Genomic DNA, 72,089 nt, shown 5'->3' with positions numbered 1-72,089 from the left:
ACAGTAGCAGATCAAGAGCCGACACCTCAATTATCCTTGCACTGCGATAAGTGCTTTGACTAAAGAGGCCAGGTTAGCACAGCTTTAGAGAGCAATGTAATGTTTTCGATCCGTTAAGGTCGAACTGAGTCTCCCACACGGATGCAATATTAGGGCAAATAAGGTCAGTATCGTGACATATTAGTAGTATTTTTAGGGAGGGGTTTAGCATTCATAACTTAAACCGTCATAACCTTTTGTCTTAATTTACGCATCAGGCTTACATGATATCACCGTAGCAAGAGATTTCCTTTTAACTCCCTATGGTAGATTGGTTACACTTGTCGTCGTACAGGGGAGGGGAGGGGAAAGTAATTCACCAACCTGTTACAATCTTGATAAAGCGCCTTTGACTTCTTTCAGTGTCTATTGCCATGTCTACCTGATAAGAACTCCAAAGGCTGTGGCAGGACTCTAGAATAGATCACAGTAGGGGCTTGTATGTTGTTTGCTCCCCAAATATACTGAACTTTTTGAGAATCCCGCTGACTAATCCTCTGTAGTGGGCCTGTGCAGGAGGGTTCGACTACGTAGAGACAGCCACTTGTACGAGTATGCTAGCAGAGCACTGCGCGACAGCACTCGAGGATGCAACAAATGATAGCCGCTTTCTGTGGGACGTTTGGCCGCCTGGTACAAGTCTTTCTATATGACGCCTCCGCGTCAACGATGATGAAATGGTGAAGATGACAAGTTATACGAAGTATGTGAGAAAAGTAATGAGACTGGCAACACTGAGAGCGACTTGGCAACGCCGTGTTTTACTACTTATGTACACCGTTGTGTTCATCGATTCCAGATGCTCAGTCTGAGTTTCAGCTACGGACCGCCATAACGTGATTTTTGAGAGCGCCGTCAGTGAAGTTGTGTGTAACGAAAATGGAACAGCGGAACTTAGAGCAACTATATGCAAACAAGTTTTGTGTTAAATTTGGAGAACCTGCGAGTGTGACATTTGAAAAGTTGAAACAGGCTTATGGGGAACTTTGCTTAACAAGAGCGCAAGCTGTTTGCTGGCACAAATGATTTTTGGAAGGCCAAGAACACGTTGAAGATGAGCCTCGCTCAGGGAGATCTTCAACGTCAAAAACGACGAAAACGACGAGCGGTACGTGCTCTTGTGAGATCAGACCTCCAGAAAAAAATTTCAACGGAGTGTTTTACAAAAATATGCTTAACAGGCTGAGGAAAAGGCTGAATAGAGTGAGATCGCACATTGCAGGTAAGTGGATGCTTCATCTTGACAACGTCCCATCTTACACAGCCACTTCCATCACGGAATTTTTGACCTCAAAAGGCATTTCTGTTGTTCCACAGCCACCCTATCCACCTGATATGAGTCCTTGTGAGTTTGTTCTTTTCCCGAAACTGAAAAGTGTCTTAAAAGGACCTCATTTAGGGCCTCTAGAGACTATTGAGAAGAATGTGACCGAGGTGTTAAAGGCCATACCAGCTGAAGCCATATAGCGCTGCTACCAAGACTGGAAATAACGACTCCGCCACTATACAGCTGCCGAAAGGTACTACTTTGAAGGGGACCATGTAATTGTTTGAAGAAAAGATGAACTTTGTTAGATAAAGAAATCAGTCTCATTACTTCCTCACAGACCTCATACATCACTATCGAGTCTAGAAATTCCACGACCCTGCCGAGAATGGAACCTAGGGCTCTGTGAACGAGAGTCAACAATGCTAACGACAAGACCATGAATTGCTGGCGTTGGACCACACCGCACCTTCCAGACAGGGCCTGCCCGCTTACCAGAACCGTGGACACTAGCATACTGCGTACGTGACATCTGCGGCAGTGAAGTCACAAAAAATGGTTCAAATGGCTCTGAGCACTATGGGACTTAACTTCTGAGGTCATCAGTCCCCTAGAACTTAGAACTACTACTAAGGACATCACACACATCCATGACCGAGGCAGGATTCGAATCTGCGACCGTAATGGTCGCGCTCTTCCAGACTGTAGCGCCTAGAACCGCTCGACCACCCCGGTCGGCGCGAAGTCACACCAAACCGGCTTTGGTGCAGATCAAAACTGATCAGGGCTGGTCACCCACGGAACTGATAAGTCATCGAGTTGGCAGCTGTTCTATATCAACATGTCTTGGCCAAGTCCTATTTTTCTACGTAATCTCCATCACGTTCTATGCTCATTCGCCAACTTTGTGGAAGAGCTTTATTCTCTGCCGGTAAAAGCTCTTGTCCTGTAGGCGTAACTATGTTTTCACTGCATTACTGACGCTCTTGTCACCTTCAAAGTGCATTCCCCGCAGAGAATCTTTAACTGGCCCAAAGAGATGGAAGTCCGAGGATGGACTGTAGGGTGGATAAGGCAGTGATGTCCATCCCAATTTGGTGATGTGTTCCAGAGTTCTCAGACTTGTGTGTGGGCGTGCATTAACGTGTTGGAGCAAGATTTCTGCTGGATTCTTGTGCGATCGAACACATCGGAAACGGTTCTTGGGTTTCTTGAGAGCCTTCATGTATGCCTCTCAATTGATGGTTGACCCTCTTGGCATCACATCCATGACAATAACGCCATCACAATCCCAGAAAACTGTCACCATGACTTTTCCGGCAGAGGGGCTTGTCTTGAATTTCTTCTTTTGTGGTGAATGGGGATGATGCCACTTCATGGACAGCCGTTTTAATTCCTGCGCAATGTGGTGCACCCAGCTTTCGCCCCCGTAACGATCCGTGACAGAAAGGCCTCTCCGTCGGTCACAAAACGCTCCAACAATTCAGATGAAATAGCCTTTCTTTGAATTTTGAGGTTCCGCTGTGAGAATTCGTGGAACCCATCGTGAGCACTTCATTGAATACGTGAGAGTCTCCATCATTGCAGACGCACTTCCAACGCTGACCGACAATTGTAGAGCCTATTGTATAGTTGTGATACGCCGGTCAGCTCGAATAAAGGCATCTGCATGATTCAGCATGTCTGGAGCGGTGGCTGTGACAGGATGTCACCAGCGTGGTTGATCACTGAGCTCTGTTTCTGCATTGCCTGCGACTGTAACTTTCTTTACCCATTGCTCAACTCTACTCTTATCAACTGCAGCATCGCCATACACTGCACACAAACTTTTATGGATGTTCATTACGGTTTCTTTTCCTGGACACGAGAATTCAATAACAGCACGCTGCTTCTACATCTACATCTACATTTATACTCCGCAAGCCACCCAACCGTGTGTGGCGGAGGGCACTTTTCGTGCCACGGTCATTACATCCCTTTTCTGTTCCAGTCGCGTATGGTTCGCGGGAAGAACGACTGCCTGAAAGCCTCCGTACGCGCTCGAATCTCTCTAATTTTACATTCGTGATCTCCTCGGGAGGTATAAGTAGGGGGAAGCAATATATTCGATACCTCATCCAGAACCGCACCCTCTCGAAACTTGACGAGCAAGCTACACCGCGATGCAGAGCGCCTCTCTTGCATAGTCTGCCACTTGAGTTTGCTAAACATCTCCGTAACGCTATCACGATTACCAAATAACCCTGTGACGAAACGCGCCGCTCTTCTTTGGATCTTCTCTATCTCCTCCGTCAACCCGATCTGGTACGGATCCCACACTGATGAGCAATACTCAAGTATAGGTCGAACGAGTGTTTTGTAAGCCACCTCCTTTGTTGATGGACTACATTTTCTAAGGACTCTCCCAATGAATCTCAACCTGGCACCCGCCTTACCAACAATTAATTTTATATGATCATTCCACTTCAAATCGTTCCGCACGCATACTCCCAGATATTTTACAGAAGTAACTGCTACCAGTGTTTGTTCCGCTATCATATAATCATACAATAAAGGATCCTTCTTTCTATGTAATCGCAATACATTACATTTCTCTCTGTTAAGGGTCAGTTGACACTCCTAGCACCAAGTGCCTATCCGCTGCAGATCTTCCTGCATTTCGCTACAATTTTCTAATGCTGCAACTTCTCTGTATACTGCAGCATCATCCGCGAAAAGCCACATGGAACTTCCGACACTATCTACTAGGTCATTTACATATATTGTAAAAAGCAATGGTCCCATAACACTCCCCTGTGGCACGCCAGAGGTTACTTTAACGTCTGTAGACGTCTCTCCATAGAGAACAACATGCTGTGTTCTGTTTGCTAAAAACTCTTCAATCCAGCCACACATCTGGTCTGATATTCCGTAGGCTCTTACTTTGTTTATCAGGCGACAGTGCGGAACTGTATCGAACGCCTTCCGGAAGTCAAGGAAAATAGCATCTACCTGGGAGCCTGTATCTAATATTTTCTGGGTCTCATGAACAAATAAAGCGAGTTGGGTCTCACACGATCGCTGTTTCCGGAATCCATGTTGATTCCTACAGAGTAGATTCTGGGTTTCCAAAAACGACATGATACGCGAGCAAAAAACATGTTCTAAAATTCTACAACACATCGACGTCAGAGATATAGGTCTATAGTTTTGCGCATCGGCTCGACGACCCTTCTTGAAGACTGGGACTATCTGTGCTCTTTTCCAATCATTTGGAACCTTCCGTTCCTCTAGAGACTTGCGGTACACGGCTGTTAGAAGGGGGGGGGGGGGGGGGGCAAGTTCTTTCGCGTACTCTGTGTAGAATCGAATTGGTATCCCGTCAGGTCCAGTGGACTTCCCTCTGTTGAGTGATTCCAGTTGCTTTTCTATTCCTTGGACACTTATTTCGATGTCAGCCATTTTTTTCGTTTGTGCGAGGATTTAGAGAAGGAACTGCAGTGTGGTCTTCCTCTGTGAAACAGCTTTGGAAAAAGGTGTTTAGTATTTCTGCTTTACGCGTGTCATCCTCTGTTTCAATGTCATCATCATCCCAGAGTGTCTGGATATGCTGTTTCGAACCACTTACTGATTAACGTAAGACCAGAACTTCCTAGGATTTTCTGTCAAGTCGGTACATAGAATTTTACTTTCGAATTCACTGAACGCTTCACGCATAGCCCTCCTTACGCTAACTTTGACATCGTTTAGCTTCTGTTTGTCTCAGAGGTTTTGGCTGCGTTTAAACTTGGAGTGAAGCTCTGTTTGCTTTCGCGGTTGTTTCCTAAATTTGTTGTTGAACCACGGTGGGTTTTTCCCGTCCCTCACAGTTTTACTCGGCACGTACCTGTCTAAAACGCATTTTACGATTGCCTTGAACTTTTTCCATAAACACTCAACATTGTCAGTGTCGGAACAGAAATTTTCGTTTTGATCTGTTAGGTAGTCTGAAATCTGCCTTCTATTACTCTTGCTAAAGAGATAAACCTTCCTCCCTTTTTTTATATTCCTATTAACTTCCATATTCAGGGATGCTGCAACGGCCTTGTGATCACTGATTCCCTGTTCTGCACTTACAGAGTGGAAAAGTTCGGGTCTGTTTGTTGTCAGTAGGTCCAAGATGTTATCTCCACGAGTCGGTTCTCTGTTTAATTGCTCGAGGTAATTTTCGGATAGTGCACTCAGTATAATGTCACTCGATGTTCTGTCCCTACCACCCGTCCTAAATATTTGAGTGTCCCAGTCTACATCTGGTAAATTGAAATCTCCACCCAAGACTATAACATGCTGAGAAAATTTATGTGAAATGTATTCCAAATTTTCTCCCAGTTGTTCTGCCACTAATACTGCTGAGTCCGGAGGTCGGTAAAAGGAGCCAACTATTAACCTAGCTCGGTTGTTGAGTGTAACCTCCACCCATAATAATTCACAGGAACTATCCACTTCTACTTCACTACAGGATAAACTACTACTAACAGCGACGAACACTCCACCACCGGTCGTATGCACTCTATCCTTTCTAAACACCGTCTGCGCCTTTGTAAAAATTTCGGCCGAATTTATCTCTGGCTTCAGCCAGCTTTCTGTACCGATAACGATTTCAGCCTCGGTGCTTTGTATCAGCGCTTGAAGTTCCGGTACTTTACCAATGCAGCTTCGACTGTTTACAATTACAATACCGATTGCTGCTTGGCCCCCGCATGTCCTGACTTTGCCCCGCACCCTTTGGGGCTGCTGCCCTTTCTGTACTTGCCCGAGGCCATCTAACCTAAAAAACCGCCCAGTCCACGCCAAACAACCCCTGCTACCCGTGTAGCCGCTTGCTGCGTGTAGTGGTCTCCTGACCCATCCAGCGGATCCCGAAACCCCACCACCCTATGGCGCAAGTCGAGGAGCCGTATGTAGACGCCATTTTGAGCAGTAATAAGGCTCTGCCATCTGCCAGAACGGCTCGAAACTTCACGGCGCACAGAACAAACCTCAAATGTGACGCACGACAAGGACGTTTGTCTATATATATTAATGGCTTTTCAAAAAAATGTGGGACATTGCTTATTGAACTATCGTCGTAGAAGTAAGTAAATTATGTATTGGTCGGAGTGTGAAAGCTTGTTTTTCTGTTTTCATGTTGGGAACTGTAATACGTGTGGTTGTTGTAATACACATATGTCCACTGTGTGATTGGAAAATTTTCATGACAAATTTTGATTGATTATCGTGCTTTCTGACTGACAGAAATAGGGAATTATTAATTTGTGGTGATTTTAGTGCAACTTTCTTGAAGGAGCCTGATAGGAAATGTGACCACAATGTTCAGTTAGTCATTTATAATTTAGTATAAGTAATACATTTCACTACTCGAGTGCTCAAAGAAGTGGTTCAATAACAGACAATGAATTCATACAATGAACGGAAGTTAAATAGATGCATGCCTATCCTGCGGTAAACTAAGTGTCAGGTCACAATCCACAGTTAGTCACTTTACATGACCAACCTCGACAAAGAGTTCAGAATACTTTAAAAGAACAGTGAGGCTCATTAAAGACAAAACTACTGAATATTTTTAAGAAAGCTTAAAAACTGTTGACTGGGGTGAAGTTTACAATGAACCTTATATTGGCCCTATATTCAACTTATTTCATAGCAAGTTTTGAAAGTATTTTATCAAAAACGATAATTAAACGTAATAAAGGAAACTCATTAAATTAATTTAGGATCACTACTGGTTCTCGCGCGAGAGTCTCGCAGCCAAAGTCGCAGCCACAGAGGGAGAGCAACAACTGGCCATAATCAAAGAAAAAACTACCAATAGCAAGAAAGAAATACGATTTAAGGGTCACGTGGAAAAGGTTCTCTATTCCGTATTCTGCTTACGAGGGGAAGCTCTGCCCTCTGTCAGTGACTATAAACACACATTGTTATCAACTGTCATTTCGTGCAAGTAGCATCGTAAATTACCGACCACTGCGGAAGACACGTCTGTCGCTAACATGATGTATGCTGCAACGGTGCGTTTGCTTCACACAGCTGCCGCCTACAAGACAGCTCTGACCTGTTCAGCAACTGACTTCTTGCAGCTATTTCGCTACGCCATTGTAGGTTCTCAGAGTTCGTTGAGTAGATTCTGAGGCAAATGTTTTATTTGACCGAAGGCTTCAGAATAGGGATGGAACAAACCTACGTGTTAAAAGTGATACTGGTATTTCAGTTCTGAATAACCGGTAATTTTCGATATTTGTTTGCTCTCGGCTGTAAGAGGAATTTGCTTTTTTCGCTAGTAATAGCGGATTTAAAAAAAAAACGAAATATCAATTAGCCATAGCAGCAGCGCAAAAATTTTTAGCTTTGAAGTAAAGCTTTTTTGTTAAAAGGAGTAACTTTTATTTCCAAAACTTGCATTGGATTGAAATATTGGGGTATTACAGTGCTGACAGAAACGATCAACAAACATGGCATAAGGACTGGTGCAGTATTGCTGACAATAATGTCCATGTTGCCGTGTCTCATGGCTTACGGTACACGCGTACGCACAATGTGGAAGACTTCAACCCACTTCCAATTCTCTCTTTCGTCGCCCAGCATCCGTTACGTTGCAGAATGGCAACAACCCTAGTCTGGAAATATTTTAAAGAAGTGACGTAGCAACGAAGTACAATGCTTCATTGGCTTTAGAAGATTAAAGATTTGTCTTCCATTTCTATGAAATAATAAAACACGAAAGAAATAATGGTAACAGTAATAAATTAAAAACTTAAGGACAATTCATTCATAGCGTACAGTAAAAACAGAATAGCTGATTCCCTGCCATTATCTACTTAACATGCCTTTATCTGCTTGTTGCCCTTGAAAACGGACAAATTAACACCAGAAACAGTTCTTCATCCTCAGGTTTCACACCTTCGCACTGAATATTCGTAATGCCCAAATAGTGGTATGATCCCCGACTGCAGAATTATTCTTGAGCAGGTTTTCAAAAAATCAGAATCAATAGATGAATGATGGTGTTTTTCTTTTGCAGTATTCAACCACTCACCACTTTTCGAGAAAAGCAGCGAATGGTGGTAGGACTAAGTGTTCTTGTATTTGCCTATTTAACTTATTATTTTGATTCAAAGTATCTTGAAAGAGATAGAATCAAAATTTGTTTGATCTTTGTTCGATTTCCACGTTAATTACAGCAAATAAAAGGAAGAAGAAACCGAATATCGGGTTTTTAGAAATCGGTTATTTTGAGCGGTTTTAACAGTCGGGTTAAACTTGGCGTGGAAAGAAGCGATATAACTGAAAACCGGTTGTTTCAGCTATAACTGCCATCCCTGTTTTCGATTTTGACTCACAGTGCTTAGAAGCACCTGATAGAATAATAAATGAAGTGGGAAACTGATGTCACATGTAACTCGTCATTTCATGTAACTCCGTCTCAGGAAATCCCTTAAATGAAAGATCTGTATGTCATTAAAAAAAATGTACATGTGGTTTTGGTGCCATATATAGCAGAGGTGGTATTGATACAGCGTATCTGTTTAACGATGTTGCTTTTCGTAATTTCAGATGAAAGAACTGATGTAGAGCGTTGACATGGCTTTCCGTTTGTGTACTTTGAAGGTTTCTTTTGGCTGCGAGGTGTGTACACAAATATATTAAGAGCTTTGAGGATATTAATGACAATTTCAGCGACTGTAAAACTTTGTGAACGCATTTTGAGCAAATTAAACATGGTAATAAGCTACTAAAGATCGAGTGCGGATGAAAGAATTTAGCTCTCTTGTCGATGGGCTCTGAGCACTATGGCTCTGAGCACTATGGGACTTAACTTCGATGGTCATCAGTCCCCTAGAACTTAGAACTACTTAAACCTAACTAACCGAAGGACATCATATAACACCCAGCCATCACGAGGCAGAGAAAATCTCTGACCCCGCTGGGAATCGAACCCGGGAACCCGGGCGTGGGAAGCGAGAACGCTACCGCACGACCACGAGATGCGGGCTCTCTTGTCGATGGAGCACAACAAAGCTTCTAAATTTGTCGTTAATGATATAATCAACGAATTTGCTTCGCTCAAAGGAAGGAAATGCGGAATTCCTTCCGAATTGTCCAATATTACTTTATTCGTTATGACCTTTTCCGTCTTTCGTCATCCGTAAATACTTTTTCACTGTTTTTCGTTTGCCTGGTTTTCGTTTAAATGTTATTATTTTCAATCTGAAATTCTGGTTTGCTGTATGGATCACCCAGGGTTATTTCTAGTTCCTTTGTGATTCCCATGCCTCTACTTGCAGGATTTTCTCAACTTCGTTTTTCTGAATGATTTTAGCTACACTTTCTTTTGCATATTTTACATCTGGCTGAACCATAGTATTTCAGCGTTTTAATTTTGTTTTCATCTACAGAGATGGTTTATTAACAGGACGTGTTAGGTTTTGAGCATTTATCATCTTATTAGTTCTTTCTTGTCAATCAGGTTTTGCGTTCGAGTTGTACGTTATAATCTCTCTTATGTATTGAAACTCTTTCACTATTTTCACTTTTATGTTGTTTACTTTTATATGGGTCATTAATAGTGAGTCTATTATCATCTAGCCGGCGGGAGTGGCCGTGCGGTTCTAGGCGCTGCAGTCTGGAACCGAGCAACCGCTACGGTCGCAGGTTCGAATCTTGCCTCGGGCATGGATGTGTGTGACGTCCTTAGGTTAGTTAGGTTTGAGTAGTTCTAAGTTCTAGGCGACTGATGACCTCAGAAGTTAAGTCGCATAGTGCTCAGAGCCATTTAAGCCATCTGTTATCATCTAAGTCTTTTCGAATAATATCTCGAGTCCTATTGTTCGCGCTACATTACTTATCTTATTATTTTTACGTTATTAGGCAGCAATGTTAAATCGTCTGCGAATCCTAAATGAACTTAAGTTTAACTGATCTACGTAGACGTTAGTTTGTATTGTCTTACGATTTTCCTTTTACCGTTTTCTCTTCTCATCAAAATAGTAGATTTAACTAATATTTTAATAAAACTTCGTTTTTATTAGCAGCACTCACAAATTAATAGAATTTACCAGAACTACTGAGAAAAAATTGCTGAAAGGTAGTTTTTAAGGGTGGAGGGGGATGAGGAGGGGTGCACAGCTTCAACTGTTCTGTCAAGGATACAGGATAACCTCGGTTTGGCTGTTCTGCCGTTGTCAGAACACTGTAGTTAAGTTTTGAATTTGGTAATGAATGTGTGTAAGTCAGTGAATTTTTTGGGAGGATAGTTCTGCATCTTTCGTTTTTAAATCCAGATACTGTAGTTTTACCTTTTTATGTGTAATGGCAGTGTAATCAGGACAGAAACAAACCGCTTCTTCTCTTAAAATTAAGATGTCGTCGCTTAACGCAGTTGATAAAAAAAGAAGAGCTCGAAAAAGGATATCAGCAAAGAATTTGGTATTAGCTGTATACTGCCGACGTCACTTACACACAAAGACCAAATTGTGCCAGTGTGTTCGAGCCAGTGTAAGAACGGTAACACGAAGACTGCGTTCGGTTCAAATAAGCTAGGTCTCAGACAGAGTTAATTAACTGAGAAAACAAACAGGTGCGAATTTTCAGCAAATCCAAGCTGGTTGCAGCGTTATGACGAAATCAGCAGGATAGTGTTAAAAAATAAGTTTCATCTACTATGAACATATTGTGGGGAAAGCCTATAAAAGATAATGATTTATTGACAGAACATGTAAAAGATGCAACTATGTTCTAAACAGACTTCCTTTTCTCTCCTCTTCTCAAGTACTGCTGCACGGTACTGGATCCTTAACAAATAGGATTGAAGGAGGGCATCGAAGAAGCTCAAGAAAGGGCAGCTCGTTTTGTGTTACGGCGAAAGAACGAGAGTATCTTACGGATGTGATACGGAAGTTTGGGTGGCAGTCGTTAAAACAAAGGCGTTTCTAGTTGCCACGATATCTTTCCTCGAAATTTCGGTCACTAACTTGCCCTCCGAATGCGAAACTATTTTGCTGACTCACCTACAGATAGAAAAGTGATCATCGTAATAAAATAACAGAAATCGGAGCTCGAACGGAAAGACTAAGGTGTTAGTTTTTCCCAGGTGCTATTCGTGGTAGAGACAGTAGACAAATAGTCGCAGTGGTTCGATAAACTCTGTCCCAGTCACTTGAGTGTGAATTGGAGATTAATCAATCAGGAGTGTAAGGGGCGATCAAAAAGCCTTTTGAAGACGTAGCTCCAGCGCATATGCAACCAAGCGCGACTCCGATGTAGCTGTGAGGCTGAACGTCCGGGAAAAATGCCAGAAGGGGTGCTGCTGCTCCATGATAACACACGTACCCGTATCGCCAATGTAGTTACGCAGAAGTTACGCCTACTATCACGCCTTACGGTCCCTTAAAAGAGGCGTTGAGAGTTCGACGATTCCTGGTACACGAGTATGTGCAGCAAGCGGTTATGGACCTCTTCACGCAACAGCACACGGTGTTTTAACGAACTGACATCTTACACCCTGTGCGTCGGTGTGATGGTCGCCTCAATACCCAGGGCGCTTTTGCCTGATTGGCGTACGATTCTGGAATGTACGGCCTTCGAACGGGAACTTTTTCGATTGATCGCCGTTTATGGACGTAGACTACAAATTGGTTGCAGTCTACGCTGCCTTTAACAACTGAAGAGAATGACGCCCAACTTGTCTTCGATACCATCGAAACGGGCATATTTTATAGATGTTTATCCAACAAAACTTTAACTTGTTCAGAGAGAAAACATTTGAAGAAAAGATGCAGTTTGGATGGATCTTGAAAACAACACTTTTTTTCACTGAGGAAAGGTTAAAACCACGATATTTTAAAAAAAAGGTAAGAACATAACGGGTTTTTTCGATTTAATCGTTTTACACGAAATTTTTAACACGAGAAAAGATATTGCAGTTACTTCAGTTTGTTACCTTTTTTACTGTTCTCAAAAGACAGGACTTCAATTAATGGTATGCTTCGAGGGCAGTCGTTTCTATTTTATACACAAGGTTTCGATGATCGAGCCAAAGGTGGTTGGAGTCTAGGCAACAGCTACAGGTAACAGCACAGTTCGAAGCTCCTGGAAAAGACGATTGGACCAGTGTCGAATTATTGTGCAGAAAAGGGAAACAACAACTCGGTGGGACACGCCGAGAACACCTGACAGACCACAAGACTTCAAATATATTGGCCTGGTGATAATCATTCCGCTATAATGTAAGGCGCAGCCGCGCAAAGTGGCCACGGCAAGGTATTCTGAGTAGCAATAGACGGAAATGAATAGAAATTTTTGATTATAGCGTGCAGCTGTTGAAGTATGATATCGAATGACTTAATTACGTTACAGTAAAATAAAATACTTTAAACAATTTAATTTTCACGAAGTGGTAAAATGGCCACTATGCCAGGAGACAAAGGGGCCACTCAGTTTTAACATCTGCATCTACATGGTTACTCTGCAATTCACACTTAAGTGCCTGGTAGAGGGTTTATCGAACGATTTTCATACTACTTCTCTACCATTTCACTCTCGAATGGCGCGTAGGGAAAAGGAACACGTAAATCTTTCTGTTCGAGCTCTGATTTCTCTTATTTTATTATGATGATCATTTCTCCCTACGCAGGTGGGTGTCAACAAAATATTTTCGCATTCGGAGGAGAAAGTTGGTGATTGAAATTTCGTAAATACACCTTGCCGCAAAGAAAACTGCCTTTATTTCCGTGACTGCCACCCCAACTGGCGTATCATATGAGTGACACTCTCACACCTATTGCACTATAACACGAAACGGGCTGACCTCCTTTGCACTTTTTCGAAGTCCTACGTCAATCCTACCTGGTAAGGATCCCATACCGCGCAGCAATATTACAGCAGAGGACGGACAAGTGTAATATAGGCTGTCTCTTTAGTGGGTTTGTCGCATCTTCCAAATGTTCTGCCAACAAAGCGCAGTCTTTGTTCCGCCTTCCCCACAATATCATCTATGTGGTCTTTCCAATTTAAGTTGCTCATAATTGTAATTACTAGGTATTTAGTAGAATTGACAGCTCTTAGATTTGTGCGATTTCTCTTATACCCAAAATTTATCGGATTTCCTTTAGTACCCATGTTGGTGACCTCACACTTTTCTTTGTTTAGTGCTAATTGCCACTTTTCGCACCATACAGAAATTTTCTCTAGATCATTTTGTAATTGGAATTTATCGTCTGATGATTTTACTAGACGGTAAATTACAGCGTCATCTGCAAACAATCTAAGGGGGCTGCTCAGATTATCATCTAGATCATTTATATAAACCAGGAAGAGCAGAGGGCCTATGACACTACCTTGCGGAATGCCAGATATCACTTCTGTTCTACTCGATGATTAACCGTCTATCACTACGAACTGTGATCTCTCTGAGAGGAAATCACGAATCCAGTCACGCAACTGAGACGATACTCCATATGCACGCAATTTGATTAATAGTCGTTTGTGAGGAAGCCTTCTGGAAATCTAGGAATATAGAATCGATCTGAGATCCCTTGTCGACAGCACTCACTACTTCATGGGAGTAAAGAGCTAGCTGTGTTTCACAACAACAATATTTTCTGAATCCGTGTTGGTTATGTATCAGTAAGTCATTTTCTTCAAGGTGATTTATAATGTTCGAGTACAGTATATGCTCCAAAATCCTACTGCAAATTGAGGCCAGAGTTATGGGTCTGTAATTCATTGGGTTACTCCTATTTCCTTTCTTCAATATTGGTGTGACCTGTGCTACTGTCCAGTCTTTACGAACAGACCTTTCGTCAAGTCAGCGGTTGTATATGATTGCTAAGAAAGGCGCTATTGTGTCTGCGTACTCTGAAAGGATCCTGATTGGAATACCATCTGGACCGGAAAACTTGAATTTCTTACGTGATTTGAGTTGTTTCGCAACACCTAAGATTCTACTTTTATGCCATTCTTGTTAACAGCTGTACTGGTTTCGAATTATGGAATATTTAAGCGAAAATTAAGGGATAAAAAATCTGTTTTAGAAAAAAACTTATACATTTTATCCAGGTGATTCGGATTAAATTATTTACGCTTTTCAAAAACAAAAGCCAAACTGTGTTTCTTAACTCTTGTACAGAACTCGTGGGCCCAGAGGGAGCACAACTACCAGCAAATCCACTACCCTTCTGGACTAGAATTCGAAAATTTTCCTTCGCACTACATGCGCTTTGTCTTCACCGATAAAAAGAGCTCTTCCATGGCTGGCTTTCCTGCTCTTCGTTGTTTTCTTTTTATTGCCATTTTTTCCTCTTCGGTTGCTTTCCGCTTTTCCTTCTTTTTGTTTTCTTTTTCTTCTCTTTCTTTATTTGCCGCTGTGACTGTTATTATGACTTGCCGCCTTGGAGCCCTTTTTCCGGCAGCAGCGTCTACGCTTTTCCCTTACAGAAAGTGGCCAGAAGCCACCGCCGAGAAGGTCACTTTGCTCGCATTGACGCCATTACACAAGAGCTGTATACCCTCTAACAGTATGACCGAAATTTCAATAACTGAAGTATGATTATCGACTAAAGATACAGAACTTTCAATACAATTTTGTTTAAAAAGACGTTAAGTCACATTCCCTCTTCTAACAACTCTACCACAACAAAGGTCAAAATTTAATAATGATTGTGGTGTTGCTCACGCTGCTAAATACTTCATTTTCGGGCAACAACGTAGTTATTATGTGGCAGGTGTCATTAGAGCACAGTTAATAAAGTCATTTCATGTAATAATGAATAAACTAGGCACTCATCTTTTAGTGTTTCCCACGCTGGTGTCGTTGTAAAATCATGGCTCAATCGTCGAAAATCTAGGTGGTGATGATTCCAAGCTCGGATGCAAAGAGGCCTGGGTTTTATTCTGCTATATTCAAAAGTTTTGTAGATGCGCTTCACAAACCATTCTTGAAGATTAAACCTTTCAAAGTTAGCATCATGGTGATCTAAAAAAATAATCAGCACTTCGAATTTAAGTTACACTTCCTTTTTATTTCCTTTATTGCAATATCACGTAACACACAAAACATCACTTCACAATACAAAACATACTTGAAAACATCTTCCTAACTGTTAAAGTTCACATTATATAAGCGGACTACAATACGTGTGTTTCCAACATGACGTCCAAGACTTCACTTTCTCAAGGTCCGACTCTCTACGCTTACGCGCCCAAAAATCAGAGTTACGAGTACGACAAAGATCATAGTGACAAAAGAAAGAATATACTTAAGAATAATATCATTGCAATACAAACATATCGATGTATAAAAGTACCTCTACATTAATTAAATCAAATCTGAATGTTGTCTCAGAAATATGTTAACTACTTTACAGAAACACAGTAGAGTATTGGTCCAAATGGTTCAAATGGTTCTGAGCACTATGGGACTTAACATCTTAGGTCATCAGTCCCCTAGAACTTAGAACTAATTAAACCTAACTAACCTAAGGACATCACACACATCCATGCCCGAGGCAGGATTCGAACCTGCGACCGTAGTAGTCGCGCAGTTCCGGACTGAGCGCCTAGAACCGCGAGACCACCGCGGTCGGCAGTAGAATATTGCTGGTATCGAGAGGTTCAGGTGAGCTGCCGTAATGGTTACGTAATTCAAGTACCATTACACTCTCCGCAATACATACAGAAACTGACCACTTACCTTATAGCAGGATAACTGCAATCCAGAAAAATTATTATAACTCAAAGGAGCGGCACAGCAAACAGATCAGATTTCACGGGATGACTGGGCCCCACAGGCAGAATGAGTTAAAGCATTTCCCGCGCCTTGCCGAAGCTTTATAACCCCTAACATCCCAACGGCCGCTTTTCACGCCATGGCCACTTTTTCCACCTCTCCGCTACATTCCTCTGTTGTATTCTGGCGACCGCCGGTAATGTACTGTGTCGTGAAATGAACTTCTAACCACCGGAATTCCATAATCTGAGCACGTAAATCACCGAATTAGAAGCGGATTTTGTTTTTCTATTTCGTTTACCCCGCACCAAATCAGTTGCGTGAACCGGACTTTCGTTTCAAGGGGCACAGCAAGGTTTTGTTTCCGTCGCGGAAAGGCTGCGGTCAGCCAGTCTAAAATACCAGCTGCCAGGTGGTGACGTCACAGGCGCTTGGCGACGCCGCCCGCTAAATTAAACGCGGGGACGCCGCTCCACGCGGTCGTCAGCAGGAACCTGCCTGTGAAGTGGCGAAGACCCCTCATCACTGTCGGCGAAACATGATTTCACAGGTTTCAGAGATTAAGTCGCTGTTACGCATCTACAACACAGGATTATGTTGTTGGCTTACAAGCAATCGTAAGTGTAATATTACCACGACCTGAAAATGATCTCTGACTTGAATGACGTAGGCTGACAAAGTTGCACCCAGCAACAGCAGGTGTGAGCAACCGCCGCGCCCCCTCGTAGAAAGAAGTGTACCCAGAACCATTTCTCGTGAAATCTCATAGTTTAATATCATCCGCCTGCTCAGGACTTCCTTACGCTCTTGCGAACGCCCAACTGAAAGGGGAATATTTTGACTGATGCGCACTTTTATTTGAAATAAGATGCTTCATAGCTCCTACGGTGCAACCAGTGGTTAAACAATTGAAGGTTATTATAATAATTCCAGTCCCCAAAGAAAGCAGGTGTTGACAGATGTGAAAATTACCGAACTACCATTGTAATAAGTCACGGCTGCAAAATACTAACACGAATTCTTTGCACACAAATGGAAAAACTGGTAGAAGCCGACTTCGGGGAAGATCAGGTTGGATTCTGTAGAATTGTGGGAACACGGGAGCCAATACTCACCCAACGAATTATTTAAAAAAAAATAGATTAAGGACAGGCAAACTTACGTTTCTAGCATTTGTAGACTTAGAGAAAGCTTTTGATAATGTTGACTGGAATACTCTCTTTCAAATTCTGACGGTGGCAGGGGTAAAATACAGGGAGCGAAAGGCTACTTACAATTTATACAGAAACCAGATGGCAGTTATAAGAGTCGAGGCGCATGAAAGAGAAGCAGTGGTTGGGAAGGGAGTGAGACAGGGTTGTAGCCTATCCTCGAAGCTATACAATCTGTATACAGAGCAAGCAGTAAAGGCAACAAAAGAAAAATTCGGAGTAGGAATTAAAATCCATGGAGAAGAAATAAAAACTTTGAGGTTCGCCGATGACACTGTAATTCTGTCAGAGACAGCAAAGGGCCTGGAAGTGCAGCTGAACGGAATAGACAGTGTCTTGAAAGGAGGATATAATATGAACATCAACAAACGCAAAACGAGGATAATGGAATGTAGTCGAATTAAATCGGGTGTTGCTGCGGGAATTAGATTAGGAAATGAACGCTTAAAGTAGTAAATGAGTTTCGTTATTTGGGGAGCAAAATAACTGATGATGGTCGAATTAGAGAGGATATAAAATGTAGACTGGCAATGGCAAGGAAAGCGTTTCTGAAGAAGAGAAATTTGTTAACATCAAGTATAGATTTAAGTGTCAGGAAGTCGTTTCTGAAAGTATTTGTGTGGAGTGTAGCCATGTATGGAAGTGAAACGTGGACGATAAATAGTTTAGACAAGAAGAGAATAGAAGCTTTCGAAATGTGGTGCTACAGAAGAATGCTGGATATTAGATGGGTAGATCAAATAAGTAATGAGGAGGTATTGAAGAGAAATAGGGAGAAGAGAAATTTGTGGCACAACTTGACTAGACGAAGGGATCGGTTGGCAGGACATATTGTGAGGAATCAGGGGATCATCAATTTAGTACTGGAGGGCAGCGTTGAGGGTAAAAATCGTAGAGGGAGACCAATAGATGAATACATTAAAAAAGATTCAGAAGCATGTAGTTTGCAGTAGGTACTGGGAGATGAAGAATCTTGCACAGGACATAGTAGCATGGAGAGCTGCATCAAACCAGTCTCTGTACTGAAGACTACAACAACAACACTGCTACAACCACGGAGTGTCTGTCGAAGGTAGAGAAAATCTTTCGTTTCTCTACGATGTAACTTTGACTCTAGTCCCTTTGGACTTTCTATATTCGTTAATGAAGCTAGACGACTTCAGTAATGCACTTAAATATGTTTCTAAACAATACCCCTAGTTACATCTATCGCAGCATACTGCATATTTTGTACTGTAAAAACATATGATATTGTCGTGAATGTAAATTATTTGCACATTGAAACGATGCGAATAATCATGAAAGAAAACGCACAATACACTGGTGTGATATTTTACAATCTATATTATTTCATGTTACAAACCGACTTTCTGCCATCACGCCGTCATCAGATAAAAATATAAATGTATGTGGTTGCGAAAGTTTTGTACGATCAAGGATTTTAAACTAGTGCATCTACAGAGGACTTAGTTGGTTTCCAAAGATGACAGTTGTTAATTTTTGATTAAGACTAAAACGAGAGGTATTCACTGAATGTGCGATGTAAACCTAACATAAAACATTTCACCAAACTATTATGGTCTTCAAAAGGTCCAATATTACCAACAGATAAGGAATAGATGTGAGATTAAGCAGGTAAGTGAAGTGGGTACGATTATAGGCTGTACCAAAAGTCCCATTACCCCCCATATAACTGTGTACTACCTGCTTTTTCTGTTGCAGGTAATGCTGATTTGTGAGAAGAATGGCTGATGAACCAATTACACCCAGAAGCAATGAATCGTCGTGAGTACCTGGGCTCATGAACGATCTCACACTGCGGACAACACAGAGAGAGAGAGATTCGGAGCGATTTCACCGCTAGATTTAATATGGCTGCACCACCGAAACCAGCAATATTAAGTTGGGTGAAGAAGCTGTTTGAAACTTGTTCCGTAAAAGACGAATCACGCTCTGGAAGACCGAGAAGAAGAGCAGGCACATGTGCAGAAGTTGCAGCGTCAGTTCGCCGAAAAAGTCGCTACCCAAGCGATCGCGAGAAACGAACGTCCCATTAACGACTTTACAGTGACATATGGGAACAGTCCCTCGTTTGGAAATGAGCTGAGTGATCAAACCTGGTGAATCTACGTGACGCCTGTGTGCAGATACTGGAGGTGTTCCACGACACAATTCTATGGAAATGGAGTAAACGGTGGCCTCTTCTCATCAGTTCTACGCTGTTTAAAGAACATTTCGTACAGATGTGAGCAATGTAGAGGGAGGGGGGGGGAAGGGGTAATGGGACTTTTGGTACAGCCTGCATAGTAACTGAAATAAACAAAAAACGGTTTGTGTGTCTGGTCATTCAGTACTAAGCTTGGGCAAATAGACATATATTTATTAATTTCCTTATTTCAAGGTAGTTCATCTTCGTCCCTCTGTGGACATGATGTAGGACTTCATGCTGTACTTTGTAACTATAGCCTTCTTCACGCAGGAGGTCTGCAAAAGTAGGGCGTCCTTTTCTAAGTATCCAGCTTCTACGGTGTTACTTCAAGAATGTGCATATTGCCCTGCCAGTCTGATCTATATAGAATATACGACAATTGCAAGTGATTTTCTATACTGCATTCTTTTCGAAGTTGAAGTGCTGTCTTTATGATTGGGCAAAAAGTGACTAATATTGTTATGGGCATAAAATTATGTTTTAAGGTTTTTGTTGTAAGATCTGTATAAATGGTGCACTATTCCATATTTAGAAAATAACTCTAAATATGGTCAGAGAGCTCTAAATGGGATGGCAGAGAGGAGAAGCTTGTCTGCATTTGCTGGATGAGACTCTACAATAACAATAATGGTTCCGTAGATTCATCTGGTTTTTTATGACAGCGCATTTTTTCCTACATAGTGTTTTCTATACATACACATCTTTCTGTCACCTAGAGTATATAATTTGAAAACTTCCTTTAATCAAGGATAAGTGTATAGCATACAACATATTACGTGTTCATTCTTGCACATGTTTGCCCACGACAAAGTTTTACCTTCTTGTAAAAGATTGTGATTTATCTGACCAGTTTTTCGCAAATCTAGTAACACAGAAGATATTTTGGTATCAAGAGTGAAAAACTTGCTTGCTAGTCATTTTGGTCTAAGTGGGTTTGACATCTAAACTAGTTCTCAAATTTTCAAAAAGTTTGTAGGTGGATTCTGTGTGTCTACACTTTCAAAAACCTTTTTACTTGGCACGACGACAAAGTGAACTGAAGGAAATGAACTTTTATTTTTTTTGTAAAACCAAGTTCACGATTGTAAGAAAAATTTATTATAAATCAGAATACGACACGTTATCCTGGATGGAAACGCAATTTACACACAGAAGTGATGTCTGATGTGCCCTAGGACCATTGCTGTTCATATCATACATTAATGGTTTACTGGATAATACGTGTTGTAACGACAGATTTTTCGCAAATGACGCCATTCCTTTTGAGTAAGATGTATTTGATAACAACTGTAGTAATTTCCCTTACATCGTGCCTCAGTGTTAGCCTATCGGAAAGACTGACAAACAGCTCTGATAGTTGTTGAATTGGTAATTGGATATCTGAAAACAGTCAGTACGTAGCTACACGTAAATGTTTGAAAACATTCGTGTAATGTTCGGACAAATGATACACGAAGCTAATGAACTATTTGCTTGTTGTTTCGGTGCCCCAGGTCGATGTGAGAGCGCACTCTGGAAGAGCCCTTTGTCCTTTCGGACAGCTGACCCCTGACCATTTGCAAAATTATGAACAGTCCCGTGGGACGTGACAGGTCAGAAAGCTAGCAACGGTTACTGTGACGGCATGCGTTTACTGTTCAAAAAGGGCTCCAGTACGATAGTCAGAACGAAAAAAAGAGCATGCAGCTCTAGTTTGCTTTGATAGGTAGCTGTCACAGGAAATCCATTGACATCAGCAACTCTGACAAAGTGCAGACTGTTGTGACCAGCGCATGGGAACAATCGCCTCGGAAACAGTGTAGACAGTAAATTGTTCGCTTTGTTGTATTGGTTAAAAACAATATTGGTTGCAATTTTAGTTTTTTATTTTTTAACGACGCGTTTCGCCTTATTTAGGCATCTTCCGGTTATCATTTTTAACGGAACGCGTTATGCAGATCTTGGTGCCTCTCGTGTCCATCTAGAAAAGATAACCTGAAGAAGCCTAAGTAAGGCGAAACGCGTCGTTGAAAAATAAAAAACTAAAATTGCAACCAAGACTTTTTAACCAATACTGTTAAGCGGTGGTTTTCTGTATGCCACATATGGATTGGAAGAATTGTTCGCTTGTTACAGACATGAACATCTATGGAATAGCTGTTGAAGGACGGTGAAAACACGACTGGCGACAAAGTGTTGGACATAGACATATCACAGAACGAGGGTGTCCGATGCTTTCCCTCTCTGTGGAGTTGGATACGTGGCAAAAGAGTAGAATGCTGATGCAGCGACAAGCGTTTCGAAGTACAATGCTTGTAAGGAGTATTACCATCGCTGGTGTTATGACGAAATAAGTCGTCATCTTTACAGGTCGCTTCTTTCTGGAACTTAAGAAGCGGTAGCGTGCAGTCGCTTCATGCCTAAGCCGTCTGGAAAATCTGCTAAAGAGCTGATTATGACTTTAAAGTATTGCGTTAGTTTTTTGGGCTAAAAGTAGTTTATGACTCGATTTATTCGCTGAAAGACGTGCGGAATTGGCAATGAAAATTGAGGAAGAAATAGTATCGTGACTGTCGGTCAGTAACTTCCTTTGGCGGCATATATTACTCTTTGAAAAGATATGAAACAGCTTCCGTGAACAATAATGGCTCTGAGCACTATGGGACTTAACATCTGAGGTCATTAGTCCCCTAGAACTTAGAACTACTTAAACCTAACTAACCTAAGGACATCACACACACCCATGCCGGACGCAGGATTCAAACCTGCGACCGTAGCGGTCGCGCGGCTCCAGACTGTAGCGCCTAGAATCGCTCGGCCACTGCAGCCGGCCTTCCATGTTCAGTGAGAACGTGTAAAGTAGTGTGGTAATGCGATGCAGCAATGGTTATTTCAGCATGAAAGTTGGTTAAGCTTAACTATTAATGCAAATGTGGATGAGCCTAGGTATTGTTAGAGAGTGTTACATGCTAAAAGGATAATAAAACCGGGGAATGATGATTTGTGCTGGTATTATTTCAGTGACATGTTCCCATTAATTTAATTGAGAAACATTAAACCTCGCAATACCAGGGAGGGGGATGGCGTAGAGGAGGTACTTCCCGCCCACCTTTTGAAGATATTATAATCTAATCACCTGCTTCGCATTTTAATGTTTTGAAAAAAAATATTGTTTTTAATGAAGTCTTTTACAAGATTCCTAATTTTATTCGACTGTGGATCAATGGAAACGTGTTGCCTGGTCGGATGGATCACGTTTCTCGTTACACCAAGTCGATGGTTGGCAGTATTATGCTGCAGGGACATTCTCCCGGACTTTCATAGGTCCCGTAGAAATAAACAAAAGCACCGTGGCAGCTGTGAACGTTATTGAGGACCACGTGCGTCCTTTCATGCTTTATTTCTTCACCGAATGCGATGGCTTCTTCCTTTGGTATAAATATCGGTGTCCCAAGGCCGTAATAGTGATCCAGTGGTATGAGGAACGTGATAATGATGTTTTGGCCCCCAAATTCGCCTTGTCTGAATTCGATGGAACACAACTTGGGCGAGTTTGGGTGACTGTACAGAGTCCGCTAATGTACGGTTCATGATTTACAGGAATTGCATCGACTGGGCATAGGAATCTGGTACTACACACTTCCGAGGAGTTGTTGAGTCAATGACGCGCCCCGTCGCTTCTGCATTGCGTTCCATAGGTGAACGAAGACTCCTTTAAGCAGGTGGTTGTATGCGGCTGATCATTTGTATACAGTAGTTTCACTGATCAGTGTATATTGCACTCGGGTGAAAGACTTATTTACCGGGCGAATAAGTCAACAGCTTATGACATGACTCGTGAAGTACAAAATTGCGTGTACGAGTTTATGCCTGTTACAGTTTCATACTTTCAGGAAGATTCATGAGAGGGAAGTGGATGGAATATACGAGGGACGTTCAATAAGTTACGCAACACATTCTTTTCTGATAGCGGATTAGTTTTATTCAGAATTCTAATACTCCGTATTATTCCGTTCTCTTTTGGCTACAAAACCGAATTTTTCAACATAATCTCCGTTCTACGTGACGGCCTTACGTCACCTTACTGGGAGGGCCCGTGTGTCCGCATGGATCAGCTCTACCGATCGACGTCGCAGCCAACGTCTTACTGCATCCATAACCGACGCAGCAGTGTCACCATCAGCCTCTTAAGGCGCTGTCTATTTCGCACAGACGGTCCGTCGGTGAGCTTTATGGTTTTCTTTTAAGGCCTGTCCACACGCAACGATCTGTCTGCGCAAATGTCTGCGCACATCACATCTGCGCAGACAGATCGTTGCGTGTGGACAGAAGATTTGCACCAACCTGAGGTGTGTGCAAACCTGGAAGTTGGAGTTGGATGTTTGAGCGAAACCTCTCAAATCTGTGGGTTCAAACCACATCTGCGCAGACAAGTTGGAGCGTGTGGACAGGAGCTCGCCGCAAATCTGGCGCGAAACAGCTGTTTGTTCAGTCTAGTGTTTGTATTTGTGCGCACAGGGCATTAAAATGGCTGATACTCATCAGTGTTCTCGAGAGTTTGTAAGTGAATTCATTGAAATATATAGAAACCACCCATGTTTGTGGAAGATTGAAGTAAAGAATATAGTGACTGAGACAAAAAGACAGCAGCACAAATGGCTCTGAGCACTATGGGACTCAACTGCTGAGGTCATTAGTCCCCTAGAACTTAGAACTAGTTAAACCTAACTAACCTAAGGACATCACAAACATCCATGCCCGAGGCAGGATTCGAACCTGCGACCGTAGCGGTCTCGCGGTTCCAGACTGGAGCGCCTTTAACCGCACGGCCACTTCTGCCGGCTAAAGACAGCAGCATACAATGCTCTAATTGAAAAATTGCGGGTATTATTTCACTCAACTCTTGTTTCGGTATTGCAGTTGAAAATTCCAAATCCTTGTAGCTCCTTCCTGTTGCTAGGAATCTTAATGTTACCGCCAGCCGCTCTTGAGGAGAAATTGCCCTTCTCTATACAAGTACTTTTTCTCATAATATGAGGGGTTACAAGCTTTAAGAGATAATTATAAGTTTCAACATCCATCCGCAAATAATTTCGCCTGTCGTTAGGTTCGACCTGCAACTCTCGCAGTAAATTTACGTGAGAAAACTGCTTTCGATTTTGTAGCCACTGTCTATACCATTTTGACCGCTTTCTCTGTTTCCTGCGGTTGATCTGAATGTTTTTTGCAACACAGACCACAACAGAACTTCCTCCATTTCTAAATTTCAAGATAACTGAACTAAATTTTTGACGTTTACGGGGAGCGTAGTCGCTTGCTACTGATTTCTTTTCTACGCTGACAGATGGCGGGCGAGTAGTAGATTGGGGTTTGTGTCGTGTGAACACACCACATTTGCAGCGATCTTTTGCATGCACAGACATCTGCGCCGATGTCTGCGCAGGCAGATCGTTGCGTGTGGACGGGCTTTAGGCGCGAGGAACCCGGCTGGCACACACCTCTTGAGAACCCAAGTGTTGGACGAGTATGTCATCACTACCAACAGAGACGTCCAGTTAGGTAGCGAAGTGCTCGATTGTGATCCGTCGATCACCTCTAATGAGAGTGTCCGCACGTTCCAACATCGCACGAGTCACAGCTGCGTGCGGCCGGCCGACACGCGGGAGATCGGACAGATTTGCTCGACCTTGTTACGATGATGACAGATCTCTCGCCCAACGACTCACCATGCTTTTCTTCACTTCCGGGTCTCCATAGACCTTCTGCAAGCGTCTATGAATATTTGCGATGCTTAGGTTTTCCACCAAAAGAAACTCAATGACAGCTCTATGGTTGGAACGCACCTGCGTGACAGTCGCCATTTTGAAGACTACATATAGCGCCGCCACATATCAGAACTTCACTGAACTGTAGAGGCGGAAGCCTGAATAATCCACGATGTCACGAAAGAAATTCTGCTTTTTTTCAACGGAAATTGACTGAGAACTAATGTGTTGCATTACTTATTGAAACGCCTCTCGTATATTCAGTGGCTTACAGGTATTGCTAAGAAATGTTTTAAAAACATGAATCATTCTTTATTTTCCTATCGACTATCGTACGCGGATATAATGATTATTTACAGCAATTTTAATAATTTGAGAGTGCAGTAGGGTAATACTTACTTTTCGGCACTAACCACTCACGCGATAGAAGTCGTATTTTGGAATTATGAACGTCCCATCGCTGTATTTTTCTGTACACGTCTGACTCTCCACGAATCATGAAATAGCGGTGTTTACTCAAAGTGAATTACCACGTGGTGTGTGACACGCACCAGAGAAAAAAAATGTAATATGCCAACAGTTTCTGAGCAATGTTTGATGAACATAATCTACGAAGATTGATCACAAAACTGTAAATAATAATCGAAATCACGCTTAGAGAAGAAATTTGCTCACCTTGAAAAGCAGCAATCCTCAATAAGAAGCTGAATAAAAGTACTAGCTAAATTGTTATCCCTGTCGGTAGTCAGCACCGAATACTCTGTAAGCACTCACGTTAGAAGCAGGAGGCTGAGCTACACTATGAAGTCTGTTGGGGTGTTAATTTTCTATGGCAAAGAAAGAAATTACATTTTTAGTAATCCATCTTTTTCCCTTAACTATTTTATAAGGGAATAAAATTGCACAGAAAAATATTTCAAGCACCTTAAATTGGCAACCCAACGTACATCATCCGCCGTCATTTTCTTTGAAACACAGTTGACAGTTTCTAAGAAGTTTTAAATGATTCTGTACGGCTTGCCAGTGCTAATCTTTGCGTTTTATTATAGTTTTTATGTTAATGTTTTGTAGTATGAAACAAAAACTGATAGTAGCGACCGATACAGAACGTTTAAGGATGATACTAAATAGTAACACAGTTGAAGAAATACGTGTTAACTGTTAATTTGTTTCGTTCTGAGTTTCCAGAAGCGCTTCAAAACATATTTCAGCTGTAATTTTCCCTCGTGTAGATTAATGTGGAAGCAGATGGAGCACGCTCGTCCTTCTGACTCCACAGGTGAATCTGCTGGTACCTCAACAGCGGACGTGTTGGAAGTCCTGTAGAATTATTGCTCTCTGAGTGGAACGATATTTCTAAGAGTAGTATGTTCTCAGCGAAGTGTTGAACTATGCGGAAAAACCTTCCGCTTTTAACATCTCTGCGTGGTTCTTTTTATTTCCCGTCAAATTATTATTCCAACATCTTACCTCTAGATCGCACTGATACGAAAGGAGAAATTTATAAAATTTCAGATCAATTCGAAAAATACAGTTCAGAATAAACCAAACATACTGTACAACAGCGATTCAGTGACTATATTATTTACCCAGTCTCTTTTGATCATTATGAATTGTAAAAACGTTCACATACTGATCGCAGTCACATGTTTTGGGGGTTCTGCGGTGAAAGCGGCAGTGGTAATACGAGCAGTAGGCAACGCAGTGAACCAAGATGAAGATTTCAGTGCTGACAATGCTTAGAATCCTCTCGGATCTCGTATACGTTCTCCTAATTGATATTCTATATTTCATATTACACTGAGTAAGTTTCGGATTTGGCACATATTTACCGAGATGTCTAGCGCAGCAAATAGTGCAGCGCTGCTGCTAAAGAGCATAAACCTCTCCGATTTACAAAAAGTGGAAAGAAATAACGAATCCACAGAATGACACACGAATCTGCTGAAGTATGACAAACTAGGATTCTACAGCACATTAAATGCTCCAATATTATGATGTCCCTGGAGACAAAGAGGCTCCTGTATTATACTCACACACGTAATCTTGCAAATTGTAGACGCAGCCAAACATGTAAATTATGTCTTCCATGATTCTACGCCATCGGTCATTGATTTTTATTTATTAAAAAAACACGAAGACTGAGAATGACGGAAACGACAACTTACTAAAGATATAACAGTTTCTCAGGACATATTGTACTAGAACAGGTTGCTTATAGCGCTTACCCACTTATGACCTCTGGCTCAGCTGTTGTCGGTCCTCAGTTTGATACCGTAGCGCCATTTTGGGAGCCGAGTAAAATTCCTGAAACAGAGAGCAAATTTTTTTCATATTTCATTTGGTGACACAGATTATTCGTAGAAGCAACGAAGGTCGTCCTTTCCTGCAAGAAAACGAGCAAGGAAAACCTTCGCAGAGAAGTGAACGCTGTAAGCCCACGCACCAAGAAAGCCATAATTCGGCCCACAAATGCTTATTCCCCAGACGGTAGTACGTGGTAACCAAATATATTTTTAAAATACTATTTTTAATACTATGGCTCCAGATATATATATATATTTCAATTTCATCTCATCTAAAATGGAACCTTCTATCCATGTAATCAATCCTTAATTATTCTCTGGTGCCATTGACGATAAACAGCTCAGACAAATGACAATAAAAGCTTTCGAAATATGGTGGTCATGACGAATCCTGGAGATTAGGTGGGTAGATCGGATAATTAATGAGGAGGTACTGAATCCAACTGAGGAAAAATAAATATATGCCTCAGCTCGACTGCAGTAAGAGATTGGTTGTTGGCACACATCCAAAGGAATTAAGGAGATGCCAATTTGCTAATGGAGGGAGGTGTGGGTAGTAAAAATTGTAGAGGGAATACAGTCCTCAAATAACGTAAAGGGTTCGTGTCTGTTGGTTAGTTAGTCGGTTGTGGGGTAAAGTACTGAACAGAGAGATCATAACGCCCTCGATCAAAGATATTTCATCTGCACTTAGCGACATCCACCAGAAATTTGATTGAACTACGAAAGTATGTAGGAATGGTTAAATCGATGTATTGTTGAAAGTTCGCAAACCTTGCATGGTGCCCCAAAATGGCGCAGTTTTTTCGGAACTGTGCAGATATGTATTATTGTCCTGCAAGTGCAAGATATTACAACATGCAAAGGAAGAAAATAATGAAAAGTGCTGTTGGCAGTATGAAAAATAGTGATGGCGATTTAATTCTTATAATTAATTGGTGAGTAATGTGTTTTCCATAGGAAACATTAAACATTAGATCCGGTAGCATCAAAAATATCAATACGCAGCATTAAACCCAACAATGTATGACAATTCTCAAAGGTTACGTAAATGTTTGGTGAATGAACCGATATATAACTGCGAATTGCTGGAGATTTCTCTTGCAACTATGACAAAGGTCTTATGTAAAATTGTTAAGTGGGTTTAAGGCTTCCAAATTCAAATTCAAATAGCTCCGAGCACTGTGGGACTTAACATCTGAGGTCATCAGTCCCCTAGAACTCAGAACTACTTAAACCTAACTAAGCTAAGGACATCACACATATCCACGCCCGAGGCAGGATTCGAACCTGCGACACCCGTAGCGGTCGCGCGGTTCCAGACTGAAGCGCCTAGAACTGCTTGGCCACACAAGCTGGCTCTAAGGCTTCCACCCCGTCACTTGTTGAAGATGGCTAAACGTAAGCCGAAGTTTTAAATTTCACGTTCAAGAAGTCGTTCACGCAGGAGGCTCCTACTGACATACCGTCATTTGACCATCGGACAGACTCCCATATGGACAGTATAGTAATAACTAGAGACCGGGTTATATGCATTTGCGTGTTGCATATGCATTTGCATATTCGGCTATTTTTCACCGGTTATTGCAAATTTTAACTGAAAACTAGTGACGATGCATATTTTCGTTCTATGCTTACAATATTTTACAAATTTTGTCGTGCGGTCTCTAGCTCGATCTAGTTTTTATGTCTCACAGATTGACCGAGACCTAGAACTGCGTGCAATCGCTAACCGAGAGGCCACTGCCCAGTCATTACAGAAGAGGAGCTGGAACAAGCAGACAGAGACAATGCTCCTGCGCCCGCGCCCCCGGTTAATCCCCCCCGCTGTCAAACTTTATGCGTCAGCAACAATTAAATTAAACCACGCAAGCTTTTAGTCGCATGTCCATCGTTTCAGTTTAGCTTTCCATTTACTTGTACACAGTTGAACGTGTTTAGTGCGCGTAGTGTGTAGCGTGTTGTGCGCCGTGCCGCCCGAAAAAAAGAAACGTCTTTTTGTAGATAGCTGACCATTCTCGAACATTTCCATATAACAGAATTGTTTTATATTGTCCAGTTTGCGAGAAAAACGTTTCGTGAAAAAAAAAAGTTCAAGACAGGTCTTCCTATCGCAGGAATGCAGAAGAAAGGACTACGTTAACTTCTGACAACAGCAAATTGTAACAGCAGGGATTTGTCCAAAGGTAACCAGAAACGTCGGTTTCACATGTATCTAGTGAAGAATTCATTGCAAGCAATATTCTCCTTCACAAACTTACAAACCCTGTCCTCAAAGGGTTCCTGCGCAAATATTACGTAAATCAAAATATACCAGATGAATCAACATTGCGTAAAAATTACATATCGACAATTTACGTAAATGTTCTGGAAGAAATACGCAATTAACTCAAGCACAGCATTACCTGCATTTCAGTAGACGAAACTACAGACACTTGTGGACGTTACATTGCAAATTTAATTGATGGTAATTTAACAACAGAGCCTTCGTCTTCCTATTCAGCGGCCTGCAAAGAACTTGAAAAAGTTAATCATTTTACGATCGCCAGATTTATGAATGAGGATATTAGAAAAATATTTCCAGAATTTTCTGCAGATGAAAGGGTGTTTGCTTCAGATGCTGCTCCCTATATGATCAAAGCAGGAAAAGCCCTCCGAGTATTTCATCCCAGTTTGATTCATGTGAGGTGCTTTGCTCATGGAGTACATCGCTTTGCTAAAGTAGTATGTGCCACGTTTGTAAATGAAAATAAAGATTTCATACACAAAGAAAGTGTTTCTAAAGGCTCCTGATAGCATGAAGACCTACAAAGAAAAACTACCAAATGTGGCTTTACCTCCCGAACCAGTGGTAACTCGTTGGGGTACGTGGATCGAAGTTGTGTTTTGCAATGAACATTTCGAGACCATTAGAAGGATAGTAAACGACTTCGATGTGCAGAGTTTTTGGCAGTTTGCCAGTGCTAGGAAGATTTTAATGATTCCGGTGTTGCTGTGATTAGAACTCATTTTTCCCATATACCTGCAAGTATGAAAAAGCTTGAAAGTCAAGGTTTGGTGTTGAATAAATCGATACAGTTAATCAATAAAATTATTCTAGGGAACTCCACATTGCCGGAGGTATTGCCAAGAAAACTTGAAGAAAAATTTGAAAACATTTTAAACAATAACTCAGGCTCTGAACCCTTGTGCCAAATTGATAGTTTTATTACTTGGATGGTTGAAGTTTTACCAGAAACGAGTGCCAACCTAGTAGTCAAATTCAAATACTGCCATGTTACCTCAGTTGATGTAGAACGTTCCTTCTCTGCTTATAAAAATATTTTAAGTGACCGAAGACATAATCTTACTACCCAAAATTTGGAACAGTACTTGGTCGCTTATGTTTACAATATTAGAAAAATGTAAAGTAAATTGTAAATGATGCTTTGGTCCAATAGTATTAATTAAAAATTAATGCTGTTCAAATAATTCAGGATTGTATGTTTTTTTTTTTTTAATGAAGTTTTACGGTGTTTTTGTGCGTGCACCTCTGTGTGCGATATATCTCGAAGTTGATCCTGTACCTATTGATTGTTCCGCTGCGACTCACACGCATCGCATCCGCTTGTTACCGACAACAATAGCAAAGAAGGAACTTTTCTTGAAACGCGGTATGCGTCCCCATTTTGGAATAATCCCAGAAAGGCCCATTTCCTAATCTTCACCAGGAAGTATCCGGAAAATATCAGCGTTCTAAATGTACCGATTTTTCGCGTGGCCGGCGTTCTTCCTCGTTACTGATATGCACAGGTTCGGCTTTGAGATATAATGCACGCATTAACTACCATGTTTCTTTATTATTTGATCCTGGATATTTCGTCACTTTTCATGCATTTTATAGGCATTTTTCATACATATTTGCATGCATATTTTAACGTTTTTATGATGCGTATGATCCGGTCTCTAGACTAATAACTATCCCTGGTGTAGAGAAACAATTAAAGTAGTTGCAAACAAATAATTTACCACGTCCGGATGGAATCCCAGTTCAGTTTTTTCAAAGAGTACTCCACGACATTGGCCCATTACTTAGGTTGCATTTATTGCGAGTCCCAAGCTACTGGAAAAAAGAGCAAATGACTCCTGTGTATAAGAAAGGCAAAAGAAAGGACCCGCACAGTTACAGACCAATACACCTAACATCGGTTTGCTCCAGAATCTTTGAAAATATTCGGAGTTCGAACATAATAAATTTTCTTGAGGCCGAGAAACTTATGTCCGCGAATCACTATGGTTTTAGAAAGCATCGCTCGTGCAAAACCAAGCTTGCTCATTTCTCGCGCGATGTACTGCGAACTATGGATGAAGGGCAACAGGCAGATTCCATATTTCTAGATTTCTGGCATTCTGGAGAGCGTTTACCACGGTGCCCCATTGCAGCCTGTTAAAGAAAGTAAGAGCATATGGAATAGGGTGACAGATATATGAGTGGCTCAAAGACTTCTCAAGTTATAGAGCCCAGTATGTTGTCCTCAACGGCGAGTATTCATCAGATACGAGAGCATCGTCAGGAGCTCTCCAGAGTAGATGACAGGACCGCTATTATTCTCTATACACATTTATAATTTGGCGGACATGTGGGTAGAAATTTGCGTTTGTTTACTGATGATCCTTTGGTGTAGAGAAATGCATCGAAGTTGAGTGACGATATAATATGAGTTAAACAAAATTTGTAGTTAATGTGGTGAATGGCGGCTAGCTCTAAATATAGAAAAATGTAAGTTAATGCGGACGAGTAGATAAAACAAACCCTTAATGTTTGGATACTGTATTACTACTGTAAAAATCTCGGCATAACGTTGCGAAGCGATATGAGGTGGAATGAGCATGTCAGTACTGTGGTGGGGAAGGCAAACGGTCGTCTACGGTTCATTGGGATGGTTCAAATGGCTCTGAGCACTATGGGACTTAATTTCTGAGGTCATCAGTCCCCTAGAACTTAGAACTACTTAAATCTAACTAACCTAAGGACATCACATACATCCATGCCCGAGGCACGATTCGAACCTGCGACCGTTGCGGTCGCGCAGTTCCAGACTGTAGCGCCTAGAACTGTTCGGCCACCTCGGCCGGCGGTTCACTGGAAGAATTCTAGAAAAGATGTCTCGTCTGCAGAGGATATCGCATATAGGACTCTAGTGCGAACTGTTCTTGAGTGCTGCTCGAGTGTTTGGGACCTGTACCAGGTTGGATTAAATGAAGATGTCGAAGCAATTCTCAAGCGAGCTGCTAGATTTGTTACCAGTAGGTTCGAAGAACACGCAAGTGTTACCGAGATGCTTCTGGAATTCAAATAAGCATCCTTGGAGGGAAGGCGACGTTATTTTCGAAGGACTCTACTCAGAAAATTTAGAGAACCGGTATTTGAAGCTGACTGCAGAACGATTCTGCTGCCTCCAAGATGTACTGCGCGTGACGAGCACAAAGATACGAGAAATTAGGGTTCATACGGAGATATGAAGACAGTCATTTTTCTCTCGTTATGTTTGCAAGTGGAAGTGGAAAGGAAATGACTAGAAGTGGTACGAAGAACCCTCCGCCACGCGCCATAAGGTGTATTGCGGAGTATCGATGTAGATGTAGATTCGGATGTAAGACACGTTTTCAGGAAGTTCTTATTCGTTCTAAACATGCACTTACCGATCTGATCCGCCTGTGGCTCAGGAACAAATGACTTAAGAGTTGAGGACCACGATTTCTGTGTTGGTCGTACTTTACCACACCCATTAAGAACTTCAATACCGAGGAAGGTGGGGCAGTGGTTAGCACACTGGACTCGCATTCGGGAGAACGACGGTTCAAACCCGCGTCGGCCATCCTGATTTAAGTTTTCCGTGATTTCCCTAAATGGCTTCAGGCAAATGCCGGCGTGGTTCCCTTGAAAGGGCACGGCCGACTTCCTTCGCGGTCCTTCTCTAACCCGACGGGACTGAGGACCTCGCTGTTTGGTTCACTCCCCCGAATCAACCAACAAACCAAGAACTTTGATGTCAATTCCGACTTTGTAGAGGTTATTGTTTGCTCTAGTACTTTTGCGATAGCATTTTTGTGCATATAATGTTCGTTTGGCAGCCAGCAATATGACGAGAAAACCATCATTCGCTTGTTGTAAAATAACAGCGTGAGACGCAACAATGTTTGATAATACGGAAAGTGTAACTAAATGTTTCGTGAATGGAACGATATCTAAATGAGAACTGCTAGATATTGCTTTTGCAAGTATGACAACGGTCCATCATTTCAGCAACCATTCAAAACGTCGCTTCCAAAAGTCCAGAATGAAGAGAATGTTCATCATGTTTAGGTATCAAGAAGGCGTTGCAACTGAAATCCTTACGGAGATCAAACTGCTACCTCCATATTTTACGGTTAGTGAGAAACGATTCTTTATTCCCGGATTTTATGTGACACCTAGCGAAGCCTCTCTGGCGCGCGAGACCAATTTCTTGAAGTAGAAAACGTTTATTGGCCAATTCGGGTCAATTTTCTGCACTGCAACACTTGCAAGACAATACAATCAAGCATCGTCAGCCTAGATGTAACTTCCGAGACATGGTTGAACTTGCCAGTTTTGGTAAACAAATGATTGAAGTACTGCTTCCGTGAATGTATCGGTAGCTGAGTGGTCAGCACTGTTGATTTCTAGGCAAGAGACCTGTGATCGATTCCCAGTACCACCACGGATTTTTTTTCTTGGTGGGAGGAATGATCTGCCACGTGATGCTAATTGAGGAACTGTCTGACAGGGGTAATGGCTCCAAGGTCGAAACGTCGACGGCGAGTGCTGTGTACTGATCCTGTGGTCTTCCATAACGCATCCGATGATAACTGCCAAGGATAACACGGCGGTCGGGGAACTATTGCACGGTCTTCAGGGCCGGATGACAGGGGTTCCTTTCTTTTTTCCCTGTGGTTATCTCGCGGCATCTATTTATCTAAACAGTAAAAACAATCATCCACTTTCAGTTGCAGGTTGCCTATCTAACGGCTTCCATTTAGTGGAGGAAAGAACCGACCGGTTCAAAAAGATACCGATATTATAGTTACGAATAACCGGTTCTTTTCGGTATGTGTGTATTCTCGGTTATAACAGGTGTCTTATTTCTTACAAATAACCAAGAGAAAAGAACGGAATAATAGCTAGCCTTAGCAGGTTTTCCAAAATCTTTCGTTTTTAAATAAACTTTTTTTTAGAAAAAGGGGTTATTTTTATTCGTAAAATTAAAATTCATTTGAAATACTGCGTTATTATAGAAACTAGGGAAAGCGATTAGTGCTGTTTTAATAACAATACCGACAGGAACGAACAACAAACATATGGTATACGAATTGGTGCAGCATTGGTGAGATAATAAAGTCCCTATTTACGTGTATCGTGGCTTGAAGTACGTGTGATGTTCAAGACTTACCCTAAATGGTCTATACGGCATTTTCTTGCCGTCGTTTTATGAAGTGACGCTACAGTGAAACACAATGCTTCAATTGCTTTAGAAGATTGAAGATTTTTCTGCAATTTCCATGAAATAACAAAAGAGCAAGTAAATTATAGTAGCAGTAATAAATTAAAAATTAGAAACAGTTCGTTCGTGGTATATAATAAAAACAGAAAGTAAGTGATCAGCTGTTGTGTGTACATCATGCGCCCTGAACCATTTAATAGTCCTTTATTTGCTTGTAGCCCTTCAAAACGGACAAATTACCACGAAAAACAGTTCTCCAACCTTAGTTTTCGCCATTTAGCATTGACTGTTCGTAATGGCCAAGTAGTGGTACGCTTCCTGATTACAACACGCTTTTTGAGCAGAGTTTCGAAAAAATTACAATTTATTGTAGAATACTGGTGATTTTTTGTAGTATTTAACCACTTATCACTTATCGAGAACAGCAGAGAATGGTGGACGAGCCAAGTTTTCTTTTATTTGCCTATATAATTTAATATTTTGATTCTGTGTATCTTGAAACTAAGTGAGTCAAAATCTTTCAATCTTTTTCGATTTCAACGTTCCTTGCAGGAAATAATAGGAATAAAAAACCGCAACTCGGTTATTTCAGAAACTGATTATTTTGAGCGGTTTGAACACTCAAGTTAAACATGCGTAGAAAAAAGATACATCCGAAAAACAGTTGTTTCAGCAATAACAGCATCCCTACTTCCAAGTGCAAAAAAAAATTTGATCTTCATTATTCCATATATTTATTGACCGAATGTAAAATTTTAAAATTCTGTCACAATCTACTCATTAACAGGTACAGTCTCATATTGAGACAGGCGTTAAAGATAGCAACTACATGTATTTGAAGCTCTATACAGGGTGGTCCATTGATCGCGACCGGGCCAAAAATCTCACGAAATAAGTGTCAAACGAAAAAACTACAACGAACGAAACCTGTCTAGCTTGAAGGCGGAAACCAGATGGCGCTATGGTTGGCCTGCTAGATGGCGCTGCCATAAGTCAAACCGATATCAACTGCGTTGTTTTTAAATAGCAACCCCCATTTTTATTACACATTCGTGTGGTACGTAAAGAAATATGAATGTTTTAGTTGGACCACTTTTTACGCTTTCTGATAGGTGGCCATGTAATATTTACAAACATATGGCTCACAATTTTGGACCAACAGTTGGTAACAGGTAGGTTTATTAAATTAAAATACAGAACGTAGGTACGTTTGAACATTTTATTTCGGTTATTCCAATGTGTTACATGTACCTTCCTGAACTTATCATTTCTCAGAACGCACGCTGTTACAGCGTGATCACCTGTAAATATCACATTAATGCAATAAATGCTCAAAATGATGTCCGTCAAACTCAACGCATTTGGCAATACGTGGAACGACATTCCTCTCAACAGCGAGTAGTTCGCCTTCAGTATCTTCGCACATGCATTAACAATGCGCTGACGCATGTTGTCAGGCGTTGTCGGTGGATTACGATAGCAAATATCCTTCAACTTTCCCCCACAGAAAGAAATCCGGAGACGTCAGATCCGGTGAACGTGCGGCACAGTCATGCTCAAAAGTATCCGAACGACCTGAATTGCATTTCGGCTGATTCGCATGCAACCCACATAACGCAGCTGTCTAGCAGGTCCTCTAATCGCTCCTTGGTACAGTCGTTTGACTATTAAAAATGGTTCCCACAAGTCACCACTAGAAAACACTACTCTGTATCGCAATAACTCAAGATTTAAAATAATACTACTATATTACAAATATTAGGGAACACCTTATCACAGGTACGACTGTCCTTCAGGCTTGTAAGCTCACATTTATTACAATAAATGACATACCTGAAATGTTACCACTCTCATTATTACGTCAGATAGGTAATGCACGTAGTAAGTTCGTCGTATTCATGATTTCCTCTTCAAAGTAACATACCGTACTTATTATTTAACACAAAATGACATTAAAAATTTAAGTTATTCACGAGCAGCTAGTTCAGAATATGTATGAACTTAAAATGACACGACGAACCGTCTCGTTCTGCATATGGATTCAAACCCAGGTCATGCAGACTAAGCAAAGATTTCGTGACTGACGGAAACTAGCAGTCATTCCTGATTAGGCATACAGAGAGTGATATACCTCGATTTTAGACAGTATTAGCTAGCAAATTCCAACTTAAAATTACATAACGCAAACATTTTTAACGGACGAGAATTCCTACCCAGCACCTATGGTCCCTGATAACGAACTACGAGAGATGTTAAATGTTGCTTCTTAGCAAGTAACTCACTTGAAATGCCATGAGGTAAACCTTTGTGTCGGACATGGATTCGAACCCAGAACCTAACAAGATAGATATCGAAGCTCAATCAACTGCGATATATCGCATTTTCTCGGTAGTAGCTACATGTTTTAACTGAAATGACGGGGCGAAACATTAATTTTTTCCTTCTCAGGACTCCAACCCGGCACCTATCGCTGTTTTATTCTAGAGAAAACGAACGTTAAATATGAGTTTGTTGCACCAGCAGCGACATGTGAGCATGTTTGAACTAGAAATAATATGACGAAGAGTTCAGTGCCGACTGGGAATAGAGCTCCACACATATCGTTCTTGACTACACACAAAGAGACGTCAGCTACCGATTCTTTCTCCACCAGCAGCTCGGAATAACATCTTGAACTTACAGTGATCTCGCAAATAGTTCTGCGTCTCACTGGGAGGCAAAAACGTCAAATATCGTTAGTGTTGACAACGAATGAAAATACATTAAAAATCGAAATAATTATCCACCAGCAGAGAGGTGTTTTCATGCTAGATCTTGATAATACATAATGAAATCTCTAGTGCAGGGCCAGGATTCGAACCCATTTACGCGCAACATGTGGAGATATTGAGGAATTTGCAGTTTTGAACAAACAACAAATAGTAGCCGAGATGTATTGTTACGAAAGGATCAAATTCCGTGTTAAGGGTGGTCTTAGTTGCATTCCCAGTTCAGAACCAATTTTATCGACATACAGAAGCTCAGATAAAAGATAGAATAAGTGTCCTGTGATCCTACATAGCGTTTGTTTCGTCACTAGAAATAAATGACTAGTATAAGAGAGGTTACTGGTGATAGAGTTTCTACATGTTGCCACTCCAGACTTCATTGTGGCTCAACCAAACGTCTACTTGGTAGAGAAGGAATATCATTTTTAAAGTGAATTTCAGACCACAATGCCATTGTATCTTCTTCACTTGGTGTAGCCAGAAGAAAATGGAATCTGTCTCTCCCTATCTAAAATCACTCACCGAAGTTGGAATCGAACCCAGACCACAGACATATGAACCTATCATCAACCAAACAAACCACCAAATCCTCTTCTCACTGGATCATTTTTCTATCATAGCGCTGTCGTGCCACACCGGCTGAGAATTCTGACACACAGACTCCCTGTATCAATTTGCAGCATGTTCAGTATATTCATTTACTTGGTTGACCGATTCACCATGAACTAGCTGCCTCGGCTACCCATAGCATACATTGAACTTTATTTTGTAATCACCGAAATAAAATCACGTAACTGCCACCTACATAGTACTGCCAACAGTATAGGATGCATAAATTTAAATAGGATGTGTTCCTTTTCACTTGAGCTACTCTATTGCACTTTCTGTTTGTTGAAAACGTAGTGCAGTGCAAAAGAAAAGGTATAACTGTTTGTCTCTCATAAGTATTGACCTGGCCATATGCATTATCCCATAGCGCTGTGGATGCAGAAGTTCTGGAGGAACTGTTGTTGACTTCTGGAGCTATTAAAGCTACGTGTCAGCTATTAGCGTAATGCTAAGTATCGCGCGCGGTAGATGAGATGTCTCGAGTTCGAGTACATTCACTGCTATAATTTTTAAAACGCAATTCTGCTGTCTGCTAAAGTTATCAATCTAATGGAACTTGTAACATAATTCCCTTCACTTCTCAATCCAAGGGCTAACTTCTGCGACATTTTCTTCATTTCAGGTTTAACAGACAGCCAGACAGTAGATGCATCTCGAATGTTTTGTATCATGTATGGGGAGAGCGCATCGTGACAAAATACGTAGGAAAAGTATTTTCTGCATTAGCTGTCGTCTGGTAGTGGCATTTTATTCTTCTTCAAACCTTGTTTGAGAGCTTTAACTCAGAATAAGTTTTCTACATGAATGTAATCAATAAACCGCATATGCATTTTCAGACTGTTACAGATAACATCAGAGAATTCGCATATATCGTTGATGATTAATTTCTCTCTCATGTTTACTGTTGTTTTAACAACACTAAAGGAAACCTTACGAATATTGTGAGCGGTATTATAAGAAATGTAATAAAACTACCCACAATAACCGTACGACGGAAGTCTGTTTTAATAAAACCGAGTATCTATGCACGAGCGTGCCTCTATCAACACGAATTGGTAAAATACTACCCACTTAGATTTTGATTGGGTCTGTGTTTAATTGGTATGCTGTGTCATACTCAAGAGGTATGCAAATGTGGCATTTCATAAATAAAGTTATGTATTCCTAGAACCCGAAAATTTGCTTGTTAGCAGCGGAAAGAGGCGTTACCTGTTGTGCAGCATTGTAAGTTTTTCACCATTGCAGTATGAGCCGAAAGTATTTTCTTGCGATTTCCTTATCCATGTTTGATCTGACTACTTGTGGATCTTTCACAGAAGGGATAAAAACCCCACACTCAGTGAGACTGGAACCATAACAGACGCTTTTTCACATGTCAGCACGTTACCACAGAGCTGGCGGAGAAGTATGTGTTTGAACTTCCTCTTACGTGAACAACAGTGGCTAGAACTCGTAAACCGCTATTTGAAGGACGAGATTAGTTGCGATTTCCACGTGCAACGACTTTCCTGGGCTGAAAACCGTAAATTTACTATCTTTTGTTACACCTCAAGTGATAATAACTCAGAGTATTCAACGGAACTGACAGGTAAAATCAAGTGAACTTTGAGGCTTAATTCCGTGCACACCAGGAAGTATCTCGTCGATCACAGAGTTGCCAAACATACATTGCCTTGTTGCCAAATCTCAGTTACAATACCAACAGGAAGAAGACGAACCGATGTGATCTTACGGCGGGCTGGGAAGTGACCGTAGCTGGTGTCTCCAAGTCGCGGCTGCTACGGCCTGGAATACGTAATGCGTCTGATTCGCATTTCTGTAACTAGGTTTAGGGACTGGAGCGTAGTTACTAATAATACTCAGAACTGACTGCAAACTAAGCATAATAAATCAGTAACTCTCATAGTTGTTTTTATATTTCTTTCGTAAGTGTACTCAAAACTAAGAAACTCATTCACAGACGTTTTCGTGCCTAGCCGATAGTTGAGCACAACAAAAAAAATAAAAATAAATAAAGAATGTGTGTGTGTGTGTGTGTGTGTGTGTGTGTGTGTGTGTGTGTGTGTCAGAGAGAGAGAGATAAAAATTAAAAAGAATGAGAGAAAGAATGAGAGAGAGAGAGAGAGAGAGAGAGAGAGAGAGAGAGTAAAAAACTGTAAAGAAATTGAATCGTGGTATGTAAAGAAATCTTTCATTAAAATGACACGTTCCACATCATTACGAAATATCGTATTCATGATCTATGAAACAAGAATTAATCTAATGTAATCTAATCTAATCATATCATATTGATGACTAGCCATGAAGAGTCATGAATTACCGAAGTTTTGGCCAATACCAGTAACCAAATCTAAACATGAAAATAAAAGACGACAATTTTTGTAATAAACTCGGACTTCTCTCGAGACCCTTTCGTCCCTGTTAATTAACCACAAAAGATGTCTGATATACCTCTATTCTGAAGTAACAAAGTGTGCATGCATTTAAAGGTGAAGTGCATGAAGTAAAGTTCTGTGACAGAGATACGAAACCCAACACGGTTCTTTCCCTGTCCACGGAGTCCTTTTCATGTTAATATCAAACGTCAGCAATTACTCGCAGATTACTTTAAAACTAAAGTAAGGCATTACTTGATAACAAAAACGCGCTGCCTTTCTTCATTTACCTCGGCCTAGAAATGGAAGACAAGGATACACAGTCTAGCTTCAATATTATAAATTCGCCTCAGTTTGCGGATGAACTCAGACTTAGGTTGATAATCATTTTGAATATTTAGCAGTACTGTACCCATCGGTGTTAAACTCGTTTTCAACCAATGATTCCCACAGCTACAGGAACACTATTTGTGATACCTCATAGACAAAATACTTACACAGTACTATCAGACGAAAAGATCAACCTGACACAAACTGTAGGAAGTTTATTTTACAACCTTCGTACCTGGATAATGACATTTTTCCTATTTGAGATGTCTGTGAACATTGCTGCTTGAGACGATTTAAGACGAAACTAAATTCCTTCAGCTACGACAATTTTTAAAGAAATCGTCTTAACGGCTCTAACGGCCGTACTCTGCCGCATTTCGCTGGTTGGAAGGCAAAAAGCTTACTGACAAATTTCACAAAAGGAAAAGTGGGACAAAATGTCTCCCACTCGAAGGTCATGTTTTATTGAAATGATTACAAAATCAGGGAAAGCGAACAGTCAGGTTGTCAGTATAAGCATATTACAGTTGTCAGTGTGATGTTGCACTGCCCAGGGCCTGTAATGATAAAGGGCCCGTTTAGGTCAGGCACATTGTATACAAAAGTGGAAGAGAGAGCACCACTAAATTCTAATCCATATGCATTGGATACACACAGAAATTACTGTTACAGTGTACTTATGGAGCCCAATGAGTGAATTGCGTATTTTGCGGTGAGAAAGAGCACTGGCAAACAGTCTTCGCTACATTAGGTTACTTAATCTGGTGTCACTCTGAGCTAGAATTTATGGTCAACGGCCAAGTGTAAGGTCAATGAGTCGGATGCGAGTTTTGCAACTGTGAAATACTTTCCTACATTATAGAAGCGAATATAAAATTTGAACTAATACTGCGAAAATTTTGTACTTGGGTAGCTTAGAATGAAAATCTTTATGTTTATTGCAAAGGAAAACAATTGATTTTCTAAAACATTGTCTGTCATACACAACTTGAAACAGGTCATGTCGACCAAATCAAATGGAAGAACTGACAGTGACGTATATCGGAAGGCAGCAAGATCTGTTGCCTTTTGGTTTGGCAGTACTCGATAGCCATTTCTAGGCGCAAGTAAATGAAGAAAGGCAGCGCGTTTTTGTTATCAAGTAACGTCTTCATTAATTATTTTAGTTTTAATGTAATCTACGAGTAATTACTGATGTTTGATATTAACATGCCTCCCCCCCCCCCCCCATGAATCATGGACCTTGCCGTTGGTGGGGAGGCTTGCGTGCCTCAGCGATACAGATAGCCGTACCGTAGGTGCAACCACAACGGAGGGGTATCTGTTGAGAGACCAGACGAACGTGTGGTTCCTGAAGAGGGGCAGCAGCCTTTTCAGTAGTTGCAAGGGCAACAGTCTGGATGATTGACTGATCTGGCCTTGTAACACTAACCAAACCGGCCTTGCTGTACTGGTATTGCGAACGGCTGAAAGCAGGGGGAAACTACGGCCGTAAGTTTTCCCGAGGACATGCATCTTTACTGTATGGTTAAATGATGTTGGCGTCCTCTTGGGTAAAATATTCTGGAGTTAAAATAGTCCCCATTCGGATCTCCAGGCGGGGACTGCTCAAGAGGATGTCGTTATCAGGAGAAAGAAAACTGGCGTTCTACGGAGCGGAGCATGGAATGTCAGATCCCTTAATCGGGCAGGTAGGTTAGAAAATTTAGTAAGACAAATGGATAGGTTAAAGTTAGATATCGTGGGAATTAGTCAAGTTCGGTGGAAGGAGGAACAAGACTTCTTGTCAGGTGACTGCAGGGGTAGAGCCGGCCGGAGTGGCCTAGCGGTTAAAGGCGCTACAGTCTGGAACCGCACGACCGCTACGGTCGCAGGTTCGAATCCTGCCTCGGGCATGGATGTGTGTGATGTCCTTAGGTTAGTTAGGTTTAAGTAGTTCTAAGTTCTAGGGGACTTACGACCACAGCAGTTGAGTCCCATAGTGCTCAAAGCCATTTGAACCATTTTTTTGACTACAGGGGTATAAACACAAAATCTAATAGGGGTAATGCAGGAGTTGGTTTAATAATGAATAGGAAAATAGGAATGCGGGTAAGCTACTACAAACAGCATAGTGAGCGCATTATTGTGGCCAAGATAGATACGATGCCCACACCTACTACAGTAGTACAAGTTTATATGCCAACTAGCTCTGCAGATGGCGAAGAAATTGAAGAAATGTATGATGAAATAAAAGAAATTAATCAGATTGTGAAGGGAGACGAAAATTTAATAGTCATGGGTGACTGGAATTCGGTAGTAGGAAAAGGGAGAGAAGGAAACGTAGTAAGTGAATATAGATTGGGGGTAAGAAATGAAAGAGGAAGCCGTCTGGTAGAATTTTGCACACAGCACAACTTAATCATACCTAACACTTGGTTCAAGAATCATAAAAGAAGGTTATATACGTGGAAGAAGCCTGGGGATACTAACAGGTTTCTTTCTCTGCCTCGTGATGACTGGGTGTTGTGTGATGTCCTTAGGTTAGTTAGGTTTAAGTAGTTCTAAGTTCTAGGGGACTAATGACCATAGATGTTAAGTCCCATAGTGCTCAGAGCCATTTGAACTAACAGGTTTCAGATAGATTATATAATGGTAAGACAGAGGTTTAGGAACCAGGTTTTAAGTTGTAAGACATTTCCAGGGGCGAATGTGGATTCTGACCACAATCTATTGGTTATGACCTGTAGATTACAACTGAAGAAACTGCAAAAAGATGGGAATTTAAGGAGATGGGACCTGGATAAACTGACTAAACCAGAGGTTGTACAGAGTTTCAGGGAGAGCATAAAGGAACAATTGGCAGGAATGGGGGAAAGAAATAGAGGAGAAGAAGAATGGGTGCCTCTGAGGGATGAAGTAGTGAAGGCAGCAGAGGATCAAGCAGGTAAAAAGACGAGGGCTAGTAGAAATCCTTGGGTAACAGAAGAAATATTGAATTTAATTGATGAAAGGAGAAAATATAAAAGCGAAAAAAATGAAGAACGCAAAAGGGAATACAAACCTCTAAAAAATGAGTTCGACAGGAAGTGCAAAATGGCTAAGCAGGGATGGCTAGAGGACAAATGTAAGGATGTAGAGGCTTATCTCACTAGGGGTAACATAGATACTGCCTACAGGAAAATTAAAGCGAACTTTGGAGAAAAGAGAGCCACTTGTATGAATATCAAGAGCTCAGATGGAAACCCAGTTCTAAGTAAAGAAGGGAAAGCAGAAAGGTGGAAGGAGTATATAGAGGGTCTATACAAGGGCGATGTACTTGAGGACAATATTATAGAAATGGAAGAGGATGTAGATGAAGATGAAATGGGAGATACGATACTGCTTGAAGAGTTTGACAGAGCACTGAAAGACCTGAGTCGAAACAAGGCCCCCGAAGTAGACAACATTCCATTAGAACTACTGAAATCCTTGGGAGAGCCAGTCCTGACGAAACTCTACCATCTGGTGAGCAAGATGTATGAAACAGGCGAAATACCCTCAGACTTCAAGAAGAATATAATAATTCCAATCCCAAAGAAAGCAGGTGTTGACAAATGTGAAAATTACCTAATTGTCAGTTTAATAAGTCACGGCTGCAAAATACTAACGCGGATTCTTTACAGACGAATGGAAAAGCTAGTAGAAGCCGACCTCGGGGAAGATCAGTTTGGATTCCGTAGGAATGTTGGAAAACGTGAGGCAATACTGACCCTACGACTTATCTTAGAAGCTAGATTATGGAAAGCAAACCTATGTTTCTAGCATTTGTAGACAGAGACAGCTTTTGACAATGTTGACTGGAATACGCTCTTTCAAATTCTGAAGGTAGCAGGGGTAAAATACAGGGAGCGAAAGGATATTTACAATTTGTAAAGAAAGCAGATGACAGTTATAAGAGTCGAGGGACGTGAAAGGGAAGCATCGGTTGGGAAGGGAGTGAGACAGGTTTGTAGTCTCTCCCCGATGTTATTCAATCTGTATATTGAGCAAACAGTGAAGGAAACAAAAGAAAAGTTCGGAGTAGGTATTAAAATCCATGGAGAAGAAATAAAAACTTGAGGTTCGCCGATGACATTGTAATTCTGTCAGAGACAGCAAAAGACTTGGAAGAGCAGTTGAATGGAATGGATAGTGTCTTGAAAGGAGGATATAAGATGAACATCAACAAAAGCAAAACGAGGATAATGGAATGTAGTCGAATTAAGTCGGGTGATGCTGAGGGAATTAGATTAGGAAATGAGACACTTAAAGTAGTAAAGGAATTTTGCTATTTGGGGAGCAAAATAACTGATGATGGTCGAAGTAGAGAGGATATAAAATGTAGTCTGGCAATTGCAAGGAAAGCGTTTCTGAAGAAGAGAAATTTGTTAACAACGAGTATAGATTTAAGTGTCAGGAAGTCATTTCTGAAAGTATTTGTATGGAGTGTAGCCATGTATGGAAGTGAAGCATGGATAATAAATAGTTTGGACAAGAAGAGAATAGAAGCTTTTGAAATGTGGTGCTACAGAAGAATGCTGAAGATTAGATGGGTAGATCACATAACTAATGAGGAAGTACTGAATAGGATTGGGGAGAAGAGAAGTTTGTGGCACAGCTTGACTAAAAGAAGGGATCGGTTGGTAGGACATGTGTTGAGGCATCAAGGGATCACCAATTTAGTATTTGAGGGCAGCGTGGAGGGTAAAAATCGTAGAGGGAGACCAAGAGATGAATACACTAAGCAGTTTCAGAAGGATGTAGGTTGCAGTAGGTACTGGGAGATGAAGAAGCTTGCACAGGATGGAGTAGCATGCAGAGCTGCATCAAACCAGTCTCAAGACTGAAAACCACAACAACAACAACAATGATATTAACATGAAAAGGATTCCGTAGACAGGGAAATAACCTGTCTTGGGAAACTACTTCTATAGTGACCAAAAGGCATCAAATGATCTTCAAGTGCAGTGCTCCAGCAGCGGTATGAAGAAAATGATAGTAATAATGACGGTAATAATCTAATTATCCGGTATCTTCACACTTCCCAGTGGATTTTCTCGAACTTAGAAATTTGCTGAATTTGTGAAAATTTCAAAATGGCTTCACAGTGAGCCTATGATGCGTAGACGAGTCTTTACATGCTGCTGACATTAGAGTATCATAATGTCCGCTTCAGAAGCTTGCTTCTACTTAACCATTTAATAGACTCGCGTTTTTTCCACGGTGACTAATTTTGTAAGCTAAGCACATCATCTGTTACAGCACACTCCGGGGGCTGGGAAATGTGGCCACAATGGTCTGGCGGAACGAACTACTCCTGGAGCTGGGAAACTTGGCCACAATGGTCTGTCGGAACGAACTATCACAGGTGCAATGCGTGGGTTCAGGAATTCACATTTAAGAGGCACAAACAGATTTACTTTACCCCTGGTAACATCAAGAGAAAGACGTTATAATCCAGAATCCGCATTAAACATTATGTTCCTTCATTACCAACTGGGCAGAGACGGTTTATGTTGGGAAAAGACATAGCGGAAGTCATGGTAAACAGAAATACAGTCGCCAGTAAACTTACTTACATTAGAAAATTTAATTTTATTTGATGAACCGATATCCATTTGAAGGAACAGGGCTCTTACTTTACTTTTACTTGATTGAAAAAGAGACTTTGAAAAATTTGGTGCTGGACTGTGATACGAATTCGTATCTCCTCTTTCGAGGATCTGAATCTCTCGGAACAGTATAGTTGTATCATTTCGTTCCTTTTCTCAAGATTGCAATCTTCTTTAGCTCTCCTACAAAGGTAAGTATGTGGGTCCGAATCATGATCCAGTTCAAAAACATTCATAATTTCATTTCAAGCCCCATCACGAGCACACCGGCCTGTTAGTGAAAATTATCGTACTTTTTTAATGTCTGTTCATGTGTTGCCAACAATCGCAATAGGTGTCGCTATTTCTGGTCAAACACGCACTCATCTTACTATTGGTGAATAAGCAACTGATACTTAAGCTATAATCGTGGATGCACGGTAGGTGTGCAGTTCTATTGCCGCTTAGGCACGAAAGTTTGTATCCTTGTTTTAGATTCAAACACCTAGCAGCGGGTAAGAAAAACCGATACGAAACATATGATTTTACTTAGTTAACAATCAGATTACGTGTTGGGTTCGTATCTCCGTCACAGAACTTCACATCATGCACTTCATCTTTAAATGCATGCACACTTTGTTGCTTCAGAATGGGGGTATATCAGACATCTTTCGTGGTTAGTTAACAGGGACGAAAAGGTCTTGATAGAAGTCCTGGTTTATTACAAAAACTGTCGTCTTTTATTTTCAAGTTAAGATTTGGTTACTGGTATTGGCAAAAATTTCGGTAATTCATGACTCTTCATGGCTAGTCATCAATATGATATGATTAGATTAGATTACATTAGATTAATTCTTGTTTCATAGATCATGAATACGATATTTCGTAATGATGTGGAACGTGTCATTTTAATATTTCTTTACAATTTTTTACTCACTCTCTCTCTCTCTCTCTCTCTCTCTCTCATTCTTTTTAATTTTTATCTCTCTCTCTCTCTGACACACACACACACACACACACACACACACACACACACACACACACACACACACACACATTCTTTATTTTTTTTATTTTTTTTTTTGTTGTGCTCAACTATCGGCTAGGCACGAAAACGTCTGTGAATGAGTTTCTTAGTTTTGAGTACACTTACGAAAGAAATATAAAAACAACTATGAGAGTTACTGATTTATTATGCTTAGTTTGCAGTCAGTTCTGAGTATTATTAGTAACTACGCTCCAGTCCCTAAACCTAGTTACAGAAACGCGAATCAGACGCATTACGTATTCCAGGCCGTAGCAGCCGCGACTTGGAGACACCAGCTACGGTCACTTCCCAGCCCGCCGTAAGATCACATCGGTTCGTCTTCTTCCTGTTGGTATTGTAACTGAGATTTGGCAACAAGGCAATGTATGTTTGGCAACTCTGTGATCGACGAGATACTTCCTGGTGTGCACGGAATTAAGCCTCAAAGTTCACTTGATTTTACCTGTCAGTTCCGTTGAATACTCTGAGTTATTATCACTTGAGGTGTAACAAAAGATAGTAAATTTACGGTTTTCAGCCCAGGAAAGTCGTTGCACGTGGAAATCGCAACTAATCTCGTCCTTCAAATAGCGGTTTACGAGTTCTAGCCACTGTTGGTCGCGTAAGAGGAAGTTCAAACACATACTTCTCCGCCAGCTCTGTGGTAACGTGCTGACCTGTGAAAAAGCGTCTGTTATGGTTCCAGTCTCACTGAGTGTGGGGTTTTTATCCCTTCTGTGAAAGATCCACAAGCAGTCAGATCAAACATGGATAAGGCAATTGCAAGAAAATACTTTCGGCTCATACTGCAATGGTGAAAAACTTACAATGCTGCACAACAGGTAACGCCTCTTTCCGCTGCTAACAAGCAAATTTCCGGGTTCTAGCAATACATAACTTTATTTATGAAATGCCACATTTGCATACCTCTTGAGTATGACACAGCATACCAATTAAACACAGACCCAATCAAAATCTAATTGGGTAGTATTTTACCAATTCGTGTTGATAGAGGCACGCTCGTGCACAGATACTCAGTTTTATTAAAACAGACTTCCGTCGTAAGGTTATTGTGGGTAGTTTTATTACATTTCTTATAATACAACTCACAATTTTCGTAAGGTTTCCTTTAGTGTTGATCATACAATGCAAGCTTTCATGGCCAGTATTGTCTTCACTTAAAACTTCCGGGCTGATAGGCCGTGGTCGAAGTATAAAACTCTCTCCTGACGTTTCGTCTCCGACTGCGGGAGACATCCTCGGAGGTAAAACGGCGAACTGCGATGAGAACTCGACGAAGCGCTGATTATATAGGCAGTACAGAGGTCCTTTAGTGTTGTTAAAACAACAGTAAACATGAGAGAGAAATTAATCATTAACGCTATATGCGAATTCTCTGATGTTATCTGTAACAGTCTGAAAATGCATATGCGGTTTATTGATTACATTCATGTAGAAAACTTATTCTGAGTTAAAGCTCTCAAACAAGGTTTGAAGAAGAATAAAATGCCACTACCAGACGACAGCTAATGTAGAAAATACTTTTCCGACGTATTTTGGCACGATGCGCTCTCCCCATACATAATATAAAAGATTCGAGATGCATCTACTGTCTGGCTGTCTGTTAAACCTGAAATGAAGAAAATGTCGCAGACGTTAGCCCTTTTCCCACATACGACTATTTTGGATTGAGAAGTGAAGGGAATTATGTTACAAGTTCCATTAGATTGATAACTTTAGCAGACAGCAGAATTGCGTTTTAAAAATTATAGCAGTGAATGTACTCGAACTCGAGACATCTCATCTACCGCGCGCGATACTCAGCATTACGCTACTAGCTGACACGTAGCTATAATAACTCCAGAAGTCAACAACAATTCCTCCAGAACTTCTGCATCCACAGCGCTATGGGATGATGCATATGGCCAGGTCAATACTTATGAGAGACAAACAGTTATACCTTTTCTTTTGCACTACACGACGTTTTCAACAAACAGATAGCCCAATAGATTAGCTTAAGTGGAAAGAAACACTTCCTATTTAAATTTCTGCATCCTACACAGTTGGCAATACTGTTTAGGTGGCAGTTACGTGATTTTATTTCGGTGATTACAAAATAAAGTTCAATGTATGCACTGGGTATCCGAGGCAGCTAGTTCATGGTGATTCGGTCAACCAAGTAAATGAATTTACTGAACATGCTGCAAATTGATACAGGGAGCCTGTGTGTCAGAATTCACAGCCAGTGTGGCACAACGGCGTTATGATAGAAAAATGAGCCAGTGGGGAGATATTTTGGTGGTCTGTTGGGCGGATGATAGGTTCATATATCTATGGTCTGGTTCGATTCCAACTTTGGTGAGTGATTTTAGATAGGGAGAGACAGATTCCATTCTCTTCTGGCTACACCAAGTGAAGAATATATAATAGCATTGTGGTCTGAAATTCACTTTAAAAATGATATTCCTTCTCTACCAAGTAGACGTTTGGTTGAGCCACAATGAAGTCTGGAGTGGCAACATGTAGAAACTCTATCACCAGTAACCTCTCTTATACTAGTCATTTATTTCTAGTGACGAAACAAACGCTATGTAGGATCACAGGACACTTATTCTATCTTTTATCTGAGCTTCTGTATGTCGATAAAATTGGTTCTGAACTGGGAATGCAACTAAGACCACCCTTAACACGGAATTTGATCCTTTCGTAACAATACATCTCTGCTACTATTTGTTGTTTGTTCAAAACTGCAAATTCCTCAATATCTCCACATGTTGCGCGTAAATGGGTTCGAATCCTGGCCCTGCACTAGAGATTTCATTATGTATTATCAAGATCTAGCATGAAAACACCTCTCTCCTGGTGGATAATTATTTCGATTTTTAATGTATTTTCATTCGTTGTCAACACTAACGATATTTGACGTTTTTGCCTCCCAGTGAGACGCAGAACTATTTGCGAGATCACTGTAAGTTCAAGATGTTATTCCGAGCTGCTGGTGGAGAAAGAATCGGTAGCTGACGTCTCTTTGTGTGTAGTCAAGAACGATATGTGTGGAGCTCTATTCCCAGTCGGCACTGAACTCTTCGTCATATTATTTCTAGTTCAAACATGCTCACATGTCGCTGCTGGTGCAACAAACTCATATTTAACGTTCGTTTTCTCTAGAATAAAACAGCGATAGGTGCTGGGTTGGAGTCCTGAGAAGGAAAAAATTAATGTTTCGCCCCGTCATTTCAGTTAAAACATGTAGCTACTACCGAGAAAATGCGATATATCGCAGTTGATTGAGCTTCGATATCTATCTTGTTAGGTTCTGGGTTCGAATCCATGTCCGACACAAAGGTTTACCTCATGGCATTTCAAGTGAGTTACTTGCTAAGAAGCAACATTTAACATCTCTCGTAGTTCGTTATCAGGGACCATAGGTGCTGGGTAGGAATTCTCGTCCGTTAAAAATGTTTGCGTTATGTAATTTTAAGTTGGAATTTGCTAGCTAATACTGTCTAAAATCGAGGTATATCACTCTCTGTATGCCTAATCAGGAATGACTGCTAGTTTCCGTCAGTCACGAAATCTTTGCTTAGTCTGCATGACCTGGGTTTGAATCCATATGCAGAACGAGACGGTTCGTCGTGTCATTTTAAGTTCATACATATTCTGAACTAGCTGCTCGTGAATAACTTAAATTTTTAATGTCATTTTGTGTTAAATAATAAGTACGGTATGTTACTTTGAAGAGGAAATCATGAATACGACGAACTTACTACGTGCATTACCTATCTGACGTAATAATGAGAGTGGTAACATTTTAGGTATGTCATTTATTGTAATAAATGTGAGCTTACAAGCCTGAAGGACAGTCGTACCTGTGATAAGGTGTTCCCTAATATTTGTAATATCGTAGTACTACTTTAAATCTTGAGTTATTGCGATACAGAGTAGTGTTTTCTAGTGGTGACTTGTGGGAACCATTTTTAATAGTCAAACGACTGAACCAAGGAGCGATCAGAGGACCTGCTAGACAGCTGCGTTATGTGGGTTACATGCGAATCAGGCGAAATGCAATTCAGGTCGTTCGGACTCTTTTGAGCACGACTGTACATCGCCATTCTGTCAAGCAGCGCAACATCTTGTAGTAACATCGGTAGAACATTACGTAGGAAATCACCACAAATAGCACCATTTAGATTGCCATCGATAAAATGGGGGACAATTATCCTTCTTCCCATAATGCCGCACCGTACATTAACCCGCCAAGGTCGCTGATGTTCCACTTGTCGCAGCCATCGTGGATTTTCCGTTGCCCAATAGTGCATATTATGCCGGATTACGTTACCGCTGCTGGTGAATGACGCTTCGTCGCTAAATAGAACGCGTGCAAAAAATCTGCCATCGTCCCGTAATTTCTCTTGTGCCCAGTGGCAGAACTGTACCCGGCGTTCAAAGTCGTCGTCATGCAATTCCTGGTGTATAGAAATATGGTACGGGTGCAATCGATGTTGATGTAGCATTCTCAGCACCGACGTTTTTGGGCGCCATTATTTGTTGCAGGTCGTGGTTGACGTTTCACGTGTGGCTGAACACTTCCTGTTTCCTTAAATAACGTAACTATCCGGCGAACGGTCCGGACACTTGGTTGATGTCGTCCAGGATACCGAGCAGCATACGTAGCACACGCCCGTTGGGCATTTTGATCACAATAGCCATACATCAGCACGATATCGACCTTTTCCGCAATTGGTAAGCAGCCCATTTTAACACGGGTGATGTATCACGAACCAAATGTCTTTCGCACTGGCGGAATGTTACGTATTACCACGTACTTATACGTTTGTGACTCTTACAGCGCCATCCATCACAAACCGAAAAAATCGGTCCAACTAGAACATTCATATTTCTTTTCGTACTACATGAATATATAATAAAGAATGGGGCTCCTATTTAAAAAAAACGCGGTTGATATCCGTTTGACCTATGGCAGCGCCATCTAGCGGGCCAACCATAGCGCCATCTGGTTTCCCCCCTTCAAGCTAGACGATTTTCGTTCTTTGTAGTTTTTTCGTTTGATGCTTTTTTCGTGAGATATTTGGCCTGGTCACTATCAATGGACCACCGTGTATATGTCTTGAATCGAAAATTACTTAGTGCGCAAATTACCCAGCTTATATTCATCCATTCTTTCACAATGAGAGCACTTAAAAATTTCCAACAAACTTTACACATAGCTGCAAATCTTTTTGTAACTTTTTCTGGTGAACACCTCTTATAAAATAATGAAAGGAAAAAGGCTTACTAAGCTTTGCTGTTCATACAACATTTCAGCTTCAGCCATGACGTTTTAATTTGTTACTTCTTTACTACTATTTGTGTTCACAACATATTTTGCCGACAATATCCACATACACCATTGAAGGCACTTGCAAAATTACGTTGTTATACAACACGTTCTTTTCAAAAGGGTGAAAATTACCCAGACTGCACTCCTCCAAATATTCAACTAATTCAGTTATTTGTAAAGAAATCAGATGTCTGGAACTGTTGTATACATGGGAGTTCGAGTATTAAAGAATTGCGGTTGGTGTTACTGGCTTATGCTCTCATCTCGCTAACAGTCAGTAGACCGCTTTCTGCTAACGAAAAGCAACATCTGCCGATACCATCCTTAAAAACAAAAACAAGATTACAGTCAATAAAATTTTTCTGGGTTTGTGACTGCATTGTCAATATGTAAAACTACCGACGTTTCGGTCACGGTTGCAAGTGATCTTCTTCAGGTGTTTTTATTTATTGACTGTGACAATGGCAGCGTAAGCCTACATTTATATAAAACATTTCGAAGTCAGCAGGTAAAAAGTAACAAAAGATTTCAAAATTCAAATTTCCACGTATAAATGTAATTTATTGGGTTTAATTAGACTCATCAGTCCATCTCATAAAAAATCGGTAATGCCTAGTGTCACGACCCTGCAAATAAATAAAAGTTTAACTAAAAATTGATCCATTGCATCTTGGCGTGGTGGTACAGCAATCTACTATCGCTACTACTAAAACAACAGCCGTAGGTTCAACAATATACTTTATTTTCTTAAGGACAACGCGTTTCGCCAACATAGGGCATCGTCAAATTATCTCATGCAGGTGACGATAGGTATAGCAGCGCAAAATAGGACCTCGTTCGCGAACTGCAAACAAAGACGCACACCACAACGGCCCCAGGCGCCATCCGTATACCTGTGGTCGCCTCCATGAAAAAACTTGATGATGCCCTATCACAGCGAAACACGTTTTACGTAAGTTAATAAAGAATATTGGGAAACCTACGGCTGTTTTCCTTTAAGAAAAATTATAGGACTTTAATTGTTTTCGTGTTCCAATGATGGTAGGTGCAGATTGTACGCTAAGCTATGAACATTTATGTCATGTACATTAATCCAGCCGCGCAGGGTAGCACCGCGTTCTCGGGCGTCTTGTCACGGTCCGAGCGGCTTGCCCCGTCGGAGGTTCGAGTCCTCCCTCGTGTATGGGTGTGTATGTCGTCCTTAGCGTAAGTTAGTTTAAGTTAGATTAAGTAGTGCGTAAACTTAGGGACCGATGACCTCAGAAGTTTGATCCCATAAGATATTACCACAAATTTTCTAAATTTTGCATTTTTCTCCTGAGTGTTTCGAGTAACTCTAGAGTGACTTAATTTTCACGCCTTTGTTCACGAGACACAAGTAAGTTTTCGTCATTGTTTGCAGAATTACAGATGTATATTGAGGTAAGTTCAGTTTTGAAAACTCACTGACGGGAAAAAAACGCAGCACTAAGAAGGAGTTGTGCGACATAAGCGGAAATTTTTACAACTAAAAGAAGATGTCTATTCGAAATTAGTGCTATTCGCGTAAGAACGGAACTAGTAGCTTCACTATGGGAATGCAAATCAGATTTGCTGTAAATACACGCTGTAAATGTTGTGAGAGCTAGTTACCTTGAAATTGGACGTGATGAGTTGACGTTAGTCAAGAATGCTTTTAAGGTGGCAAACAATCCATTATCAGTACTTTAGTGAGTTTGAACGAGGTCGTGTAACAGGACTTTGAGAAGACGGATGTTCCTTCTGCGATATTGCAGAAAGGCTTGGCAGGAATGTAGCCACTGTACATGTTTGCTAAAGTGGTGCTCACAAGAAGTCCGGACTCTGGACGGCCACGTAGCACTACCGAGAGGGAAGACGATCAGGTTTGGTGTATAGCTCTGGAGCATCGTACTACAACTGCAGTAAAAATCTGAGCAGCAGTTGGCCCTACAGTGACACAACATGTTATGAATAAATTTCTTCAAGGACAGGTCCGAGGCACACGCCCTGTAGCGTGTATTCCCCTGACCCAAACAACCGCCGTTTGCGACTTCCGTGGTATCAAGCGGGAGCTCAACCGCGGGCAGGGTGGAGGTCCGTTATGTTTTCTGATGAAACCCGGTTCTGCCTCGGTGCCAATGATGAACATGTGTTGGTAAGAAGGAGGCTAGCCGAGAGTGTGCAACCAACCCGCCTGCGTTCTACACACACTGGACTTACATCGGGAGCTACGGTCCAGGGTACGATTTCGCATAACTCTAGTGGTTATCCCTCGCACCCTGCCTGTAAATTTGTTCGTCAGCCTGGTGATTCGACCTGTTGTGCTGCCATTCATGACGAGCATTCCATGTGGTGTTTTCCAGCAGGATAACACTCGCCCTAATACCTCTGTTGTAACCCAACATGCTCGATCAGTAGATCTGTCTCGAATCGTGCACATATGTACATCATCGGATGACAACTCCAGCGTTGTGCACAAACAGCATTAACCATCCCTGTATTGATCGACCAAATGCAATAGGCATGGAACTCCATTCCACAAACTGACATTTGGCACCTGTACAACACAATGCATGTAGGTTTGCATGCTTGCATTCAACATTCTGGCGGCTACACCGGTTATTAATGTACCAGCCAGCATTTCACAACAGCAATGGCTTATATCGCGCTTACATTAACTTGTGGTCTTGCAATGTTAATCATTTAAATACATTAAAAAGACAAATGTATTCTCGAAATTCATTACTCTGCACTATCTATTTTTTCGTTTTGTGAGTTTTTCCTGATAGTGTATTTGTTTTCACTACAGTATATGATGTGATGTAAGTAACATTTGGATGCAATTAAGTAATTGCACGAGCAAGTGAATTCGAAAATACCGTTTGCGTAAAATATGCATCAGTGGCGTTCGTCCAAATGATGAAATTGTATGAAGTGAAACCGTGCATTTCCGTAGATTTGTAGCACCAGAATATTTCACTGAACAGTCGTCTTCACGATTTAATTTATTACAAGTTTCAAATAATTCATATGAGCATCCCACAACAACGCTATTTTGACTGATTACATTTCGCTCTTATTGCGATATGGAAATTGTATTAAACTACTAAAAATCTTAAGAGTTTATTATATTAATGGTCTTCTCAAAAAAAAGTTTTGCGCTCCACGAAATGGCTCTGAGCACTACGGGACTTAACTGCTGAGGTCATCAGTCCCCTGCCGCCCGCTGTGGTCTAGCGGTTCTAGGCGCTCAGTCCGGAACCGCGCGACTGCTACGGTCGCAGGTTCGAATCCTGCCTCGGGCATGGACGTGTGTGATGTCCTTAGGTTAGTTAGGTTTAAGTAGTTCTGAGTTCTGGGGGACTGATGACCACAGATGTTAAGTCCCGTAGTGCTCAGAGCCATTTGAACCATTTTTAAAATGTATGCAACCATGCATACTTCAATTTTAATTACATAAATCCTGGCATCAAAATGGTAAACAAAAATATTGACGCGTTGCATGCGTTCAGTTTATCAAATACCTCCTATCACAAATTTGGGTCATACCGAATTCTATCTGACAGGTACATAATATCTTAGATTTGAAAAAAATTGAAATTTGTGGGAGTTACCTATGGGACCGAACTGCTGAGGTCATCGGTCCTTAGCCTTACACATTACTTAATCTAACTTTAACTTACGCTAAGGACAGCACACACACCCATGCCCGAGGAAGGACTCGAACTTCCAACGAGGGAAGCCGCGCGAACCGTGGCAAGACGCCGGAGTCCGCGCGGCTACTGTCTTAGATTTGATCTTATTTACTCTACAACACTTCATTACTGGTTACAAAATATGATTTTTGATTTGTATAATGTAGAAATCTGTTAGCGTATTAAGGGGTTTCTGCACCATCACACACGCTAACTAAACCTCAAAATGTCGGAAAATGACTGATCAGAATTCCACGCCCACGAATGGAACACAGTTGCAAGTTCTTACTGCCTTCTCGTATTCGACAAATAACTTTCGAAAGTTTGTGACTCTTCGTGACGAAAGTTTTCAGAAATGTTACACACTGTACCTCACACAGCGCACCCGCTAGCTGCCGCACTGCCACGTCACACGTCAACAAAAAAATTTGGAAACAACATAAGATAATTTTACTCCATCCTTATTTATGCACTGAGGTGACATAAGTCGTGGGATAGCGATATGCACATTCGTAGATGGCGGTAGTGTATCATACACAAGTATAAAAGGGCCATGCATTGGCAAAACTGTCTTTTGTACTCAGGCGATCCATGTGGAAATGTTTCTGACCTAATTATGGCCGCATGACGGGATTTAACAGACTTTGAACGCGAAAGGATAGAAGGGGCTGGAGGCATGAGACATTAAATTTGGAAAATGGTTAGGAAATTCAATATTCCGAGATCCACATTGGTATTAGTGTGCAGAGAATACCAAATGTTAGGCATTACCTCTCACCAAGGACAACGCAGTGTCCTACATCCCTTTCTTGACGACCGAGAACAGCGACGTTTGCTTTGATTTATCAGTGATAACAGACGAGAAACATTGCATGAAATAACCACAGAAACCAGTGTGGAATCTAAGGCGAACGTATCCGTTAGGCCAGTGCGACGAAATTTGGTGATAATGGGCCATGGCAGTAGACGACCGACGCGAGTGCCTTTGGTAACAGCACGACATCGTCCCGCAGCGTTCTCCTGGACTCGAGGTCATATCGATTGGATCCTAGACGACTGGAAAACCGTGGTCCGGTCAGATGAGTCCCGATTTCAGTTGGTAAAAGTTGATGGCAGGGTTAGAGTGTAGCGCAGACACTGGGAAGCTGTGGACCCAAGTTGGCAACAAGGCACTGTCCAAGCTGTTGGTGGCTCCATAATGGTGTGAACTGTGTTTATATGAAAGCACCTGCGTCCTTTGGTCTTACTGAACCGAACAGTGATTGGACAGTTATGTTCGGCTATTTGGAGACCATTTGCAGGCATTCATAGACTTCATGTTACCAAACAACAATACGCCATGTCATCGGGCCACAAATGTTCGCGATTCATTTGAAGAACGTTCTAGACAATTCGAGCGAATGATTTGGCTGCCGAGATCGCCCGACATGAATCCCATCGAACATTTATGGAACATAATCGAGAAGTCAGTTCGTGCAGAAAATCATATACCGGCAACACTTTCGCAGTTACGGACAGCTATAGAGACAGCGTGACTCAATATTATTGCAGGGGACTTCCAACGGCTTGTTGAGTCTATCCTCCGTCAAGTTTCTACATTAAGCATGACAAAAGGATGTCCGACACGATAACAGGAGGTACCCCATGACTTTTTGTGACTTCACTGTATATGTTTCATCAACAACCACGAGTGACTGTGAATGAAAACACGTCATAGAAAGATATACTATAGTAAACAAAGTGGAATTTGTGGTCGCTGGCAGGAACACAGCCTCAGACGTGAGGCTCTGTTGCATTCTCCGATGGCTTCGTCGCAGTCGATGTGTTAAACACCGCCTCCACGCTCGAGAGTACACGACTTGCCTCTTACATCCAGGAGGGCTACCAGCCCACCCTTCGATTCCGTGAGTTCCAAGAAGCTCCAGTAAGTGGAGTGCAAAACTCCAGGGCGCATGATGTGTCACTATCACGTATCACAGCTGGATGAAAATTGGACCATACATAAAATGAACTGCTACACTATAGTACAGGGGGGGTAACTAAAAGGAATACGCAATGAGTCGACAAGAAGTGAGACTCATACTGAAGTCACCGCGGTTTATAATGATTGCCAGCACGTTACCAAAGGTAGAGCACGGTTCATAATAGGGTGTGTGATCACCACGGACGTAAGTGAATGCTCTGCAACGTCCCCCCATGGTGGCCACGACGCTGATAAGGAGTTGTGGTAGGGCGTTCCATTCCTCCTCCAATACGGTTGACAACTGATGGATCGCAGTTCCTCCAAGTGGATGTGCTGCAATACGACTCCCCAAAGCGTTCCACACTTGCTGGATCGGAGTTAGGTCGGGGGAACGTGTAGGCAGTCCATTCGCTGAATATCCTCTCGTCACGTTCGACAATACCGGACGTACCGTCACATGACGAGAGATGGAAATACGTAAAGCTTGTCGAATATGTACGTTTTGGGGGTCCAGGTGTTATGGTGTGCGGACGCGTAATGTTGTATGGGCGTGCTGGTCTCCAAACCTTTAATCACGGAGCACTCACCGTTCAACAATGTGCCAATGTACTCCTTCCCCACGTGCCTCAATGTTATGGACGACAATGCGCGACCTCGTCGAACGGCACACCTGGAAGAATTTTTGTAACGAGAGAATATTCGGCGAATGGACTGTCCTGCAAGTTTACCCGACTTAAATCCCGTCGAGCAAGTGCGGGTTGTGTTGCAGCATTCCCACATGCACCAAGGACCATCCAGCAGTTGTCAGCTGCATCCGCAGAGGAATGCCGACTGAGTAGGAGAAGGCGTAATGTGTTATCCAGTTCTGTGACAACAGAACTGCTGAATTTCAGACACCAGTATACTTGCGAATCACCAGCAAAGAAACCATAATGAAGTAAAGGAGTTACGAAGAGTAGGGTTTAAAGTTCCGCGTACATCGAGGTCACTAGAGACGGAGCAGAAACTATGATTGTTTGAATGACGCAGGAGGGAATCAGCCGTTCCCTTTGAAAGGAACCACCCCCGAATTCGCCTCCAGCAAATTAGATAAATCACGGAAAATCTAAATCTGGATGGTCGGACGCGGACTGGAACCGTCGTCCTCCCAAATGCAAATCCAGTGTGGTAATCGCTGCGCTACCTTGCTTAGTCACAATTCTGTGGCTCAAGAACTTCAATGGTCGTGCATCACGCGAATTGCAGGAAGCAACATCAACCTTTCACAAAGTGTCACACAGGGTGATAAGGTGCCGATGCCCATTGGTCACATGCAACCTGCAGTGCCTTCAAAAGTCACGCACGAGGTTTTCATATTCCATTGCCCACTACATGCAAACTATTAGTCCTACAGTAAAAATGAACAGGACGTTCTTGTAAGAAAATTAATGTAGTTAAATTTTGTACTGGGATACACTTTCGCTGGAGGCCACGATTTTCCAACTACCCAGAAAACGTAACTGAAGGTAACTTTTTTAGGATGTTTTAGAATAATTCAAAAACTCAGGCTTCTAGCGGAAACGTATCCCAGTACAAAATTTAACTACATTGAATTTCCTACAAAAAAATCCTGCTCATCTTTTTTGTAGGACTAATAGTTTGCACACAGCGAGCGACAGAACAAGACAATATTGCATGTGGTATTTGAAGGTCCTGCAGGTTGTATAAAAACTATCGGTAGGGGCAGCTGAATCACCGTGTATAATCAGTTACGTATTTCTTTGTTCGAAGCGCAAATGATACAAGCACTGCATCCAAATTATTGTCCTCTGCAGTGTGCATTCGCATGTCCCCCACTGACCACAAAAGATGCTGGCAATAACAACCTGCAAGCGTGCTTGTTTTCAGATGAAGCAACATTAAACATTTCTGGACAAGTGAATCGCTACAAAATTGGGGTTCAGGTTTCGAAAACACCATAGAACACATATGAAGGCATCCGTGGTAGCCTGAAGCTTAACGTTTGATTTGACATCACGCACGATAGGGTGACAGCCTCATTTTTCTTCGGAGAGAAAACCGTAACGGGAAATGTTTACCTCGACATGCTGGAACAGTTGCTACTACAACAGAATGATGAGATACAGCCGTGCGTCACCTTCCGGCCCCCAAATTGGAGTTTGAATATGCGGGATGTGCTGAATGATATATTTCCTGAAATTGTCAATATCAATAAAATTCGCCAACAGCTGTGTAGTTGAGATGTTATTTTATTTTGTTTTGACTACCCGTTTCGGCATTCCACTATGCCATCTTCAGGCCCGATATGCAGCTCTCAAAATAAACGATCTTGTCATACAGTGCCATATACTCCTGGATGTCGTGAATTCAAACCGTTTCGCAAGTGCTTCATTCGAAGACTTGATAGTGAGTCGCTATCAAGTCTTGGAATGAAGCGCTTGTGAAAAGGTTTGAACACAAGACAGCCAGGAATATATGGCACTCTATGACAAGATCGTTTATTTTGAGAGATGCATATGGGGCCTGAAGATGGCATAGTCGAATGCCGAAACTGGTAGTCAAAATAAAATAACATCTCAGTTACACGGTTGTTCGCGAATTTCATTGATATTGACAATTACTAGACCAGCTGATGTCCCCTGTCCATGATGGATCAACAGAGATATTTCCTGGAAGGTTGTGGTCCCATCGCATGGCTTCTGCACTCTTCCAGTGTCACACCATTGTCGGGTTACTTCTAGGATCGCGTGCACACAACGCCAGTCAGTGAACTAAGTGCCCTACCACTCAATGAAGCTGTTGATGCTGCAACCCGTAGATGAGCAGAACTCTGGTATCTCTTTGACGTTCTAAAGCGTCGAGTGCGGTACACATTCAAACTCTGGCATGACAGAAAAAAATTTCGTGAGCTACGGGACGTTTTACAACAAATTATGGTTCTCTATTCCTAACAGTTTTCAACTTTTGACAGCCTGTACTTAGTTCCCCGCTGAGTCATCACGGTATTTAATTTGGTGCAGGACTCAGTCGTGGAGACAGCAGTGCAAGATCCGCGTCGCGCTGCACGAGAAGCGTGTTGCCTACCCCGCCTGGTCGCTGAAGGGGCAACAGCGGCCCACTCCGCGTGATAAGTGTGTCGCGTCGCGCCGGGCCGGGCCGGGCCGTTAGAGGAGGTCGGCGTTGGCGCCTGGCGAAGCGCCAGCGCTGATCCCATTATGTCCGGCCGCAGCCCAGGCAAGGCAATTATGCAAGCTTGTTGCCGACGACGCCACTGGACTGGACGCGCAGAATGGCTCTTTGCGGCTAACTGCCGGCAAGTGGGTTGGACCTCCAGACAGATACACCGCTCGAAACAATTACTACTCAGCGACGTCAGTTGGGTAGGGTGTCTGAGACAAGACGCTTGAGCGTAGCCCTCAACTCACCGCAAATAATTTACATCTACGACCTGTGTCCAAAAAGCATTAGTCCAATTCGAATGATTTTTTTTTCGTTGTTGCCCTGGTATACATGTCTGAAGAGTATATGTACAATGTGAGCCATGTGTGGTATTTTACCTGCTGCCAGGTATCGAAAAGATCGCGTGGGTTTTGGTAGTCATCATCATCATCATCATTTAAGACTGATTATGCCTTTCAGCGTTCAGTCTGGAGCATAGCCCCCTTATAAAATTCCTCCATGATCCCCTATTCAGTGCTAACATTGGTGCCTCTTCTGATGTTAAACCTATTACTTCAAAATCATTCTTAACCGAATCCAGGTACCTTCTCCTTGGTCTGCCCCGACTCCTCCTACCCTCTACTGCTGAACCCATGAGTCTCTTGGGTAACCTTGCTTCTCCCATGCGTCTTTTGGTAGTATCGGCCATTATTTACGTCACATTGCCCGATATGACAAGTGAAGCACCGAGAAAACATGGTGGGATGTCACTGTCACTTCGTACACGTGCACACACCATCTGCGTGTAGGTAAATGATTAGGGGTGCAATCCGCTGTGACAGGTAACATTGTTGCTAGAGTGCGTTAGTGCTGTTCGTTTCTTGTTACAAGGCTACTAGGGTATACTAGGAGCGTGAACAGTGTCTGATGTTGGGTGACGACTGAGTGAAGAATTCGGAGATGCTGCATGCTTCTGTGAGACAGCATTATCAGCATCTCACAGAGTTTGAAAGGGCCCTAATGTGGGTCTCCATCTGGCGGGTTTGTCTAAGCGTACAATATCCATTTTGTGCGGCGTTTGGGTGTGACAGTAGCCCATTGTTGCACTGAATGGGAATGTGATAGAAAGCATAATCGTCATTGAGGTTCCGATCGACCTCATCTGATCACCACAATGGAGGATGACCATATCGTGCACCAAGCACGTTATATCATCACTTCATCCACCTGTCCTAATACCTTTTTTGGGTATTACCAGATTCCAGTATTCGTCTTCTACCCTAAAGTATTTAAATTTGGACAACGTGAGGAAGACGCAGCTGAATTAGTTTGTTCTTAGCTTTTTGATGTTGCTGAAGGTTCGAGCGATATCGCCCAGGCTGCTGCCTCTTGTGCAAGTTTATAGAAATAGACTCTGGTAAGAGGTTTGACATTAGTCTTTAAAAAAAGTCTTGACCCTGACATTTTCTACCAGATCGTTTACTTCCAAATACTGATACTCTTTCACGGTTGGTTTCAATATTTACATGTATTAGTGATGACAGCAGTCTTTAGGAAGGCCCTCAAAACACGCCCACTTCCTACCGTCCCTGATAGCTAAGCGCATCGTCTGCATCGAGCCGTGAAGGACTTCGTAAAACCTCCAGGTTCAGGCTGCACTTGTTATTCTGATTTTTGTTTACAACCTTTTGAGAGAGGTTAATACCCTTACAAAAGCTAAAAAAATTTGAAACCCATAGGTTGAGAATAGTGCTTATAGTAACCATTGGTTACTATTTATGGGACTAGGGTGTTTATATTGTGTTGACAATGGTATACTTAATTTGACTTTGGCGCGTTTTCCAATCTGATTGTCAAACAGGTGTTTTACAGTTTTGTGTTTTCTAATATATTACATCTGTTTCATGTTCCCTACCAGGATTTACAAATAACAAAAGTAGATGAGGTGTAAATATTTTTGAGAATCAACTATGTTTTTGAATTCAAAAGTGCGACGCAATTTTCAAATTTCAAATTTGGCTATTTTCTATTTAGGATATAACAGTCAAAAACTGGGAAGCAATTCAGTGTCTCTGTCTCCTAAGTTTTCGGATGAGACAAAGTTTTAAAAGTTAATTTTTTAAATAATTTAACAGTATCGCACAATTTGTAATTTTTGTCTTTTGGTTCCTTATTGAAATTAACATGGCTGTTTCTATGATGTCAATGCTCAGACGTTTGTTTACAAGTAATATGCATTTTGTCTGTTGCAAAAATTCATATTTTCTTGATAATCGTGTGTCGTTACAAATTTGATTTTAAGTCTATAATTTTCGATAATCTGTAAAATCCATCCTATATTTCTTGTCTTTAGAACTTACAGGGTATCTACAAATATTATTTGTCAAAATATTGCGTGAACAGTTTGAACAGGTAGTAAAGATGAAAAGTTTTATTGAATCTACCGATACCATCTCCATAATGTTGCAACGTCTGCGCCTCTCATCCGCGGGCAAGTAATGGTCTCCAAGCAACATTCTATGCCATCACCGTACTGTGACTAACAACAGACTGCCGAGGGAAATTACAGTAGGTTGGCGTTAACACCACAACACAAACGGCTGCCTTTGGGGTGGTGTCGCGACCGCTAAGCATCGATTACTGAAGAATGTCGCCTCATTGTGTTCAGGGATGAACGGCAGTCCTGCATAACTGCGGGACGACCATTGTCATCGAGCAGGCGCGACCTGGAGAGAGGACCTATTCTTCCACTGTGTTAGAGAGGCATAGCGGGAGGCTGGCGCCAGGTTGTGATGAGCCATCGGCGTGACCTGTGGTCACATCCGCTATGACTGGGGGCAACCGACGGCACACCGGTAAGTCACGGGCACTCAGCAGCCTCATGCGTTACCTCACATGTGCCAGTATCGGGGTGCCATTTATCAACAGGACAACGCTCGTCCACACGTGGTAAGTGGCTGCAAGAACCGTTTGCGTTATGTTGAGCTAACCCAGTAGCCAGCGAGATTCCCATCTGTCTCCAATAGAAGATGCTTGGAACTAGCTCTGAAGGTCAACAACTTCGTCTCGGTTACCTTGGCTCAACCCACCCGGTTATCCGAGCGGTCTAACGCACGGCTTTCCGGAGTGAGAAGGAGCGCCTGTTTCCCGGCACGACCCCGCCCGGCGGACTTGTGTCGAGGCCCGGTGATCGGCCAGTCTGTGGATGGTTTTTAGGCGGTTTTCCATCTACCTGGGCGAATGCGGGCTGGTTCCCCTTATTCCGCCTCAGGTACACTATGTCGGCGATTGCTCCGCAAACAAGTTCTCCACGTACGGGTATACCACCATTTCTCTACCACGCAAACATTGGGGTTACGCTTGTCTGGTGTGAGACGTTCCCTGGGGGGTCTACCGGGGGCCGAACCGCACAATAACCCTGCTTTCGATGTGGGGCGGCCGAGGGGTGCAGTGGACTGCAGTAGTCGTCGTGGGGTTGTGGACCACTGCGGCTGCGGCGGGGACGGAGCCTCATTTCTAGGTCCCCGGCTAACATACAATACAATACATACAATACCTTGGCTCAGGATACAACACAACGGCGTTATGACACCACTCCCAACCGGAATGGGTACAAACTCGTACTGATAAGTAAGCTCATACTGACGATTTCCTTGTAATTTTGACAGAATTTTATAAACACTGAAATAACATCACATACCCTCTCAACCCGTGACGTTGCACTTCATTTCCGCCTCTCCTTGTCGGTGCTTCATTTTTGTGTCAGGAAGTGTGTATAAAAACAGATCAGATAATTGGTATTATATATTGCTATAATTGAATTTAATTGATGAAAGGAGAAAATATAAAAATGCAGTAAATGAAGCAGGCAAAAAGGAATACAAACGTCTCAAAAATGAGATCGACAGGAAGTGCAAAATGGCTAAGCAGGGGTGGCTAGAGGACAAATGTAAGGATGTAGAGGCTTGTCTCACTAGGGGTAAGATAGATACAGCCTACAGGAAAATTAAAGAGACCTTTGGAGAGAAGAGAACCACTTGTATGAATATCAAGAGCTCAGATGGCAACCCAGTTCTAAGCAAAGAAGGGAAGGCAGAAAGGTGGAAGGAGTATATAGAGGGTTTATACAAGGGCGATGTACGTGAGGACAATATTATGGAAATGGAAGAGGATGTAGATGAAGATGTAATGGGAGATAAGATACTGCGTGAAGAGTTTGACAGAGCACTGAAAGACCTGAGTCGAAACAAGGCCCCGGGAGTAGACAACATTCCATTAGAACTACTGATGGCCTTGGGAGAGCCAGTCATGACAAAACTCTACCATCTGGTGAGCAAGATGTATGAGACAGGCGAAACACCCACAGACTTCAAGAAGAATATAATAATTCCAATCCCAAAGAAAGCAGGTGTTGACAGATGTGAAAATTACCGAACTATCAGTTTAATAAGTCACAGCTGCAAAATACTGACGCGAATTATTTACAGACGAATGGAGAAACTGGTAGAAGCGAACCTCGGGGAAGATCAGTTTGGATTCCTTAGAAATGTTGGAACACGTGAGGCAATACTAACCTTACGACGTATCTTAGAAGAAACATTAAGAAAAGGCAAACCTACGTTTCTAGCATTTGTAGACGTAGAGAAAGCTTTTGACAACGTTAACTGGAATACTCTCTTTCAAATTCTGAAGGTGGCAGAGGTAAAATACAGGGAGCGAAAGGCTATTTACAATTTGTACAGAAACCAGATGGCAGTTATAAGAGTCGAGGGGCATGAAAGGGAAGCAGTGGTTGGAAAGGGAGTGAGACAGGGTTGTAGTCTCTCCCCGATGTTATTCAATCTGTATATTGAGCAAGCAGTAAAGGAAACAAAAGAAAAATTCGGAGTAGGTATTAAAATTCATGGAGAAGAAGTAAAAACTTTGAGGTTCGCCGATGACATTGTAGTTCTGTCGGAGACAGCAAAGGACTTGGAAGAGCAGTTGAACGGAATGGACAGTGTCTTGAAAGGAGGATATAAGATGAACATCAACAAAAGAAAAACGAGGATAATGGAATGTAGTCAAATTAAATCGGGTGATGCTGAGGGGATTAGATTAGGAAATGAGACACTTAAAGTAGTAAAGGAGTTTTGCTATTTAGGGAGTAAAATAACTGATGATGGTCGAAGTAGAGAGGATATAAAATGTAGGCTGGCAATGGCAAGGAAATCGTTTCTGAAGAAGAGAAATTTGTTAACATCGAGTATAGATTTCAGTGTCAGGAAGTCGTTTCTAAAAGTATTTGTATGGAGTGTAGCCATGTATGGAAGTGAAACATGGACGATAAATAGTTTGGACAAGAAGAGAATAGAAGCTTTCGAAATGTGGTGCTACAGAAGAATACTGAAGATAAGGTGGGTAGATCACGTAACTAATGAGGAGGTATTGAATAGGATTGGGGAGAAGAGAAGTTTGTGGCACAACTTGACTAGAAGAAGGGTTCGGCTGGTAGGACATGTTTTGAGGCATCAAGGGATCACAAATTTAGCATTGGAGGGCAGCGTGGAGGGTAAAAATCGTAGAGGGGGACCAAGAGATGAATACACTACGCAGATTCAGAAGGATGTAGGTTGCAGTAGGTACTGGGAGATGAAGAAGCTTGCACAGGATAGAGTAGCATCGAGAGCTGCATCAAACCAGTCTCAGGACTGAAGACCACAACAACAACAACAACAACAACAATTGCTGTAAGAACGCAATGAAGTACAGCAAAACTTTAGGAATGACAAAATGCTTTTGAAGAGTCTACTACAAATGGTATAAACGTTACGAAGCGGGGCGTAAGGACGCGTCGAACATAACTAGCGCGCCGGACGTCCCAGTACGTCACCAACCCATGAAGTCGTGGGAAAATTGAAAGAAATATGAGAAGTCGCTGACGTCAGAAATCGCTATAAATGTAAAACTCCTTTGGATCTTTGGTCTATGAAACGTGTGATAGCAATATTTGTTCCAAAATTCAAAATTATTGAATTAAGAAAAAAAACTGCGACCGTTGCAAGTTTCTCAGGAGTCGCGAGATGAAACTGACAAAGATACTGAGATGTCTAATAATAGGCGATTAAAATAGAATTACCGATATGACATCTAAATTAAGGTTCATACGTCCCAGTGAAAGCGTTCTAGATCGCCAAGACCGAAAAAAGTTCGACAATTGTGGCCAAACTTGAAGGTTATGCCCATTGTGTTCTTCGATTTTAGCGGCGTAGTGTAGTATGAGTTCTCGCCCCAAGGCCGAACGATCAGTAAGGAATACTACTTACAAGTTCAACGCCGTTTACGTGAAGAAATCCGAAAAGAAACGCATGGTTCTCTGGTGAAAAAAATCGTAATGTGATAATCATCATCACAATCTTCCTTTGAAGGGTTGGGCTTTGCCAGTTCTGAACTCACAAACTACGTTATTCCCATTTTTTCCAAGATCTTCCAGTACATATTTCCGCATTCGGCTTGTAGTCCAGGATCTTACGGGGAATTAGAAGACCTCTCATCGTCATTTTCACAATACTTTTGAAGTGGTTCAAGTTGAAAATGTGTAAGTCTTTTCTAATATCTTCATTTCTATTTATTTATCTTCTTGTGTAGCGCTTCGTTAGATCAGTAATCTCATTTCTGTTTGAATTTTTTTTCTTTTTCTCGCTTTCAGAGACTAACAGGAAACGTCATCACTTTCTCCAATTTCATGTTGGTCTCTTTCTGTAATTTATGGCCCAATGTTCTGCTAAAGGTATCATAGTCAGCTCGCAACTTGGGTATCTAATTTAAATATCGGAGACAAAATCAGAACTTTTATCATAACCTAAGTAAGCGAATGAGAGACTTGCTCTAAAACTGAACTATCTAAAACAGTTTTTTATCTGACTGGATATTTTCCTCTGAACTTCATTATTTTCGTTCTATTATTATAAATTTTTAAATTCTATTCCTTACACATTTTGTATAGATGACATAATGATCTTCGGTGGCCACCTTCATTCTTTTGAATAATAACAATGTCATCCGCAAACAGAAGCACATTCAGTTCTCACCATTCGCTGTCTCAATTCTTTGTTCTTTACATTTCCTTTTATTAACCATGAAGACAGTATAAATATTAAAAAGAGAAAGGGACTGTCCACATTCTTGTGTCTCTCCTTGGTTAACAGCTGTTTCTTCTAATCGATTTGTACCTGCGTTTTTATAGCGCATGTATTTCTGTAAAGATTTTCACTGCCTGTGATAGATGATAAGGATATCCACATTCAAACATAATTTTCCAGGCTGTCATGACTTACACGGCCGAAAACCTTCACAAAGTCGATAAAGGTCATATGGGTTTCTAGATTAAATTCTGTGTTTTTTTATGTAAAGATCTTAATTATAGACGCAATGTCTGTGCACGAACGAGCTGATCTAAATCCATTCCGTTCCTCGGAAATAACAGCTTGAGTGCTACTCTTCATGCGGTTATTGACTGTCTTTCAGTGTAGTTTGCAACAATTGTTTAGAAGAGTGGTGCCACGATAGCTTTTACAGTCACTGTGTTTCCCATTACTGAAAGAGAGATTACTCCTACTGTGTACCAAGGGCCCGGGATCTTGCAGTTCCTCCAAAATTCATATATTACTTGTAAAAGTCTTATCTAGTGGTAACCCCCATACTTAATAAGTTCAGCCTTTATGCCATCCGTTCCGGTAGCTTTCCCGTTCTTCATACCTTTCAATGCCGCTTGGAGTTCTTCCCAAGTAATCGATTTTACTGTTTTGTTGAACTTACTTTGTCCAGAGTAATTTTGGGCCTTCTCTGAACATCGTAAGCCCGTATAATTATCTATCTATTGCTCGTTAGGTATAATGTTCAGTGAGGCACTGTCTCTTTCTTGTTAGGGTTTTCATGACTTCGTATGCACATTGCTGTCTACCATGTACGTCGTGTTCCGTGACTCTTGATGTGCCTTACGAACTTTATTTTCCACCGCCCCTTTTTATTTTGTATCTTACCCAACTCTAATGTTTTCATTTGAAGAAACTTCAAGTAAGCTGCTTGTTTTTCTTTAATGATTTCTCTAATTTCTGTGTATGTTTTTACGAATCTTCTTTTCCCGCCTATCTGTTTTCTTTTGGCAGGTGGGTTTTAGGCTGCTTCACTGATGCAGGTTTTAATACTATTCCATACTATATCGATGTCGTTATTGGCTGGTAGTGAAGCAAAGAATTCTTGCAGGCTGTGCTGAGAAACTTTTCCAATAACACACTCCATTCGCACATCAAGAGCCGTGAGTACAGTTAGCCGCCATTTCGCCTGCCACTAATCTTCGCCACTGCCTCACAGACTTTATACATTCAGTTACGTAATGTAGATTGGTATGGACCAGTTAATTTGGGTGTTGTTTCTTTAATAATCACGTAAAACGTCAATTCGTGTTCGAAACCATAACTTCAATCCTGATCACGAACCTACGCAATGTCCTCACCTAAGTGCTACTAAAAGCGAGTATCTTGATTTAAATGAACATTGCTGGCATTCATGTGTTTAAAAGTTATTTTTTATGTAATGTAAAAGGTGTAGCAAAAAAGTTAAAGTAAGAGCAAAATTTGGGTGCTTTGTTTATGGACTGCTTCAAGTGAAACTGTTAAGGTTTAAGTACAAAAATTTAAAGATTAATCTACAGGAAAGTGAAAACCTTAATTACTTAAAAGCTAAAACCATAAAAGTGAATTTGGATAGGCTTTTGCTAAAGTATCCTTAGATTATTATAAAATTTAGTTTTGCAGGATTACAGTGCAAGATTGGGTAAATATTATTGCCAAGAATACCTGCTTTACAAGTTATTAAAGTACAAGTACAAGTAAATCTTTAATTAACCCATTTGCGGTAGTACTGTTAGAAGTGAAGTTATGCACATTTTCAAAGATAGTATAGTTTTGGTACCCCTCATGCATGGTCCCTTTTGAAGTTAGTTAAGCCCAGTGTTCCATTTTATTACCTTGCAAAGTAATTTAAGGTAATGATTAGCTTTTAGAGATAGTTTCTTACTTCTGCAATAATCAAATGACCTTGGTCAGTGAAACTATACCAGTTTATAGGTCCCCATCATATTCTCCTCCTGTTAAGAAAAAAATGAACTATTACTGTTACTAGGGAAAATTTCTATATGCAGAGGAGCTTAAACGGTGCATTTAAGGTATTATTTATCTTTATTTGTGTTATTCATGTCAGTCAAGATAGAAGCCCCGCATGTCCATAATTAGTTGTGCACTTCATACATATTTTGATTAAGTAATGCTATTTACTGTGGCCGTCATTAGTATGAGCTCGGCGCAATTTTGTCCCCCCCCCCCCCCCCCCCCCCAATAATAGGGCTATGTTTTAACTCTGACAGATGGATCTATGCAGACATTTGTAAAAACGGCGATGATACATCAGTCCATACTAATGTAAAATTGCCACCTTCTGAAGAAGACAAATTTAAATTTGTTGAAACCTAGGTAAAGAATTCTTTATCCATTACAACTGGTCGGCTGTTTATAATTTTATTACTTTCATATCGGTTTATTCAATTCATTACATTTTCATTCACATCGCGTGTGGGGCGATCTTATTTGGCATTCCTTCTATCATTTTTGAATTTATTACAATATGGTGGAGCCCAAACTGATACCTTGCGGAAAGACCAACACAGCGAAATACGTGCGCCAGACGCAATCTTTTAACGCTTCCAGCTTTGACTCTTCCCTGTTGCACGTGGGACGATACTTTGGCTCATAGAGTTGTTCGCCTTTGTTGAAGTTTAGCGGTCATCCCACACCATCGTATGCTGTCCAAATTCAATTGGCTGAAAAGAAAGATGGCTACAATGCTTCAGAGTTTAATGATGAGGTTCTTTGGATCAAAGGCGGAACGCTGATATACTAAGCGAAATGAGTACAGTCAGTAAAGATATCGAAGAATATAAGTGGAAATGCCTTCAGGATATAGAGACAACAGGAAAGGTATGTTTTTTTTTTTTTTTTTTTTTGTGAAATGCCTTTTTCAGTATGGAGTTACTGGCTGCTATTTCGTACTTCGTACGCCAGCAAGTTATATGGAACACATGGACACTATTAATCTTATAAAATACTGCAATGTTCCCACAACGCAAACTTCTACTTTTTGTTGCTTCGTTCCTTTATTTCTGCCTTTCTCTTCTCAC

The sequence above is a fragment of the Schistocerca americana genome, chromosome 3 (assembly GCF_021461395.2).
Source record: "Schistocerca americana isolate TAMUIC-IGC-003095 chromosome 3, iqSchAmer2.1, whole genome shotgun sequence".
Classification (NCBI taxonomy): domain Eukaryota; kingdom Metazoa; phylum Arthropoda; class Insecta; order Orthoptera; family Acrididae; genus Schistocerca; species Schistocerca americana.
Note: the sequence above shows the minus strand (reverse complement) of the source record.